The following is a 69,765-nucleotide window of genomic DNA, read 5'->3' as shown; positions in this document are numbered from 1 at the left end:
GACAGTTGTTTGTGGAACCATGAGAAAACTCCTGAATCCCGTGTAAATCTCTCCCAAGAAGGGAATAGCTACTGTTTGTTTATGTTGCCAAAGCCTTTTCGGTTTGCTGGAAGGACTCTCAGCCCCACCTTCTCTGTAGGCTCTGAGGATCCTGTCTGTAGTAGTTTCAGCTTTCCTCCCTCTACCTTGGTCTGTGCTGTCCTCTGTGCTCAGCCTTGCCAACGTGTGAGGCTGCTTTGAGCACTTCTGCGAGGTGTCAGGACAAGTTTGCCGGGGACCCAACAAGCAAAGCCTCCAAAAGGCTGATGGAGAAAAGGCCATAAATCTGAATTTTCAAATTATTCCTCCACAACCAATCTGCTCTTCCTTCTGCTCTCTGGGATGCCGTTTTCATGGATATATGCCTCTCTAGGGAAAAAAACAGCGTAGGGCTGTACTTGCCCCCTTTCAGCCCTGCTTTAGGTGAAGCTTCTGCTGGTCAAGGTCATTGCTTATTGTTTGGGTTGGAAGAGACCTCAAAGCCCATCCAGTTCCACCCCCTGCCATGGGTAGGGACACCCCTCACTGGATCAGGGGCTCCAAGCCCCATCCATCCTGTCCTGGATCATCTCCAGGGATGGGGCAGCCACCACTGCTCTGGGCAACCTGGGCCAAGCCCTCCCCACCCTCACAGCAAAACATTTCTTCCTAAAATCTCATCTCAATCTCTCTTCTCTCAGCTGAAAACAATTCCCTCCTCATCCTGTCCCTGCCCTCCCTGATAAAAAGCCCCTCCCCAGCTTTCTTAGAGCCCCTTTCAGTAGTGGAAGCTCCTTAAAGATCTTTCCCAGAGCCTTCTTTTCTCTGTGCTGGACAACCCCAACTCTTTCAGCTTGTCGTCGTACGTGAAGTTCTCCAGTCCTTGCCTCTTCTCCATGGCCTCCTCTGGACTCATTCCAACAGCTCTATGTCCTTCTTGTGCTTAGGACTCTAGAACTGAACACAGGGTTCCAGGTGAGGTCGCGCAAGAGCAGAGTTGAGGGGCAGAATCCCCTCCCTCAACCTGCTGGCATTAGTCTTCTCCCCTGCTATCCCTTTGAAGAGCAGAAGACAGCTGTAGATTGTAAGTCAAGGGCGGATTGTGCCCACACACACTCAGGGCTTTAAGCCAGACTGCCATGAGTAACTGTTCTCCAGATGTGACCAACTGACCAGTGATTTTCTTATCTTGGCTCGAGATCTTCCCATTTGGTCAGAAGTTAGCCTCGTCTCTGTTTGTAGATATAAACTCTCGCAAGGATCTTGTAGCAAATCCTGTGGACACCTACAGATTTTCAGAAGCCCCTTAACTCTGTGGGATCCCATATTGTCCAGAAGAACCCCATTGAGCTTCATTGTCTTGTTTTTCCCCTTGGTTGCCATTCTTAGTTCTTTTTTTCCAGCCACCACTCGCTGAAGCCCCATAAATAATTGTGTCAGAGCTGCAGACATCTTCCAACTCTTAATTTTTTTCCAAAAGCCCCAGATAATATCTCTGCTGGCTCAAGCCAAGCACTGTGGAGGGTTGGTGAACTTGAAGTTCTCATTACCTACAGTCTATACAGAAATAGAAAGCCAGAACGTATTTTCATTGTGCCCAAAGGGGATTCAGATCAAGGGGTTTGGATGAACTTCCTTGTCTTTCTTAGCTCCAAGTACTCCTTTCTTAAAACAGAGTACATAATTTACTAGTGATTTGAGTGATAACGTGGAGCCAAATTCTTGGTGGTTTCCTTCACTTTAGTTTCCTCTGTGGAGAACTGTGTTCTGGTGACATTTCAGCCCTGTGAAGTAAAATCATGGACAGATCCTGCTGAGAACAACCTCTCACACTGCTGTACCTGGGGTTTACATCTCCTTGGAAGGACAGCGAGTTTGTCGGATTGAACAGAAACACCAGGTATGAGGAAATGTTCCTGATATTTTATGTGATGGTGGATAAGGGGTGAATCACCTGATTAACAATGGGAAGATTTCAACAGCTTAGCTTTTTCTCCAAATCATTAGAAAGGCATTAGTTCTGTTATTTCCCCCCTCCCTCATTCCTTCATCCTCTTATATTTGGCATGGAGAAAAGACAAGGACAGGCAGAGGTTCTCCTGTAGTGAGCAAAGAAGAAACTGGGTGCAGAACAAAGATGAATTTCCATCACATGTCCCAACACCCCGGCATGACACTTGGATGAAGAAAATCCATATCACTTCTAAAAATCGTAGAATCACAGAATAGTTTGTGTTGGAAGAGACCTTAAAGATCATCCAGTTCCAACCCCTCTGCCATGGGCAGGGACATCCCACTGGATCAGGCTGCCCAAGGTCCATCCAACCTGGCCTTGAACACCTCCTGAGTTGGGGCATTTCTTTATTTTTATTTCTATTAGAGAAATAAAACTTTCCCCTGAGTTGCAGTGACCCATTTCCTGCCCTCCGGCCCTTTCAATTGAAATAGGACAGAAATAAAGGGTGTTTCTGCTAGGGCAGCTGTTTGCCACTTGGTTCCTGCAGGCTTGTGCTCCTTCTAAGTGGTAAGTTTAGGGGGTTCTGCTATCTTTTATTATTGTTCTTCTCCGTTTTGCTCTAAAGAAGATGGTAGGCCCTCAAAAGTAACTGTTCGGAGTGGGTTTGTGTGATATGCAAAGCTCTATGTGAAGTTTTCAGATGCATCTGATTTACTGTGAGTTTGTGAGGGTGAATGGTTTCAATCACATGAAGAAAAGAAGTCTGTGATTTAAAGGATTACTCATGCTTAAAATTAAATACTCAGGTATGGATGTAGGGAACTGGATCTTCAATCTTTCGTTGTGTGAATTGGACACTTCTGACTTGGAAGAATCTTTATGCTCATGTAATTTTCTTGCATAGTAAATACCGAAGTAATCACATCGGCAATGTCTTGGGGTTGTGTAGCACCTAGCACGGGCCACCCTTGCCATAATCTGGAGCCTCTGCTATAGTGGTAGAGGAAAAAAATGAGTATTCAAGTTGTGCCTTTTCCATCCTTGCCATCTACCTACACCTCTGGGGTCTCTGAAGTTTGACTTTTTAGGATCTCCTTCAACCAAGGGGTAGAAACTTAGTCTCACCATGTTTTACTCATTAACCCTGAAAGGGCTTTACTTTAAACCCCTCCTCTTCTGTCGCTTCCATTGTTTTTGTGCAATATAAGTCATCGTATTTGGTCTGCTGTGAGGCTGGGAGTCTTGAGTTCAGCTGACATTGTGAACAACTCTCTTCTACCAGCTCAGATGTGCTAGCAAGGTGGAGGGCATTCACATATGGCAGAATATAATATCCCTCTTAACCCCTGATTATTAAAAATGGGCCTCAGTTTGAAGCAAGAGGGTTTTATGTTCTCTTTTAAACTCTTGCCTGGCTTAAACCTGCATATTCTTTATCTATACTCATGTCTAAGCTCTATTTAAAAATCCTCCTACGTGTCTTCAACAATATCTTGGAGTAATGAGTGCTACTGTCTAATTATGAAATATTTTTTCTCTCAGAGCTTTTTTTTTAAACCAAGAAGAGTGGAAAAAAAAGTTACGATCCAACCCGACAGTTACCTCTGCAGCAAGAGCTCCCAGCTCTGCTCTGCATTTGGTTGTGTGGGACGAGGCTCGTCCTCTCTCAGCTGCTTATGACAACTGTTCCATTACAGCAAGCAGAGCTAGAAACGTTCTGCTGGGCACTTGAATCAAATCAGGGAGTTTCATAGAAGTTTAATACAATTGTTCAGGTTGGAGATGACCTCTAAGCTCATCCAGTCCAGCCAGCAGCCCAACATCATTGTGCCTTCTGAACCATGTCGCGAAGGGCCACAGCCACTTGTTCCTCAAACGCCTCCAGAGATGGAGACTCCAGCCCTGCCCTGGGCAGCCTGGTCCAAGGCTTCGCCACTCTGTCAGTAAAGAATTTTTTCCTTGTGTCCAATCTAAACCTCCCCTGGTGCAACTCGATGCCACTCCCTCTCATCCTATCACTGGTTATTTGGGAGAAGCAACCAGCACCCGCCTCACCACAACCTCCTTTCAGGAGCTGCAGAGAGTGATGAGGTCACTCCTCGGCCTCCTCTTCTCCAAACAGCCCCAGGTCCTTCAGCTACTCCCAAAATCCCTGGGCTCCAGCCCCTTCCCCAGCTCTGGACGTGCTCCAGCCTCTCAATGTCCTTCTTGTACTGAGGAGCCCCAAACTGAACCCGGGGTTCAAGGTGCAACCTCACCAGCACCAAGCCCAGGGGGACAATCCCTTCCCTGCTCCTGCTGGCCACCCCAGGGCTGATCCAAGGCAGGATGCTGCTGACCTTCTTGGCCCCCTGGGTATCACCTACCCTGAGGCCTCACTTTTAACTGCAAAATGATGCAGTTTCACTGTTTCTGGAGAACAGCTCGGAGGTGACTGCATCTTGTGTGCCGGGCGTGTGATTGTAGCGGATTAGCATCCTATAGTTTCCTCTGCCTTTCCTGTCGGGCAGTGACATGGGATTTATCAGCAGAAACGGCATTACCAGCATGTCCTCCAAATTAGAGAGAAAATGTTCTATCCTGCTTCATTTAAGACAGGAAAAGGGGAGCCTGTTTTCCTTGCAGCTTTCTCCATCAGTCAGCCTCTCTGTCACTGAATAAATTAATCTAGCTCTGGTTTTGTCTTGCCCAACTTCATTGCAGACATCAGCCTTTCAGAGCGAGCAGAGATCCAGCTTCTCCAACTCTGTTGGAAGTTTTTCTCCATTTCTTCTCTTCTTGGAGCACAGGCTGCCCTCCCTTAGCAAGGGGAGATGTCGTAGCAGTCCAGGGTATGGAGGAGGGAATGGGAGAGGAGATGGAGCAATCTTGGGAGGGGGCATCAGATTGGGCTTCTTCCATTCTCAAGAGAATTTCAGGAGCTGCAACAGCTCCTGGATCCCAGGTTGCGGTTTGCACCCTGAGGACAACCAACAGGAAAGCTGGGGAGGCTTTCTTCATCATGGAGTGCAGGGACAGGATAAGAGGGAGCAGTTTTCAGCAGAAAGAGGGGAGATTGAGATGAGATCTTAGGGAGAAACGTTTTCCTGTGAGGGTGGGGAGGCCCTGGCCCAGGTTGCTCAGAGCAGTGGTGGTTGTCCCATCCCTGGAGGTGTTCAAGGCCGGGTTGGATGAGGCTTGGGGCCCCTGATCCAGTGGGAGGTGCCAAATATAGCAGCATCATTCTTCTCTCTCGCAAAGCAGCTCCATTCAAATTCCAACCACCCCATGGCAGGGACGTTGGATCTGGATGGGCTTTAAGGTCCCTTCCAACCCAAACCATTCTATGACAGCAAACACTCTCTCTGCCTTTCTCTGTTGTTCAAGTGATGCAGGACAAAGCAGCAGCAGCTCGGGCTTGGTGTTATTTCTTTCCAGCTGATACAAGCCCTCTGTTAGGACGGACTTGGTTTTTTTCCAACAGCCTTCTTGGTTTCTCTCTAATCTCCCCGCATCAGATCTAGTGATGGGCCTGGGTCCCAAAATTCCATCTTTCTCTCTGATCTTCTTTTCCGTGAGGATAAAAGGCCTGGAAAACATCACGCAGTTGTGCTTTGCAAGGTTTGTAGCTTGAACCGAAGCTCACAGTCCGACAAGCAGCCATCGCCCATGCTGCGGGGACCGTTGTGTGGTGAGGGTTTTATGTAACGTGGGAGAATAGGGGAACCCAGTGTCTGAGGAAGGAAAATTGCTTATTCCGTAATGACTGTTCCGCTGCCTGGTACAGAGCAGAATAATTAGGGTTTCTTTTCTCTTTAATTAGAAAATGGCAAACATAGATTAATCAATTACAAATGGCTCTTTATACTGCAGCGCACTGCAATTAACATTACTTAAATGTGTTAACAAAGTAGGAAGCCTCTATTTGTAAAGCAACTTCTTGCTGCTTTTTCTTTCACCGGTTTCCCGGATCCCAACAGGACTGAACCCTTCCCGTTTTCCCTTTCTGTTCTCACCCTGCTCCTTCTGCAGGGCTTTAACAGTTCGAGATGTGCTTTTTAAACCATTATGTACTTCACAGTCTCAGTGAAACTGCTCTTTCCAAAAACGAAAAAAAAAAAATCCCTTTTGGCCGCGCTTGGAGGATTTAACCCAGAGGAAGAAGTGGAATCGGCATATTCACTAGGGTCGCGCACCACAATAGCGGAGTAAAATCCAGGGAATACAATAACTCGATTCATTCCTTGCTTCTTACGCCGCTGCCAAAAGCGTGATTAAGTCACAAAGAGTTCGATTAGGGACACTTGGTAACAAAACCCCAGCTCCATTGACATGGTCTATTTTCAGAGTACATCTAGTGCTTGTGCTCCTTCCTCATTCGGCATTTAATAGACTCCACCACCGAACAAAAGTGGCCGAGGACCGAATCGGGGTGGGTTGAGGGGAGGAAGCTGCTTGCATTCAAGCGCGCAAAGAATAAAGCAGCAGCAAAGGAGGGGAGGCAGGGTGGTCTGGCTGCCAGGGGCTGGCACCCAGGGTGCCTGGGTGCTGCTCCGCACCCTGATGCTGCCTGCGAGGTTCTCCAGTGCTCACCTGTGCCTAAGGCTGGGAGAAGCGCTTGAGTCTCCATGCATTGCTGCCATCTATTGGGAGGAATCGGCTCACTCTCACCCCCCATCCCCTGCGGAACCGCATTTTGGGAAGAATCATAGAATAGTTAGTTTGTGTTGGAAGGGACCATAAAGATCATCTAGTTCCAAACCTTCTGCCACAGGCAGGGACACTTCCCACTGGATCAGGCTGCCCAAGGCCCATCCAACCTGGCCTTGAACACCTCCAGGGATGGGGCAGTCACCACTGCTCTGGACAACCTGTTCCAAGGCATCACCATCCTCATAGTGAAGAAATTCTTCCTAATGTCCAGTCTAAATCTGCCCCTCTCCAGTTTATAGCCGTTCCCCCTCATCCTATCACCACAAGCCTTTATGAATAGTCCCTCCCCAGCTTTCTTGTAGCTTCTTTCAGCTACTGGAAGGTTGCTATTGCATCTCCTTGGAGCCTTCTCTTCTCCAGGCTGCACGGCCCCAACTCTCTTAGCCTGTTCTAGGGACACAGGACTCCCAGCTGCTATAAGCGTGTAGGTGTCGCTGTGCCATATGCTGCGACCATTGTAATGAGGGATCTTCAACCTGTAGGATTTGGGGGCCATACCCTTTCCAATCACATTGTGTCTCTGTGAATTGTGTGGTAGCCCCAAGTTGCCCTTCTGGACTCTCAAATGTTGGTGGCACTGTTCAGACTGAGTTTGCTGGATAATGCTTAGTTTTGTGGTGGAACAGTGGTTTTATGCTGAAATGAATGGCCCTGTGACTGTAACAAGTATTGGATGCAGAGAAACTGCGTGGAAACAGTCTAAAATTTGGATGTTCAAAAAAATGTGGTCCCTTGCCCTGGTTCTACATTGCTGGTTTGGGTATATTTTGAAAAAAAACAAGGTTGCCGGAAAGAATCATGGGATGATTTGGTTTGGAAGGGATATTAAAACCTATCCAGTCCCACCCCCTGCCATGGGCAGGGACACCTCCCACTGGATCAGGGGCTCCAAGCCCCATCCAACCTGGCCTGGAACCCCTCCAGGGATGGGGCAGCCACCACTGCTCTGGACAACCTATTCCAGGGCCTTATCACCCTCACAGCAAAACATTTCCTCCTAAGATCTCATCTCAATCTCCCTTCTCACAGCCAAAACCCATTCCCCATCATCCTGTCCCTGCACTCCCTGATCAAGAGCTTCTCAGCAGCTTTCCTGTAGGCAACATCTGAAGAAACATTTAGCCTCTGGAGAGGGACAATCATGTGTGCGTGTGGTGCCTGCGCTGCTCTGCTGGCAGCACTTCGTGCCCTGGCTGGTTGGTTTACAACTGTAGAAAGTGGCTATCAAGTTTCTCTAGGTGGTTGCCTTGCTCCTTTCTTCTCTCCTGTAATTTAACGACACTTAGCGCCTTGGATCTGCCCCAAGATGAAATGGGTAGAGCGGGGAATGGTATCGCTCACGTTCATCACAACACGAAGCTAATGGAAAAACAGGTTTTGCTGTTAGGTCATGGCTTTGTCCAGGTGAAGACTAAGGCACAGTTCAGTGTTTTCCACTCTGCCCGGTGTGATGTAGCACGTTGCTTTGTCTCATAATGATCCCCCCATCTCAAGTAGATGGAAGAGGGTTTATAGTGACATAAACACGAGCCTCCTCACCTTGCCAAGAGCATCCCTCTTCCTTGAGAGGTGGTCCAAGCCAGACTGGTGACAGGTTGTCCCCTTTTGTACTGCCCTTGGTGGTGGCTGGTTACAAGATGCTGTCTTTGAGGGGGTGATGGGCACTGCATCAAATGAAACAGATGCTCCTTCCCAGCAGAATCTCTCAGGGACTCTCCAAATATAGCAGCAGCGTTCTGCTCTCTTGCAAAGCAGCTCCATTCAAATTCACAGCTGGTGTGTTTCTACCTCCCGTATCACCACACAGCTCCTCCGAGCTGCTTTCACTTCTGCCTGAAGGATACGTTCTCAGCTTGCAGCTCTGCCAGCATCCAAGGAATTGGGCTCCAGCGCTTGGCTCCAGCCCCGCTTTGTTGGAAGGGGAGGGAGCGCTATGTTGTACAGTTTATCTTCAATATTTGGTTCTGTAAAGAAATAGAAATATCTCAGAGTTCATTGTATGCGACTTGAGTTTTGTCTTCTATGGCCACATTTGACAGACTGAGAGAGTTGTTCAACCTGAAGGAGAGAAGGCTCCAGAGAGACCTTAGAGCAGCTTCCAGTACCGAAAGGGGCTGCAGGAAAGCTGGGAAGGAGCTCTTGATCAGGGATTGCAGGGATAGGATGAGGGGGAACAGCTTTTAAGCTAAAAGAGGGAAGATTGAGGTATCAGGAAGAAATGTTTTGCTGGGAGGGTGGGGATGTCCTGGCCCAGGTTGCTCAGAGAAGCAATGGCTGTCCCATCCCTGGAAGTGTTCAAGGTCACGTTGGATGGAGCTCTGAGCAACCTGATCTGGTTGAAGATGTCCTTGCTCCCTCAGGGGGTTTGACTGGATGACCTGTAACGGTCCCTTTCAATGCAAACCATTCTATGATTCTATTTTCCTAAGACCTGAGATAAAAGTAAAAAAAGCTTTTGTGTTTTACTTTGAAACTTTATGGAACGGAGGTGGTGAAACATACTCCACCTTTACTGTGCTGCACGGGCACTGCTCAGTGGCCTGACAGCCAAAATCTGCCCTACCCAAGAGGAAGAGCATCTGCAGCCCTGTGTGGAGAGGTCTCTGCTACTGTGGCGTCTTCTAGTGAAGGACATGGACTTTCTGGACCCCCTATGTTGGTAGAAAGCAGGAGCTTCTGTGCTGTGCTGCAAGCTCACTCCTTGAGAAGTGGTTTGTTCCCACCTGCTAATAAAGATAAGTACGCACTATAGCGACCTCCCAGTACATGAAAGGGGCTACAAGAAAGTTGAGGAGGGACTGTTCATAAAGGTTTGTGGTGATAGGACGAGGGGAACGGGTACAAACTGTAGAGGGGCAGGTTTAGACTAGACAGAAGGAGGAATTTCTTCACGATGAGAGTGTGGAGACACCGGAACAGGTTGCTCAGGAAAGGTGTGGCTGCCCCATCCCTGGAGGTGTTCAGGGTCAGGTTGGATGGCCTTTGGGCAGCCTGAGCCAGTGGGAGGTGTCCCTGCCCATGGCAGTGGGGTTGGAACTGGATGATCTTTAAGGTCCCTTCCAACCCAAACCATTCTATGATTCTATGACTACCTGCTGAACTGGGTCATCAAGGAAGGAGCTCCGTTGGCTTTCTACACGGTTTTCTTTTTTTTAACAAGCCAATACGTGCTAAGTTTGTGATGAAGATGATTAAGGAGCTTGCTATCAAGAGTGTGGTTTCGATTTGGGGTGTTGCTGGCCATCCTCCCAGGGAAAGACCCTTTGAACTGAAGCAGCGCTCTGTGGCTCACCACAGCTCTGCTGACACAAGAGTCGCTGAGCCTTTGAGAGAAGAGGCAGAGAGCAGAGCTGCCTCCCCCCTCCTTTCATGCCGTTATGTTGTGTGGAAGCAGGGACCACAGAACCGCTCTGGGTGGGAGGCAAAAGAGCTGTCTTTCCTCCCAGATATTGTCTGGCTTGGAAAAACAGTGCATGTGGGAGGAGTTGATTCCTAAATGCTGGAGGATGAAAAGGCAAAGAGCTTTGTTACAGTCTCCCTCGTGATGATTTTGGAATTGATAAGGGTGAGGGAGGTGATGCTTCACAGGGCGATGAGGAGCACTGTCATGATGGTGAGAGGAGAAAGAGACCAGGAGTTGGGATGCCACAGGGCTTTTCATGCTTTGGAAGAAAACAGGATGCAGCAATTAAGTAGGGGTGACTAGGAATGGAGTTTGGGGGTTCCGTTCATGCCTCTAGGAAAGGATTTTGATCTGCTGGTGAGCAGTCTGGTTGTTTGGGTCCTCCCCTTATTCTGATCACATCTGTGCATCAGTTTCTACTCTGTAAAACGAACACCAAAGGCTTCCCGTTTGTGGGATGTCAGTAATGAAGTAAAATCGAGCGGTGGAGGGAGAAAATATACCGTCCTTTTTATTTCTTGTTTCTTTTTCACTGTGTGGTTAAGATTAACTTGTCACTTGAGCTTGTGTTTATCCTCTTAAAAAGGGAAACTGCACCAACACATGAATGTAAATAGGGTAAAATCAAATTTTATTGCATGTGACTGCCATATCACACAGTTTGTGTAGCTGCTGTCTGTCGGACTGTGCGTTTGTATCATAACTTGATTAGAAATGTGTTATGTTTGGGGAGGTTGACTTTGTGGTATTGGAGGTCTGGAGTGTTCAGCACAAGAAGGACGTGGAGATGTTGGAGTGAATTCAGAGATCACGGAGATGATCTGAGGGCTGCACGACCTCTCGTACTGAGGCTGAGAGAGTTGGGGTTGTTCAGTCCGGAAAAGAGAAGGCTGGGGGGAGACCTTAGAGCAGCTTCCAGTACTCAAAGGGGCTCCAGGAAAGCTGGGAAGGAGCTCTTGGTCAAGAAGTGAAGGGGATAGGACAGAGGGAAATGATTTTGAGCTGCAATGGGGGAGACTGAGATGAGATCTTAGGCAGAAATGTTTGCTGTGAGGGTGTGGAGGCCCTGGAACAGGTTGCCCAGAGGGGTTCAAGGCCAGGTTGAGGTTGGATGGGGCTTGGAGCCCCTGATCCAGTGGGAGGTGTCCCTGCCCATGGCAGAGGGTGGGATTGGATAGACTTTAAGGTCCCTTCCAACCCAAACCATTCTATAAATGGTTTCAAGTTCCTGGAAATGTTCAATGCAGGAACTCCTATTTAGAGCTCTTCTATTGAAAAAAAAATCAAGAAAACAAACCAAAACAAAAGCTGTAGAAGTTAAAATCTCTTGAAAATGCATTTGAACCCTCTGGTGTATGAGAAAGGCTGCATCCAACCAGTGTCACCTGGGCAGTGCCAACTGTTTTTTCTGAGTAGATGCACTCGAGCATTCTGTTGCAGACACGTTGAACTAAAAATCTGGAGGTTTCTTAAGCAGGAAACATTTCCTAAATAAATACCTCACAACTAACAAACATAAATAGACTTGCACATAGCTTGAGTTCCAGCTTTGTCTTCTTTGTTTACCAGGAATTTGTCAGACAACTGTCTGGGGCTCTAATATCACCCACAGAGACCTCAGGCAGCTACAGAATATACTGCAAGAAAAACTTTATGCCAGGCATCTCTTGCTCAGAAGTTCACAGCCTGTTCTGCTGCTTCTTGTTTCTAACCATAACTGAGCTGAATAACTTGCAAATTTAATCTGTTAACTGCTTTCTGACAATTAATAGGTGCCCAGGTCCCGTTGTTCAAGGTATCAGCAGGGGTCAAGGTGTGTTTTACTGCTGCTGGGTCACAGCCACCCATTCCACCCACCCAAAGACGAGCGATGGCTTTGCAACGAAGAGAATTTTGCCATGCAGGTAAAACCCCGGTGGATAAATTTGAGGAGGGAGCAGGGCTGCCTGGATGCTGAGGCTGGTACAGTCTTTGCAGGCAGAACCGGGTAACAAGTGCAGCTCTATTCAGCCTTTTTAATGAGGAAGTTGAGGCTAAAAGCCTGCCGGGGGGATGGGAAGGCAGGCACAAGGCTGGCAAATCCTTTGAACAGTTTGGACCAGCGACTGAAACGTATTTAACCGTTAGGTATGAAACTCCAGCCTTCCTTCCCCCCGCCCCCCTTTTTCAATTAACAGTTGGTCCCCAGGCTACCAGCCTGCTGATTCACTCACAGCGGCCATACAGCTGATGCTTCATAAAGTCTCTGTGTTAATCTAATCCCTAAATAGCTCTGGTCTCCATCACAGTTGCAGAGGCGATTTCGGTTCCAAATTGTAATTTTATTCTTGTAGCCGCTGAAAAGTCAGTAGGTTCCTAAAGGCGTTGCCTGCCCGTTGGGCAGCTCCGATGGAAAAGGGCTATTGTAAACCCAATTTAACATGCCCTTCGGTATGGACGGGGCATGACCCAAAGCCTGCTGAAGCCAGAGAGGCTTTCCAAGAGCTTGGAGTGGGTTTTGGAGCAGGGCTGTTGCAGGCTATTCTCAGCTTCTCTATATATATTTAGATGGGATTCTGTGTCTCTGTTAGGGCCTTTCATTGCTTCTCATAACCAGAGTAGCTGAGCAACCCTGCATTCTTTGCATCCTTGCCCAAATTTGCACTTTTATTCCCGGAAGCCACACTGAAGCTCAGAGCTGGTGTGAAGGGAATGAGTTTGCAGATTTTGCTGTGTGAGCTGGCTGCCTGGTGGCATTGTACACTAAAATAGCCAAAACTCCAGCCTATTTTTAGAATGAGAGCATTCTCAAAAGCTTCCTGCCTTGATTTCCCTACCTCCCCCCACTATTGTTCACTACTTTGGGCCACGCTGTTGCTTCAGGCATAGCCCCAAAAGCATGCTTACCCCAGAGAAAGAAATTCACCTGCTTTGACATGGGCTTTTGTTTCGCGTTGTTGCACCGATACCTCTTTTAGCCAACGTTGTTAATAAGCTAGCCTTCATCTTACAGCTTTAGGAGGTCTTTGCTACCCTGAATCCATGGCGAACGTTTCCAAGGTAGACCATACTTCTTGCCTTGTGATCTTTGGAAAAGGTCTAAGCAATTTCCACTTGTTATTCCAGGCCCTTTTCTTTCTCATGAACCATATCTGGTAAGCAGGAGGCTTTCAGCCTAGCTCTGAAACCCCTCGTAATATTACCTGCAGTTACCCCTCATATACCATAAGAAGTTCTCCATAAGAAGAGAAAATCTCAGCTGAGAAATCAGGACCTTCCTGGTATAAGATTGTTGAAAGCTTTTCAGAGCTTTGGTAAGTTCTTTGGATTAGATATTCAGTTGCTTTTATGGCAGTGACAGTGGAGTGAATGTCCTGATCTAGTGTTGACTGGCCACCAGCCGGATTGTCCTGTAGACCCATCAGGAGTTCCCTGGCTGAGCACGTGGCAAGGGCTGAGATTTCAAAGCCACTGGATCAAAAGTGTGGTTACTGTGATAAAAGACAGGGGGGAAGAGTGGGATTTTCTGAGTGGCAGGAAGATGCACCAGGCGAGGGTTAGGTTGGACACTAGGAAAAGGTTCTTCCCCCAGAGCGTGGTGGAGCACTGGAAGAGCTCTCAGGGAAACAATCACTGTGCCAAGCCGACAATATTCAAGAAGCATTTGGGCAACATCCTCTCACACCTTGTGAGTGTTGAGGTCATCCTGTGCAGGGACAGGAGTTGGACTCGATGATCCTTGTGAGTCCCTTACAACTCAGGGCATTTGATGGTTCTATGAAATCAGCCGAAATGTAGAAGGCTGAGGATAAGAGTGATGGTAAAATCGATCCGGCCTTCCAGCCCATCTTTCTGAATGACACAGGTTGGTTTCCATTTTTTTTGCAGGCATTGTCTTAAATATCAAAAGATATTGAGCTTCCAATTACTTGTGTAGCTTGTCCGGTCACATCTTTAAAATTTAGATCTTAAATGAGAGATCAGTGAGGGGATGGATGCTGCCATGATACATCCGGAGGTCCTGAGCAACGCTGGCTGGAGACATCCACCGGGGTCCCTGCAGTGGGAAGGCAGCTGGCAGGAAACGGGCCCCTTCCTCAGGGTACGAATAAGTATTTCCTTGAGTGCAGGGATTAACAAAGCCTGGTTTCCCACAGTTTCATGTCTTGTGGGCAATTGTTAATTGCGATCCAAGCTTTTCCCACAACCGGACTATCTTACATTTCCCCCCCCTGCTCCCCTGGTGGGGTCTCTGGTATCAAGTGATGATGTTCAGATGCTGTAGGGTTTGAGCGGAGTGGTTTCAGGTTGTCTTCTACCAACTTTCTAACCACTTGTTGAGGAGGAACCCCAAGGTGTTCAGGCAGCTGAAGGTGCCCAGAGAATTAAAGTGGTCAGAAACGTGCCCACACCCATGCGTACACAGTGTCTTCGTAGAAATGTTCTATGATTCTATGAAATGTCACATTGTTAAATCAAGCTAAAACTCCCAAGGATGGATTTGCAAACCATAGCATGCTTCATAAACTTCATTGGGTTTTAGTTCACTTAGTGATTTGGAGGGGGGTGGGTTTTATTTTTTGCTTTCTGGTAGTTTTTTGTTTTATGTAAAGCCCAATCTTAAATTTTTGGATGAAAAGCATGCAAGATCAAACCTGCTAATCTGGAAAGGAGGATTGCGGGCATTACCCTGACTTGCCGACAAGCAGAGCAGGACCAAAGTCCTGAGTTTTCTTTTATGATCTGAGATGCTAGTTTCTTGATATTGGCCATGCGCTTGTGGATCAGGTCTTAAAGTCTCTGGATCAGGTTCCCAACGCTTCCATGGGGATAAAAGACCTCCTTTGTGCTAGTTAAAATGCAAACTGTGAGCTAAAACAGTGGAGTTTCCCAGAAAAAATACCCTTGGTGATTAGGTGTTTGTGACGGACAAAGCTGCTGTGCTGGGAGATGTAAACTAGAAATCTCCAGCCAAATCTTTCACTGTACTGGCTTGAACTGGGGCAAATTCCCAGTTCACATAAGGCCTTTAAGATGCTTATTTGTACGGCTGTACACCAGATAAGTGACAATTAGAAAAGACAATCAATTTGTGGCTGCTCTGGTTTGAGTTTCCATCTGATGCAACAGCAATCTGGAAGACAAATCTTAATTTAGGACTACAAAGGGATTGTTCCTTCAGAAGATAACACGTTGCCCGCCAGGCTGTTATCTTCCGTGAAAATTGATTGTCCCGTTTAGTGATGTCTCTATTTTCCCATAGCTGGTTCAGAGGGAGCTGCTGAAAAGTGAACGAAATGGAGGGTTTGGATGCTGTGATTGTTGCTGCTATCCCACCTCTTCTCCCTGCACCGTTGCAAGGTCTCTACAACCCACCGATTAACTCCGACATCATACGGATGTTTGAAACTCTGCTCTCTAAAATCTGCTTTCCCCTCGCTTTTAGTGAATGGCATGAAGAAGGCAAAACCTTGTTTTAAAAACGTAGACATTGGAGTAACGTAATCTGGCTGAAAATGTCCCTGCTCACCGCGGGGTGGGTGGACTAGATGACCTGTAAATGTCCCTACCAACCCAAACCAGTCTATGGTTCTCTCTCTTTGGTATTACTGCATATTCCCCAGTTAGGAAACAGTTCTCACCTGGAGCACTGCATCCAGTTCTGGAGTCCTCAGCACATGAAGAACGTGGAGCTGTTGGAGCGAGTCCAGAGGAGATTCAGATGATCTGAGGAATGGAGGAGCTTCCATAGGAGGACAGGCTGAGAGAGTTGGGGTTGTTCAGCCTGGAGAAGAGAAGGCTTCAGGGAGATGTAAGAGCAGCTTCCAGTCCTGAAGGGGCTCCAAGTAAGCTGGAGAGGAGCTCTTGATCAGGGTGGGCAGAGATAGGATGAGGGTGAATGGTTTTCAGCTGCAAGAGAGGAGATTGAGATGAGATCTGAGGAAGAAATATTTTCCTGTGAGGGTGGGGAGGCCCTGGCCCAGGTTGCCCAGAGCAGTGGTGGCTGCCCCATCCCTGGAGGGGTTCCAGGCCAGGTTGGATGGAGCCTGGAGCCCCTGATCCAGTGGGAGGTGTCCCTACCCATGGCAGAGGTTGGAACTGGATGGGCTTTGAGGTGTCTTCTGAGTCAAACCATTCTGATTCCATGAAATGAGTAGAGGTGATGTTTCCCACAGCAAATACACAAAGACTCCTGAGGCAGGGGCAGCCTGAGATTAGTTCCTTCACTGTCAGCCCTGATGTCCCGTCTCTGTTTCCCTTTCATTTATTTCATTTCCTTAATCCCAGTTTCTTTCACTTGCATCCCTAGACATCACTTGCCTTTGATAACACTTTCTCCTGCCTCTTTTCCTAATAAATGGGCCTGAACGGGTCTTCGGACTAAGCTAAACGAGCTGATTCTTTGCTGTTCTGCCGTTCTCTGTGTTAGCGAGAACGCTTGGAGCAGCTGTCAGATATTTATACAAGCCCTTTTCCTCTTCTATTTTAAGTTCAGATTTGATCAAAAAAAAAAGGAGGTTGAGGGGAGGAAGGGTGGGGAGAAATCATCTTGGAAACTGGAATTAATTATTCAGAGCTCTCTGCTTCTTTTTCCTGCCCGTTTTCAACAGTAGGTGTGAGGTGTAGCGAGGAGACACGCCGTTCGAGCTGAACCTGCTGAAGGAGGCAGCAGGCGGAGGATCGGAGACGCTGACTCTTCTTCTCTACAAAACCCAGCCTTGCTCACTGCCCAAACCATGTTGGCGAGTTAATCATCGCCTCCCTTGGAGGCCAACCCGCAGTGAACTTCAGCCAGACAATACATGCAACTCTTCCCAGCCTAACTTAGTTAGCAATGCTCAGGGTTTAACATCCAAAGCAGCAGATGGGGAGGATAGCATGCGCCGGGGAGAGCAGCAGGCAGAGCAGGGTTGGGAACAAGCTGTTCGAAGCCTGTTTCTACTTGGATTTAACCTCCCAGCTGAACTGGAGGTGATGCTACCCTCGGCCCCTGCGATGGACACCCCTGTGATCTTGCATGGCAAGTAGAACTTGGTGGAGGTGGGACACAGCAGAGGGAGTAGCATCGTTACTTCCTGTGCAGGCTCGAAGAGGGAATAAATGTGTGGTACTGCCTTTCCCTCCTATTAACAGAGTAAATACTAAATTGTGAAGTTTCCAAGGGCACTGAAGCATAATCATTGTGTTAAGATCATGGTGAGTGAGGATATGGAGTGTATCTTTTCTTCAGAGACCATTTTATGAGCAACCTAATCTGCTGGGAGCTGTTCCTGCCCATGGCAGTGATGTTGGAACTGGATGGGTTTTAAGGTCCCTTCCAACCCAAACCATTCTATGATTCATTGCTGAGCCAGTGGTTTTTACCAGGATCCCTAAAAGGAGAAGAACGGCTGTGGGTCCTCACCAAAAATATGGACAATTTCCCTGGTTTTATCCTTCTAAAAATACTCGGTGTTCATTTAGAATCATGGAATGGTTTGGGTTGGAGGAGACCACAAAGCCCATCTGGTTCCAACCCCCCTCCATGGGCAGGGGCACCTCTCACTGGATCAGGGGCTCCAAGCCCCATTCAACCTGGCCTTGAACACCTCCAGGGATGGGACAGCCACTTCTTCTCTGGGTAACCTGGGCCAGGGCCTCCCCACCCTCAACATGAAGAATTTCTTCCTAAAGTTTAATCTAAATCTTCCCTCTTCCAACTTAAAGCCATTTCCCCTTGTCCTGTCACTCCATGCCCTTGTAAAAAGTCCCTCCACAGCTTTCTTGTTCGTCCTTTCGGGTACTGGAAGGCCACTAAATGTTTCTGCTGTGACAAACAGGTCTTGCGTGTGGGTATTTCAGAGCAGGGATGGCACAAGAAGCATCCAGTGTCCTGTACTTTGACTAGACCAATATCTACTGGGACAATGATTTCAAGGGACCTTCAGTCTCTGCAGTTCTGGAGTTGCGTTTTCTGCAAGTCAACCTTTGGCACAAAGATCAGAGGCCATAAACCCCAGGAGAGCTTTCCCATTTGCCTTTATATGTTTTGAATTATACTTTACTTGCTTTGCTCCCCTTATCTAACACGGCACTGTGTTATTGCCCTTGGCCATTAACGGTTTTTCCATGAGAATAATCTTTGCAGCTTCTGAAAAATCACAAGGAAAGAATGATTCTCATGTTAAATGCTCTTGTCAGTGCGGTAACCAGAATATTTAATGAACCAACTTTAGGCTTTGTGACTTGTTACGGTAATAAAAAGAAAAATAGAAAATTACACTCTTGCAAAACAAATTCCAGTAACTATTGGCTAGAAAAGTTTCGAGAGAAGAGCGAGGAGGCTGCCATATCATTCCCTTTATTTTCTTTCAAGAGCTGCTGTGCGAGTCGAAATACATATTGCCGCTTGATTCCTGCTTGCCTTATTTCCCACCTAGTGCTGAGGTCACCCTGCAAGAGCCTGAGCCGGGAATGCTCTTGCCTGCCTGTAAACAAGGGAAAGATCTTCCCAAGGCTCCTTCCACAGCACACACACACCCTGCCCCCCCCCATCAAAAAAAAAAGCAAATTCATGATTCGTGAAGAAGGCTCTGGCCATAGATCTTGCAAAGAAATGCTTGGCAGCTTTAGAGAATAGCTGGGCTTATTTTAACCTTTAAGAATGACACCAATTTCACAGCTGTTAATGCTATGTGGCTCCTACGCTTTCCAATGCAAATTGCACATGAAGGCCTAATGCATTTTGATGAAAAGGTTGGGGGGGGGGAAGGCAGAATCTCCATATTAATGTGCCAATATCTTTGTTCTGAAGTGTTTAATTTTCTGCTTTAATGAGAGATCCTCTTTCTGGTTAAGGCAAGCCTTTGCAAGAAACTATTTAGATATTTGCTGGTGTCATCAGGCTCTGGAGAAGGGGGAGGGAAGTATTCCAAGTGTGGGAGGGGGCAGCCTCGGTGGCAAAGACGGCTGCGGTCGGAGTAGATGGGGAATCCCTGAGTAAAGTTCTACCCCTCAAAATCACGTTGGGGATTAAGTCTTGCTGCTGTGAAAATTGGGGATCTTGGATCCCACCACCTGGGTGGAAAATAGATGCGGTGGGTGTGCGACCACTCGAAAATCTTGGGGGTCTTCCTTCCTCTCTTCGTCAGAGCATCTTTGCACTCCCATTGTTTTTACTTCAGGGGAATTGCTCTGTGTGCAAAACCTGGCGTTGGGTCTCCACGTGCATCCTCCAAAACGCCTTCCACATTGGCGTGACATGGGATAACCTTCCAAAGCCCACTGCTATGTGGAAACACAACTTACTCACCTCCGTGGGCTGTATCCTGCACCTGTAACTCCACTGGGCTCCTGCTTTAGTGTTGAGACTGCAACTGGCACCTCTACCTGCTGGAATAGAAGGATTAAAAAAACCTCTAACTCTGTTTTTCAGGTATAAATCCACTCCGAGGCAGCGATATCCGTGTTTGGTTAGAGTGGAGTAAAGCTGTCAGCCTGCCACAGCGATGCCTTTAAAGGACTGTTTCGCCATCCACAAAGGAGCGTTCGCACTGCCTGAATCAGGCCAAGGTACCAGGAATTGAGTGCTGAAAGTTCTTTATGTATCTGAGATGTGCTGCACATTTGGTTTTAATCAAAACCCCGTTGAAACAGGCAGTCAGGATTTAGAGCATAGGATTACACGTAATACCGGGTTATTATTAGTAACCACTTTTCATCATGCCTTGCATTTACAAGATACAGAACAATCCCAGCAGAAATGTACTAAAATGCATAATTACTTTTATTAAAAAATCAAATTGTACGAAGTGAATAAATCATGTAGTACAGTAATACGAGAAGACCTTTAACTTGCCTTCGTTTCTGTTTCCGATTAACTCAAACACAGCCTTATATCAAGCATTAAACATACAGCGGTCACGATGCAATTAGACCCATTCTGGCATTTTGCATATAAACCAGAGATATTAAATCCCTTTGTTTAATGAGAAGATTTTGATCGGTGTTTTGTTCTCCTCGTTGCCAGGTATATGGAGCGAAGGCCAAACCCCGTAGACAGATCCAAGTGGCTTTGTTGGGGCAGACACCCAGGTAACTCTTGAGTCGTATCCTGCCTTTTGGAACAAGTTCTGACATCACTTGCAGTGGTGCAGCCGGGGTTATTCATTTGGGCTAAGCAAATTAAAAGGTTCTGCTTAGCCTCTCCCTTGCTTTGCTTTTATACTGTCAGGGTAATTGAAGCTACTCCTGGTTTATAACTCTCTGATGGGGAATTGCATCCAGACAGCGTGTAGTGACGCATCGGGATAATGGCGTAGATGAAGGGCTAAGATTGAATCCGGCGGTTATACTAATGTACACCTGCTGAGGATCTGGTCCGGCGAGATGTGCGCAGGCAGCTGGCGGGCTCTCAAGGCCTCGAGACAGCGCAGGTTTGAGCCTTTCAACGTTGCGCATGAGGTTCAACACACCTTAAAGTTGCGGTGAGGGGGGAACGTGCTCTGCCCTTCACTCTGTCTAAGCCAAACCTGTCCCCGCGATGCTGATTCATGGTGGCCCTTTCCAATCACCCTTTACAATAGAATCGTAGAATCGTTAAGGTTGGGGAAGAACTATAATGTCATCAAGTCCAACCATTAACACAATATCACCGTGCCGACTAAACCATGTCCTGAAGTGCCACATCTACATATTCTTTGAACCCCTCCAGAGATGGAGGCTCCACCACTGCGTTGGGCAGCTTGGTTCACTCTCTCAGGAAAGACATTTTTCTTAATATCCAATCTAAACCTCCCCTGGCGCAACTTGAGGCCATTTCCTCTTGTCCTACTGCTTGGTACTTGGGAGAAGAGCCCAACATCCACCTCACCATCACCTCCTTTCCAGGAGCTGAGGAGAGCGATGAGGTCTCCCCTCAGCCTCTTCTTCTCCAAGCTAAACAACCCCAGGTCCCTCAGCTGCTCCTCATAAGACTCGTATCACGTTAACAGAGTTAACTGCGGCGTCTTAACCAGGCGAGCCGCGAGGAAAGGGTGGGGTGGCTGCGGACGTGTGTGCCAAAGTGTCGCCGCGGCGAGAGGCGGCGTAAGAGGAGGTTGGGTTGCTTGGAAGGAGCAGACGTGCAGGGCCGAACCAGCGGAGCGTTGCTAACTCCCGAGGTGATGCAGTTGCTCACGTCCCTCTGGAACGGAGCAAATGGAGGGGTCCTGTGCTGGGGAAGAGGGGGCCGAAAGGTGGGCAGGGATCAAATTACACAATGGTTGGGGGGGGCCACAGCCCTCACAGAGCTTCCAGCCAGGGAGCAGCTGAACACAAAGCCCAGGGATATCGGCTTTGGGTTCTCCTCTTTCTTCTTTCCTTTTCACCTATATTTCTTCTCGAGGTTAGACAAAATTCCTGCCACCTTGGGAACAGACTGGCAGTGCTACAATAGATTCAATTTAACAGGAGGTCTCGAATGGAAATGGAAAGAAGGGGATGCTTCACTCAGGGCTAACAGTGCCTTTCTCTTTTCCTTGGCGTGACTCAGGCAGGAAACAAATCCTTCTACTTCAGGATAGAATTTAACCTGTAGGGAAGCTATGAAGAAAATTCTTCCAGCAGGTTATGCGACTCTTTAGTATCGAATAGTGGAACTTCTCTGAGGGGGTTATTGTTTAGGATTTTTTTCTCTTCCGGTGAGATTTCTAGAGCCCACACCAACTCTTAACTGAGAAAAGGAGGAAGAGAGACCTTTAGTGAATCTTATCCTGTAGTGGGCATCCTTGTGTCCTCCTAGTAGAGGTCTTGAAGACATGACCATGGAATAGGCAAACCACCGAGCTTTGAACACTCTAACCATTCCTGCACCGCTTCATTCTTTTTCCCTTTAAAAGTTGAGTCCAGGAGAGAAGTCAAACTCCTCTGCCTTCATCTAGCAAGTGCAGAATGGAAGTTACAGGAGGATTTTGCAGATTTTGTTGCCTTCAGTGTGTGAAACAACAAATGCATCTCTCTTCTGGAGACTCTAATGTCTCTTGTACTAGTCTCCTGCCTAATTTGACAGCAACTGGGGATGGGTCCTTCCCTCCTGGATTCATTTTCCCACTTCCTTAAAGCAGTAATAAAGGTATTGTCTTCACGAGGTCTTTCGGGAGACTTTATAAGGTTTTTCTGGTATTATAATGTTTGCACGTGTCCTATCATAGAATGGTTTGAGTTGGAAGACACCTCAAAGCCCATCCAGTTCCACCCCTGCCATGGGCAGGGACACGTCCCACTGGATCTGGTTGCTCAAAGCCCCATCCGACCTGGCCTTGAACACCTCCAGGGATGGGACATCCATGATTTCTCTGGGCAACCTGCTAGAAGAGACCTTAAAGCCCATCCAGTTCTACCCCCTGCCATGGGCAGGGACACCACCTCTCACTGGATCTGGTTGCTCAAACCCCCATCCAACCTGGCTTTGTGTCCTAATCCAGTGGACTGTGCTGTATTGTGCCCATTCCCAAACTGAACCTCATCTTCATCTCCTGTTATTGCTATTGAAGTTGTGTCTGCCCCATCCCTGGAGGGGTTCAAGGCCAGGTTGGATGGGGCTTGGAGCCCCTGATCCAGTGGGAGGTGTCCCTGCCCATCGCAGGGGGTGGGACTGGATGGGCTTTAAAGTCCCTTCCAACCCAAATCGTTCTATGATTCTACAATGCTGTGATTAAAATTGTTTGCTTTAAATATATGCATCATACTAAATATGTCTCTAAAGAAGCTAATGAGTCCTGGAATAATGAGATGAGAAAGAGAGAACGTGCTGAAAGGATTTTAGTATCTATAGGAACTCCTTGCTACTAATTTTTCCTTCCACTTGGACTCCAACCAGGATGTATACGTGCTCAGAGCGCCAGGACAACCTGTTTTGTTTTGCAAACGACTTCAGTTCAGATAGAAACATTAAAAAAGACAAGTAGGAATGTTCATCTTGCGGGGGGGAAGGGGTGGAGAAATCGGGCTTGGAGTTTGAAATTCAATTTTGTGGAAAATGCAATGCTTCCCCTCCAAACAGGACTTAGATAGAGCGGTGATTCATCCCCCATTGAAGTCGATGCCAGAGTTGCTTTTGATTTAATCAGAATCAACCCCTATGGGATTATTCTCACTTGCAAACTGGACTGGTCCGATTAAGTCGAGAAACCACAGCGCTTTTGCCGGGCTGCTGCTGCTTTTTTTTTTTGATTTTCCCTTTAATGAAATTGGCTCAGCGTCACAGAACTGAGACGAAACCCGAAACCCTTCTTTTTCAATGCTTTTTTGACTGTTCTTGGAACATCTGGCACAGCTGTTATTTTGACCCCAAGGCAGGAGCACAACCTTGCTCCTGTTCCTATTCCAATGGAAGCTGACACCAAGTTAGACCAACCTGGTCTTGGCAGCCCAAACTGAGCTGTCAGTGAAGCAAAAGGTGCTCAGGGATGGGGGAGAGGAGCCGTTGTCACGGTCCGAGCTGTCAAACCTCTGCAAAAAAAGAGACAGGAACGAGCAAAAGCAGCCGGCACTGCTTCTGCAGCTCCACTAAGGAAGAAGCTACTTCTGTTTTTCTTGAAATTGCTTCCTTATTGACTTTTAAATTTAGCCGCCCGTAACCCTGAATGAATGCCCACAGGACGAGGAGTTTTTGCACCTCCACTTAAATGAGATTAGTGGAACTGTACAACCACGGAACCTCGGTATGGATCGATTCGAGCTGTATTTTCTTGCCTGGCATCAAAGATGAGAGTATATTTCCTTCAGTGGAAAAGACCGTGGGGATAGCTGAGAGAGGATCAAACACGCTCCACATCCAAAATAAGCTATCTCCTCTCGGATCAGTAATATCCGATATCTAAATCTTTTGACTTATTCTAAGCTGCAGGAACTTGTAACTTTTTATCTATAAATCTTCCTTCTCCGTGCACCTTCCCGATTTCCTTTCAGCTCGCAGGCTTAATGCTACAGCTGATACTTTCATCCCTTAAATACTCAGAGCCTTAAATTGTCTCTGGTATACAGGATAATCAGTTCTCTAGTGTGTTAATCCTCATTATGTGCCTATTAAAATGAAGATTAAATCAAGCATTAGGGTGCCTCCTCCAGTTATGAAATCTGAAAAACAAGATTGAATTTAGGAGTGGGGGAAGAAAGCCACCAAACACCTAAAAAAATCATTTCTTAGCTTTGCTGGGAAGCAATAAAAGCGAGATTCCACCGAAGTCGGAGGTATGAACGGGTGATTTTATTAATGGAATTGTGCAAGTGAGGGGAAGATAAGGACTGCGGTGTACGAGGAGTGAGGTTTTAGCACCAAGAGGGGATTTGCATGTGCCTACGTGAGGTGTAGGGTGTTTGTACCCGGGTTCAGCGGTGTGCACACGTGCTTTGGCAGCCAAGAGGCGATGCCTCCCATCCGCACGCACGCAGGTACGTCCTCCCTGCCTTCCTGGGGGGCAGAATTCACCTTCTACATGCCAGCCCCCATTGAATAAGCCATAGAGAAATGCCCCATCCCTTCTTCCAACCTGCTACAACCCTGATGGAAGAGCTAAACCAGTGGGAAAACACCTTTCCCTAAAGGGCAGGTGATTTTTGAGGGGTGGGGGAAGGTATAGGGCTGCTCTGTCATTTCCTTGAGCTCATAGGAAGGGCACCCCCCCCTCCCTTCTCTTTCCCAAAGATGAACTTTTGGGTTGCTTGTTGTTTGGCAGGTACTTTTAATTGGCTGGAAAATATTCTTCCTGTGAAGTTGCAGTTTTCTGGGGCTTGAATGAGTCCACTCTGCCATTGGCTCTGCCCAGCGTTTCCCGATTGGCTCGGCAGCCCGCAGGGGGACCGATAAGGGCGGCTATAAAAGCCCTCAGCTCTGCTCCTGGTCCCCCAGTGAGAAGGAGCCAGAGGGGCCAGGCAGAACCCAGGCTGCAGCACCTCCCTAAGCCTCAGCAGACTCCTTTCTCTCTCCCTGGGAGCGCGTATCCAGATCCACATCTTTGCTCAAGCCGAAGTGGAAGAAGAGAGAGAGAGAGAGAGAGAGACACATAGACCAAAAAAAAAAAAAAGAACCAACACCACCCAAAAAAAAAAGCCCACACTTAGCGGAAACTTGTCAGAGAATGCTCCTAAAGTCTGGTTTTCTCCTGCTGCTGGTGATCAGGGCGTCTGCATCCTATGAAGCTGAACAGAATGACTCTGTGAGCCCCAGGAAACCCAGGGTCGCAGCCCAGAACTCAGGTAACACCCAGCAAGGAGGGCTTGGAGCTTAAGCCCTGATGTATTAAACTGTTTCAGATCTCTTACTGCTGATTAATTCTTTTTATTCTCTTTTTTTATTTTTTTTTTTTACCTCTCTCTCTTCTATTTTGGTTTGGTTTTTTTTTTTTTTCCTTATAAACTTAACGGCTGGTAGGAACAAATATGAATTTAAGAGGCTGATATTGGTGCAGAGCTGGAGAAGAAACCTTCTCCTTCCAGGAGCTGGGGCAGGGAACCGGTGTGTGATCTGCTTGCAGGATGCAATCCATTCTCTCTCCTCCTCCCCCCTGAGTTCCCTGTACTTTTTCCCCCTTCCCTGCTTGCATGTATCCTTCTCCCTTCTCCAGCTGCACTCAGACTTTGGTGGGAAATTCCTTGCTTTTTCGGAAGTTGATAAAAATCCGTGGAAATTTGATGGAACTATTGTTCTGCCACACATCTGCCTATTCAAAGAGGGGGAGAGAGATGCGACTTTGAAGAATGCAGTAACCTAGAAACTGTCCACTGCTAGCGTTTTATTTTCAAACCCTGATTGCTGTCGAGTCAGATGGTACCGTAAAAAATGCGATTGTGACATTTAGCAAACTTGCTTTTACAATGGATGCCTCCACTTTGTGCACTAGAGATGCTGAGATAACTTGGACACATTGTCTTGAACAATGGGAATTAAAAAGCTGTCTTCTAGTCTACTGGAAAGATATTAGAGCTCTAATTTGGAGCTCATTAGCAAATGTCTTATTTTAGATCCGCAAGGCTCTGCAGCATTATCCTAGGGTGTTTGCACAATTTCCTTTTGTATTTGGTTGCTATAGAAACATAGGGGCTCACTATTGCACCGTGCCTAAAACAATAAAAGCTTAATGCATCCTAAGTCTGCTGAAAGCAAAGTTATCATTTGAACCTGTGGAAACATGATGGGAATGACTTGGGCGATGGGGAGAGGGTGATCTTACCGAATATTTCTCCCTTTGGGGAAAGCAGGAGGGGTTAATTTTGTTCATATCTTCTTTCCTCCTCTTTTCTATAAGGAGCTTGGTTGTACAGATACATCTTAAGGCTACAGTTTCTCTCCTAATAAGGTGTGCTCTCTTCCCCTAAATGCAAATCCTCACTTTTCCCACACCTAAGATCTCGCTGGGAGACACTGGGTTTGCATTTCTTCCTAAAGAATGTCTTGTAACCTGATCTGCAAAAGTAATGAATATGCCTTGCGCAGCCACATAAGGGGACAGATGTTCAGCTTACCAAAAAAGGTTAATCCTGACTAATTTCAGGGCAATCATGTGGCAATACTGCTGATTCATTGTTAAAATGCCTAGTATCTGCACTAAAAAAAGATGGGATGAGACAGATACCAGCCTGCTCAGACTAACTACTGCCTCAATAATCGGAATTATAGGTGGTCAGCTCCATTCCCTTAACTTTCTCTGCCCAAATGCGCCTTCTCTTTGCAAATCTTCAGCAATCTGATCTTTCTTGGGTACCAGCTTATTGTTTAGGACCAAGATGCTCATCCAAGTCCTTTGTAGTTCTGACCATCAAGGCGCAAACTAAAATCTTATTTCTGGATACTTTATGCTTTTCAGAAAAGCCCAGAGAGCTCCGACGTTGGCAAAGCCAGCGCTTCCTCACAATGAGGACCAATTTCACGCCAGCTGATTGTAAATCACCATCACTTTGGTCTTAGTCTCAAATGAGGTTTGGGAGCCAGGTGCTGCCAAGCTGCTCTCTGGTGGAGAAGATCTCGCCACCCAGTGCTCTTAGAATCATAGAATAGTTTGGATTGGAAGAGACCTTAAAGATCATCCACTTCCAACCCCCTCGCAGTGGGCAGGGACATCCCACTAAATCAGGTTCTTCGTAGACACCTCCTCATTACTTCTGCCTTCGTTAGAGCAGCTCTGAATAAAGCTGTCAGTGCATGCAGTCAGAATCAGGTTGGGATGGAACTGTAAGTCCCCGTCTATCAGATATTGCCTCTCTTTTAATCTGTATGCCACCGACTGAACGTTTGGGGCGTTGCAGTTTCTCTTCCTTGGTTTGCTGGTGATCTCAAGGCCAGGTTGGATGGGAGCAACCTGATCCAGTGGAAGGAAGTCCATGGCGGAGGGGGTGGAACTGGATGATCTTTAAGGTCTCTTCCGACCCAATCCATCCTATGATTCTATGACTTCAGTTAATAACTCCCTTTGGCCTCTCTTCCTTAACTCTCCTCAAAAGCAGTAAGGCTACTGCTTGACTGCAGTTGAGCATGACTTTGTGCTGGAGAAGGGCTTTAAGGCATCGGCGAGCCATGCGTGTATAATGCTGTGCCTGTTCCTCTCTCCGCAGCAGAGGTGGTTCGCTGCCTGAACAGTGCCCTCCAGGTGGGCTGTGGGGCCTTCGCCTGCCTGGAGAACTCCACGTGTGACACAGATGGCATGTACGACATCTGCAAATCCTTCCTGTACAGTGCTGCTAAATTTGACACTCAGGTACGGTACAAGTATAAAGGGCACAAGAATAATACCTCACCGTTAGAACTCTCTTTTCATGCCCCCGTTCAATAAAGTGCTCTTACAAGTCCTGCGACACTAAAGCATGTGATTAAATGCTTTTTTGAGTGGATGCCTTAATTTCTCCATCCTCATTGAGATGGGGTCTGTGCAGGCTTAACCTTTCTTTTCTTGCAGCCCTTCCTCTGAAACATGCTTTTGGTTTTTGGCTACAAACGCATCCTTCAGGGCTATTTTCTCCGGTACATTTTCCACATAGCGTATGTTGTGTGTGAGGACTTGGCAAGGAGCAGTTTATGGGGCGGAGAGGAAAGTTTCCTCTTCAGGAGGAAATAGAAACGTTCTTCTAACAAAGTCAGTCTGCCTGTGTGACCTGGCACAGGGCTGGGATTTGAGTTGGAAGTCTTCAGGCTTGGGAACGCATGGCCAGATGAGCCTCTCTGGAGCTGCAGTCTCTTACAGCAGAATAAATAAGAGAATATCAGAGGGCTCTGGTGCTGCAGAGGGCCCTTTTCCTTCATTCTTTCTTCCCAAAACATGCACACACCCCTCATTCCCAAGGATGAACTTAAAAGCTCTTCAAGCATCCTGAGGGTTGGGCAACCAGATGCATTAAATCGCTGGTACGCAGCAAGCTGTCCCCTCCTGGATGCAGAATTGGCCCATCTTTGGTGCTGGCAGGGCTCAGTCTGTGCAGGCAAAGACTTCCATTGCCTAAATCTCTTGGGAACAGGAACTCCCTGCTCTCCAAGGACTGTGTGATTCTCAATTTAAACCGCTGTGAAAGTAACTCTGCAATAATTGCGAGCATTTAGGGTTCAAGTCCCTGCCGTGCTTGGTAAGGGATCTCCAGCAGGTTTATAATTGCAGCGAGGGTAATTAATAGCCACCAGCCACAGCGGAGTATCTGTTAATACGTCCCTTCCTAGGAAATGCGTTGCAATATAAGGTTTTGCTTCTGTTTGCAGGGAAAAGCTTTTGTGAAAGAAAGCTTGAAATGCATTGCAAATGGGGTCACGTCCAAGGTGTTCCTCGCCATCCGGAGGTGCTCCACTTTCCAAAGAATGATCTCCGAAGTGCAAGAGGAGTGCTACAGCAAGCTGGACATGTGCGGCATCGCCAAGCGAAATCCTGAAGCCATCACGGAGGTCGTCCAGCTTCCGAATCAGTTCTCAAACCGGTACGTGGAGCTTTCCTCAGCTCAAGTGCATTAAATGCAAAAATGTGAGGCATAGAGAAAGAAATTAGAGGAACCAAGTTGACCAGCTTCTTACAAGCCGTAATATAGCTTAATGTTCTCTGCCTTTTCAAATCCTTGTTAAGTTTTACCAGCATTCTTCTGATTCTCCTTTTGGTAAATATAAACATCTCCGGGGGAGAATCATAACATTAATTAGATGTGCTTCAAAGCCTGGAGCGTGTTTAAATGTTAGTTCTTTCAGTCTGAATGCCGTATAACGGCAAGCAGAGCTTTTAAATACCAAACCAGTTTGATTAGTAGAGCATCTGTGGCGTGGTGAGCGCTTCAGAGCCTCCCAACCTCGTGCAGGTTCATTCATTTCTTCAGGCTGCACCCATCCTCTTTTTGGGGTTTATGGCACGCAGCAATTGAGATCTCTCCCTTTGACTTCTCACGAAGAACCAAGAAGGCTTAAAGGGAACCAGCAAACAGGCTCCTCTGTGACCACCTTCTGCCGTGATCCTGTAGTTCATATTTCTAGGGACAGGCTGCTGTTCTTAGCGGTCTCTTTTACAGTCGTGTTCACCCTTGTTCCTTCTCGATAGCAAAAGCTGAATGCAGAAACAGGCACGTCACACTGCTCTCCGGTGCCTTTATCTGAGCACAGAACTGCCCTGTCCTCATCCTCCAAGGACAAGGGACAGAGAGAGGCTTCAGGGAGCTACTGCAGTCTGCGCAGTCATGCTGCAAGGGCAGGGATTTCTTCCTCTAAATCCTGGAACAATCAGTGCCGAGTCTTGTGATTGGGATCAAAGGGATCCTTTTGAATAGTTTGAGTAAATATGCTCTAGAATTTGAGTGCAAACAGACCAAGCTGCAATTTAACATGTTGGCTGGCTGCGGCGAATGCTACAGCTCCTCTGGGGTGGCTGTTTGGCTTGATCTGATTTAGTGGGATGACCCTTCCCATGGCAAGGGGGTTGGAACAAGATGATCTTTAAGGTCCCTTCCAACCCTAACTATTCTATAATTCTATGATCTTAAACCTCCAGACTTATCCTAGGACGAGTGTGCAAGTGATATAGAGGTGTGGCATCTCCAATCAGCATAACTTGATTAGAGAAAATTGTTCTAGATGTTATATCCAGAAATTCCTACTTATGAGAAGGTGAAAATTATCCTTGTGGATAATTCCTTTCCCCTCTTTTTGCAAATTTGGAAGAGGTTTGCTTGAACGTTCTCCTGGGGTCTGGGATGAGGAGCAGGCAGCACTGCGGCACGAGTGTTGTCGAGTCTGGGGGAGCGGTTCAGGTCAATGCGATGGATCATAGAGTTAAACAGCCCTTAGTTGGGTTGTAGGACTGAAGGTGGGATTTGTGGACACTTGAGAGAGGGAGGATGCGGTGACAGCAGCTGCGGTGTTCTACGTGCTGGAGATGTTCCTCTCCAGAGGACCGAGCCTGAACCGGAGCCGCAGTCTCCCAAGCGAAGGGAACTCCTCCCACCCTCAGCCGCCAACCCTTGTTGAAGCCAAAGGATATTATGACATGTTGAGTAACAAAAGCAGCAGGATTTCCCAGCTAATAGTTTACATTGAGGTCTCCTAAAGCATCCTGCTTTCCCAGCCCCTGTCCCAACATAGCCACAGAATAAGAATGTGCCAGTTGGCCTGGGACACCGAGGGGAAGTAGTTAAAGGTCATAGCATCTTCCTGTGATTTAATCTGATGGCAGGAGAAGGAGGAAAGGAAAACCTCGTTGCCTTTGCTTGCACTTTAGCTACCGAAAGGCACCAGCGAGTTGTTTGATTGCAGCTCCAGCTATGGCAACCACCAAGCTGTCTTTGTGTGAAGGAGGCGTAGGCAGCACAGCAGAGGAAGGTAGGTAGGATCCCTTCCTCCTGTCCTCTTCAGGCTGGAACTGATTGAAGCTGGATGCACGGCTCGCACAGATGTATTCGTCATCAACCGCCGTGCACGCTTCAGACCTTCATATTAGCACTGTGGACTTGTGCTCCGCCGTGCCAAAGCCTGGTCCTTTTGTACATCAAGTGCAGCAGAAATTTTAACCTCACCTGACCTCCCCTGGCTGCTCTAAAGGCCAGAGCTGAGAGTTAGGAAAGGAGTTTGAATGTAGACTCTCATTTCCCTCTTCCTTCCCCTCCTCCACCTGCAGGTTATTCTCTTCTCTGCTCCCGTGGAAAAATATCACGGTGACCTTAACGGCTTAAAATAAGTTCCCTGGTGTCCTTTCAGGCAGAAGTAGCCCAGCAAGTACAGGACCACTCCTCTCGTCCCAACTTTCTCTGCCTAAGATGTTCTCTTGGACAGTGAGGTCCCTCTTTGCCAGCTTTTCTCTCCCTGCCCAAGCCGGGGGTGCACACAGGGCTGCTCTGACCCTGCCTGAGTCCCGTGGAGGATGGTTTCTTTGAGCACAGTTCTCCACTCGGCTCAAGCAGTGCCGGGGAAACAGATCAGCACAAATTCCTGGCTCCCTCCTTGAGCAAAGAACGTGTACTCAAGGCTGCTGAAAGGAGAAAACGCAGCCGCAGGCTGGAAAGAAGACAGAAGCGCCTCACTTGTCATTTAATCGTAGAATCATAGAATAATTTGGGTTGGAAGGGGCCTTAAAGATCATCTCATTCCAACCCCCCTGCCATGGGCAGGGACATCCCACTGGATCAGGGGCTCCGAGCCCCATCCAACCTGGCCTTGAACACCTCCAGGGATGGAGCAGCCGCAACTTCCCTGGGCAACCTGTTCCAGGGCCTCAACACTCTCATGGTGAAGAAGTTCTTCCTAATGTCCAGTCTAAACCTGCCCCTCTCCAGTTTGTACCCATTGCAGCTTTCTTGAAGCCCCTTCAGGTACTGGAAGGTCACGCTAAGGTCTCTTCTGAGCCTTCTCTTCTCCAGGCTGAATAAGCCTACCTCTCTCAGCCTGTCCTCATACGGGAGGTGCTCCAGCCCTCGGATCATCCTTGTAGCCTCCTCTGGACCCGTTCCAACAGCTCCATGTCCTTCTTACGTTGAGGATTCCAGACTATGCATGGTCAGCTTGTTGGAAGTGACAACTGATGTCCTAAAGATCTGTCCCCAGGGAGTGCAGGCATCTGCCGGACTCTGAGCTCGCTTCTCCTACTTCTGGTGCTGTGGTAAAGGCTGTGCATGGAGGGGAAAGGAGAGTGATGAACGGGAACGGTGCCACAGGGATGGATGCGTTCCTGGGAAGCACTGTAGTGGCTCAGTGGTTTGTTATCCTGCCTGGCGATGAGCGTTATAAGTCTCTTAGAAAGATGCAGCATTTCCAATACTCAAAGGGGCTGCAGAAAAGCTGGGGAGGGGCTCTTGATCAGGGAGGGCAGGGATAGGATGAGGGAGAATGGTTTTCAGCTGAAAGAGGGGAGATTGAGATGAGATCTTAGGGGGAAATGTTTTGCTGTGTGGGCGGTGAGGCCCTGGCCCAGGTTTCCCAGAGCAGTGGTGGCTGCCCCATCCCTGGAGGGGTTCCAGGCCAGGTTGGATGGGGCTTGGAGCCCCTGATCCAGTGGGAGGTGTCCCTGTCCATGGCAGGGGGTGGAACTGGATGGACTTTGAGGTCCCTTCCAACACAAACCTTTCCACGATTCTATGCAATTATTTTTCATTGTAAAGCTCTGGGAACTTTACTTGTTTAGCAGAGAGTACAACACACAATTTTGCCAATCCCTGCATCAACTTAGCTCCTTGCTCCCGCTTTCTTTCCGATCCACCGGTGTAACACCATGATCTTACAGCCTTACCTTTCAGAGCTGGAGCAGCTGCTCACTTAGGACAATTAAATGGATTGTGTTTGATGAGTTGTGTTCCTTTCCAACGTCATGGGCACAGCATCGCCAGAGCCTCAGCATTTGTTAAGTGCAGTGAAAGTATCTACATTGTGCACTGTGATAAATCACTTTCAGTCATACCCTGAATAACTTAGAAATTCCGATCCTCATAGTTTTTATCCCTTGAACCGGTCTCCTGACTTGAGTTCAGCCCTTTATTTGTTTCTTTTGTCTTGCTGGGAGATGCTTTGGGATAACGGGTGGTAACTCTCGTGCAGGTATTACAACAAGCTGGTGAGAAGCTTGTTGGAGTGCGATGAAGAGACTGTCAGCACCATCAAGGACAGCTTGATGGAGAAGATTGGGCCCAACATGGCAAGCCTTTTCCACCTGCTGCAGACAGATCACTGCGCCCAAGGCCACCCGCGTGCCGACTTCACCAGGAGGCGGATCTCCGAGCCACAGAAGCTAAAACTCTACTTCAGGAACCTCCGAGGTGAGGGTTCCATCCCAGCCCACGCGAAGCGTAGCTCGGCTGAAAGCTCATAATGTCATGGGGGGAGCGACCATGGGTGTGTAAGGGATGCTAAGCACTACCAAAGCTGAAGTCTCTCTTCTAGAAGAGTAATGCACCCAAACCAAGTGTACTGTAGCTAGTTTTAATAACACCTAGGAACCGGTTTTAGATTTAGTCATTAATATTTTCTATTCCTCTCGAACAAAACACTTTTGCATGGGTCTGTGTTCAGTGTCTCAGCTTTCCCGCCGTCAAAACGTCTCCACCTCTTTTCTTCCCCACAAAAAGATACCCCAAATGATCTTAGTCTTAAATAGAACCTTACAGTAGTCAGGCCTTCAGACACCAAACGCGAAACGTACTGTAGCGCTAACACCGTTGAGGTCTGAAGATTTGGCACCGAGGAGAATAGCTCATTCTCTCTTGTATTAAGCTGGTAGGCGACGATAGATGCACTAATAACTATTGCACATCCTAACGATGTCAATGGAATTCGTGTTATGAATCTGTGCTGGCCATGGACGAATATGAATGTCATATTCCTGGTCTCTTAGTGTCATACAGTCCTAATCCTTCCAATACAGCTCCGTTAACCCGTCAATTTACCAAACCCGCTAGCTGGAGGGGAGTCTAGTTACCGTAAGCTGGCACCACGGTGCAAAGTGAGTTAAAACAACCACCCCGACACACACCAAATCAGGAAAGGAACATTTTGTACTACGGAAATGATGAAAAGAGGTGCCAGTCTATGGTTGAAGCTAGTCAGAAGGTTGCGTAATCCTGCGTTGTATTTAAAAGCTAACATCTATGTACTGTATTTAATTGTCTAAAGCTTTAAATGAAATCTAACAAAAACAAACCCTGTCTTAAGACTAGAGTATTAAAGGTCTTGCTCTAACTGTGGTATAAATAGTTTTAAAGATCTGTCATGTACTGTACATAAATTCCACCGAAGTCTGCTTAAAAGGAGCAGAATATAATAACTTTATTGCATAAACTTAGTTTTGTAAGTTAGCTATTTCATTTTTTTTTCCTGGAAACAATATCTCTGTCGTATTCAAGAGTTCACATTCTACTCTGTGGCCTTTTTACAATGGAAGAGAGATGATGGTTAGGATAGAAATTATTAAGACAGGGCCAGAAACAAGCCTCTCTTCTACGAGGTATTCAAAACCAAGTTGGATGAGGCTTTGAGCAACCTGATCCAGTGGGAGGTGTCCCTGCCCATGGCAGAGTGTTGGAACCGGATGGGCTTTAAGGTCCCTTCCAACTCAAACCATTCCATGATTCTCATAGTTAGAAAGAATAAAGGAAAGAGTTCAGGCTGGCCAGTCCGATCTCCACAGCACTGCCGTGAGAGACGTGGGCCTACCCGAGGCACGACTGCTGCTTCTGGAGAGCTCTCAGATGGCTGACAAAGAGCTGCTTTGGGATCTCAGCTGCCACAGGGTAAAAATGCCTTCAGAAAGCTGATTTCTGGAGCAAGGCAGGAAAAATCTCCTTAAATTCTCTCACGAGTAAAGCGATGTGCGTGCCTTGAAGAGGCCACATGTAACGATGCTCTCAGCTCTGCCTTTCCTCCCATCCACCTCTGGGGCAGGCTCTGGGGACAGGAGTGGAGCAGCAGGTCGTGCTGCGGTAGCTGCGCTCTGCACAGTAGCCCAGCTCGGCTTCGTTGAGCCAAATAAAGCCACATCGAGGCACGCGATCAACGAGGCCAGTTCCACGCTCCAAATCTATCCTCCTAGAGTCCGTTTGCAGAGTGGATGCCTCTTGCTCAACTAAAGAGCTGAGAAAGGAGGGATCTATTTTTCTTTTTCAAAATCTAAAGCAATATAACTCTTTTTTTTCTTTTTTTTTTTTAAACCACAAAGCCTTTAAACAATAACTTGCTGCTAATATATTGAAACCAGATGCAGTGGCAGCATTTCTAATATTGCTGTCTTCATTAAATGTAGCCCAAAAGTGCTGTCATAAAATTGTAAGCAGCAAAAAATGTTGCTGACGGTAGAGGGTTGTTATTTTCTTTCTTATTTTTAATACTCTGAACCGTGCCGTCCAGGGCAAGCGAGATGCAATATTGCTCGTTCTTAAATTGCAGTCAGGTCTATAGAGTCCAACACAAAGAAGTTCTGCAAGGTGAAAACCAAAGGCTCCGTGAATATCCTGACCCTAAAAGTTTGTCTGATGCCTGGGGACTGATCCCAGAGCTGTGCTTACGTGATCACGCGCCCTTTGGCTCGCGCTGCGCCCTTAGGAGACAGAGATGACTAAGTAGGGTTTGTGCACCAAGTGGATGTTGTTATTTTGGGGAAGAGCTTCAGAAAGGTCTTCACCTGGCTTGAGGCAGCGTCCAACAATGGTTTGGATGACCCAGCTCAAGGTTGTGTGCAACAGCCCTTGGGTTGGGTTGCCAAGGTCTCCCATGGGGACCCACAGAGCTCACTGAGCAGCCACCACTTCCCGTTGCGACAACGAGTGGCTCCTCTGTTGCTCTGTGCATCCGTTGCTCTGAAACCCCAAAGAAGGTTTATAAAGTTGATTTAGATCAACTTTGGGTTAGAATACCCTGAACCCTGTCTTTCTGGGGCTGTGATAATGAACTTTCTCTTTCCAGTAGGAATTTAAACTTGTCATCCCCTTAATACGAGTGGGAAGATGACAGAGAAAATAATTCCCCCCGATTCAATTTGCTCTGGTATCGTGGGTAACCATCACCCATGTGAACCAAAAAGGCTGCCTCTCCACCCCGGCGCTGCTGCTGGGCACTCACTGGATGCCCCGTGTCGGAGAGAGAGCCTCAACTACATCATGAGACTTTTGAGCTGCTTTAATATGTCACTTTTTTTTATCCAATGCTGAAGCTGCAAGATCACAATCCATGAAATCAAAAGGCCTGGGGTTCACCTTGCCTAACTTTTGCCGTCTAACCTAAGCTGGTCGTCTAAAACCCAAGGAGGTGGACATGGAGATGGGCAAGATGCTTCCCATCCACTGGGAAGGATGGTTGGTTTTAGATGGTTTGGCTTAGGGGAGAGAGATCCCCCCGGGGATGGGGAATGAGTCTCAATATTAAGTCCAGTTATTTCACGGTTTATTTAATCTCTAATGCTTTATTTTTTTAATCTTCATTGCAAAATGATTTCTCTTGGGGGCGGGGAGGGGCTTCTCTAGAAATGTTTGCATGATTCTCATTGTGATTTGTTTGCACTTTAGATGTTTTGTGCCATTATAAATTTGCATTATGTATTTATAATTTAAAGATACTTAGGAGGGGGAGAGTTTGGGTTTTTTTGTTTTTTTTTTTTTTGCTGAGTACTGGAATAAACAGTGAGCATATCTGGTATATGTCATTATTTATTGTTTAAATTACATTTTTAAAGCTCAGTGTGTTCATATAAAGGTTATTTGAAACATATCATAGTAATGAGAAAGATGCAAGTTATTTTCTTTGCTTATTTTTATAATTAAAGATGCATAACATAATGAGGCCTATGTTGGATTTTCTTCTGCAACGAAATAAAATGTCAAATTTAAGGGTTTTTAGTGTTTAGACTCTTTCTTTGAACCTCACGGTGACTGCTGAGTATTGTCCCACCAACAAGCACGTTGTTGCACTTACCTTTGACTGAGCATCGTCGTTTTGGGCTGTTGGGATGGTGACTATCGCGAGTCCAGGCCCTGTAGTGTGAGTGAGGTGAGGGGTTCATCTCCCAAAGTCTTCATCTCTTGACTCTGCGAGACCGGAGAAAAACAAATAGAAGGGGCTGAGTGCAGAGGAAATGACCCCTGAAGGAACCTCTCAGCATCCAGACCACCATGACAGGTATCACCAGAACAGTCATCCTCGGGATGCATTTGGTCTGGCCAAAACCTCCAGCCCTGGACTCCACAATGTCCAGGAGCAGCTGGAAATCCCTGTGCTCATAAACCTCTCGTCATTGTTGCCCAGTGAAGGTGTGGCTGCCCCATCCCTGGAGGGGTTCCAGACCAGGTTGGATGGGGCTTGGAGCCCCTGATCCAATGGGAGGTGTCCCTGCCCACGGCAGGAGGGTTGGAACTGGATGATCTTTCAGGTCCCTTCCAACCCATTCTATGATCTTTAAGGTCCCTTCCAACCCAAACTATTCCATGGTTCTCATTTGACCTTGTCAATTGTATCTTTCTTAGCCTTGATAACAAAATCCCAGCAGAACAACTTCTTAACGACTGCATCCATAACGGCAGTGCAGGAAAAAGAAAATACCTTGATTTGGGCTTTGAAGTGGATGTAAGTGTGCATTTACACCTCATTCAGGAAATCTTTAATTTCCAGTGGAAGATCAAAAAGAGTTTAATACTCATTGGAGGAAGAGTGGCAGAGTAATTCCGAGATATTGCTCCAAAAGCTACTGCGGAGTTTAAAAGAATTACTTCCCCCATTACATTAGAGTAAGACTTGTCCAAAGAATAAAACTTAGCGAGGTAGTTGGATTTAAAAAAAAATATTTTCCTTCATGTTTTGTTCAGAAAAATAAAAAATACTTTGAAAAGGGACTGTTAAAATTTGGCTTTTTGTTTAAGTCCCTTTTTAGTCAAAAGTTAAATTCGTAGTAACGACATCAGAATTTTTCGATCTTCACAAAGCTGTTCTAGGTCACAGCCCTGAGAGGTGATGAGGAAGAGCAATGTTTATTTAGCGTTGCTGCACACTGGGGCCAAGGTGCTGAGGAAACCAGACCTTCCCCGAGCTTCTGGTCATAGAATGGTTTGGGTTGGAAGGGACCTCAAAGCCCATCCAGTGTCACCCCCTGCCATGGGTAGGGACACCTCCCGCTGGATCATACAATGATCATACACAACAAATTCTTTTTGAGACCCTGGTAATTTGGGGGTGAGTGATTTTCTTTCTCCCCCAGGTGCTAAACTCAACTCCAAAAAGAGAGGAGTCAGTGACACGAGCCTGGTTCAAAGCAAGTTCATCTGGGCTCCACCAGAAAGCTTTGTAACACAAGTTTTCCTTTCTTCTCCCAAATTTAAGGCCAATTATGTCTCCTCTAGATAAAAAATGTCAACAATACATTTAGAGAGAGTATCGAACAGGCAGGTGACTCAAGCGAAGGTCTTGAAAAAGAACACAGTTGTTAATCAGACTGTTAGGAGGACGATCATCATTGTCATCATCATCTTCTTCAAGGAGGAGGAGAAGAAGGAGGAGGAAGAAAAAGGGTTTTCAGCTGAAAGAAGGGAGATTGAGATGAGATCTTAGGAAGAGATGTTTTCCTGTGAGGGAGGGGAGGCCCTGGAACAGGTTGCCCAGAGCAGTGGTGGCTGCCCCATCCCTGGAGGGGTTCCAGGCCAGGTTGGAGGGGGCTTGAAGCCCCTGATCCAGTGGGAGGTGTCCCTGCCCATGGCAGGGGGTGGGAGTGGATGGACTTTGAGGTCCCTTCCAACCCAAACCATTCCATAATTAGATGATGATGGTGATGATCCAACCCAAACTACTCTATTAATCTATGCTGATGATTATTATCATTACATATTTTATGGGAAATTTTTACCTGGTAGTCCCAACTAGAACCATATTTTTGAAGTGCAATGAGCTGTTAAGGGTTAGAAGAACAGTGACATGTTCAAACCAGCGCTGATAAGCAGAGGTTTGATTTTACTAAATCAGCTGCAGAGATCTAACCAAAGCAGCCACCACGGTAGAAAAGCTGTGCAGAAAACAGCTCCCAGAAAAGGAAATCTCAGCTCAGTGACAGCGCAGATCACGGAGTGCATTAAAGTCCTGGTTATCATCTTCAAATGGAACATACAGAGCAGGAGTTCATTTGATTTGGCCGAAGCCCAAAGAACATGATTGACTGATGTTCTTGTCTTGTCCTTTTTTAAAGTTTCATTACAAAACAAGGGGGAAATCATTTCAGACTTTCCTGGTCCTCACCCTTCCTGCCTTGCTTTGCTGCTCTGAGCAAGCGGGAGAGAAAGAAAGAGTGGGAGCAGGAGAGGAGGAGTATGATCTTTGGCACTTCAAATGGCTCTGGGCAAAACGACTGGGAGTGAAATTTGGGAACAGACTTCACTTCCTGCCTCCTGTCAACTTAGAAAAATAAAAAAACCCAAAAAAAATACCTCCAAGGCCTTCCACAGTATAATAAAGGACGTTGTCTTTGCCATCGTGATTCAGCCAGTATGACCGGGAATCTGAAAGAGGTATAAAAACAAACGGTGAAGTCGAAGGCTAAAAATATAATCAAAGTGCAAACAAATCTCCTCGGCAGTGGTCGTTCCCATCGAGTGAGGTTCGACGGGTGAGATGCAAAAGCAAAAGGCAGAAGAAATGCGGATGGTTGTGGACGTTGCTGTATCATAAACCAGGGTGCTCGCAGTCGCCCGACACTGAGCAATGGAGGGGTTTATATATTTCATAGAAACATAGAATTGTCTGGTTGGAAAAGACCTTTGAGATCATTGAGGCTAATCATACCTGTCCACTACTGAACCGTAATCATGAGCACCTCATCTACCCTCTTTAAACCCCTCTAAGGATGGAGACTCCACCACTGCCCTGAGCAGCCTCTTCCAGTGCCTGAGAACCCTTTCAGAGGAGAAATGTTTCCTAATATCCAACCTAAACCTCCCCAAACACAACTTGAGGCCATTTCTTCTCATCTTACTGCTGGTTACTTGGGAGAAGAGGCCAGCACCCACCTCACCACAACGTCATTTCAGGCAGTTGTGGACAGTGATGAGGTTTCCCCTCAGCATCCTTTTCTCTAGGCTAAACAACCCCAGGTCCCCAAGTTGCTCCTTCAGAACAAAAGCACTGGATAAAACTACACAGATGGATTTTTGGGGAGGGAAACACAGCTTGAAGCCCCTCTCTTTCCAAGGCCTGATCTTAGAGAGGGACATTCAGCTGGAGCACCTCCCGTCTGAGGACAGGCTGAGAGTTGGGGTTGTTCAGCCTGGAGAAGGCTCAGAGGAGACCTTATAGTGACATTCCAGCACCTGAAGGGGCTACAAGAAAGCTGGAGAGGGGCTGTTCATAAAGGCTTGTGGGGATAGGATGAGGGGGAATGGGAATAAACTGGAGAGGGGCAGATTTAGACCAGACATAAGGAGGAATTTCTTCATGATGAGAGTGGTGAGACGCTGGAACAGGTTGCTCAGAGCAATGGTGGCTGCCCCATCCCTGGAGGTGTTCAAGGCCAGGTTGGATGGGGCTTGGAGCCCCTGATCCAGTGGGAGTTATCCCTGTCCATCACAGGAGGATTGGAACTAGATCATCTTTAAGGTTCCTTCCAACCCAAACTACTCTACGATTCCATGAAAGTGTGTAGACACTATTGTTCAACAGCATAAGCCACAAAAATAGCTTTCTTGCAATAAATCATTTTCCAAGGAGACAGCTCTTTGGTTGCAGTACACAAACCTGAATTTCCAAAAGCTGGATTCCTCCTCAAGAAAGCCAAGTCAGGCGTTGGAGATAACATCAGGCAATTTTTCTTTTAACCCCCCTTATCTCGGCACTGGAGAGGGATCCGTGTTGCGGCTGGAGAACCTTAGGCAGAAAATACCTGCGAGAGACACAGTAGTTTTATTCCAGGTGACAGCTGGAAAAACTAGTAAAACCTGTATGAGCTCATGGCGGGGGGCAAGGTAATTATTTTCACATGGATGGGATCTTTTTTTTTTTTTGGCTTCTTTTTTTTCCTCTTTCCTTTTTAGCTTTAAGAACTGAAACGCCAGGATAGCCCAGATTGTGGCTATAAAGGATGATCGAGTGGCTACTTGCCCCTTCCCGCATCCCTCTCCTGGCAGGATGGGTGCTGCGGGTCTAGACAGAAAAATCCAAACTGGTTTAACGATTATATAAAGAGAAAATCATTTTATGGAGACTCCATTCTCTGTATTTTCAAGCCGGGAGAAAAACGCTGGTTGATTCCTTTGCCTTTTCTTCAGGGTTATTTTTCATTTGCAGGCTTGGAGCGTTTTGGGGGCTGTGAAAACAAATCCCTGCTCTTCCCTCGATGCGCTGTTTGGCTTGGAGTAATCAGCCGGGCTCAATAAAATCATCAGCCATCTCCAGCCAGTCAGACCAAAACCCTAGCACGATTTTGCTCTCCACTGGGGAATTCAAAGAGTCCAAAGAGGCAGAAAGAGCCCAGCTATTTATTTTGATTACTAGGCTGATAATTAATCCTAGAAGCTTTTTCAGGGCTTAAAAAATTCTTTTTTCCGAGCCGTTGTTTGCTTAACTGTTTCACATGTGCTTCTTAGAATCACTTTTATTCGCTGGCCATGATTTTCATGGGAATGAGGTGTCCGGCTGTGGGCTTGAAGTTCACATTTGTGGTTAATTAGCTGAAAAAAAGGACCCTTTGATCTTTTCCTTCACTCCTACGGGCACAGTGAAGAGCACGGCACCCACGGGGTCGACTCTAGAGAAGCCGCGAGCATGAAAATGTAAAAGATTAAATGAATCTGAACAATACGAGAGGAATACAGATGTTTTCTTGGGTTATCATTCCCCCACTGCATCTGTTGCCATGCTCCAACGTTGCTCAACTCCCTTTTCCAACAACCTTTGCTCACCATATCCTGGCTGAGCAGGACGCGCTCCTGCCAAGAGGAATCTTTCCTGCCCAAGGTAAATCTTTCCTTCCTTTGGGCAAAGACCCCATCCTCAGGAGGAAGGAAGGAGGAGGCTCGCGGGGAAGTGCATGACTGGTTAGGTGGAGCTGCTGTCGGTGAGTCAAGAGAGTCCCAACGACGCACGAGCATTTTCCTCCTCGTCACTCACGCGGGTGCCGGCAAGGACGGACAGCCGAGCCCTGCTGACACCGTTAAAGCTTTGATTGATGGAGCTGGAGAGGGCAGATGTTTTATCGCTGCATCAGAGGAAAGGGCTCCGGGCAGATCCACCCACAGGGGCCTCCCGGGAGATGCACCAGCCCCGGAGCTCGATTCCCAGGTCAGGGAGCAAACTTCCCTTAAGGATGGGGAGTGGTACGTTCTGGCCGAAAAAAAAAAATGAGATTACCAGAAGGACAATATTGGTTTTTCCTCTGGTGTGGAAAGGCGTTCTGCTCTGCTCCCAGCATTGTGCAGCTTTATTCTTCCTAGGGGTGTACGTGGAGTTCACGGAGCCTGACGCTCACCCCTTCGTTAGTCACTTGCTCGAAGCCTCAGGGCCCCTCGGTGCTCTGGGGGATGATCAGCATCCAGAGGAATTTTCCACGAATCCCAGATATCGTCCCTTCATCCCCTTTAGGGGCTGTTTAGGATGCTTTGATAAAGCCCTGCTTTTCAGCTTACGGCTATTAAGCGAGGCTGCAAAAGCAGATCGACACCAGCTGGGACAACCCCAGCCCAAACACCAGCCCTTCTCCAACGCAACGTGTCACAGCCACCACCCACGGCCCAGTTCCGTGCAACTGAGCTGCCAGGAGCATATGGCTGTGACATTTCCCAAATCTCACATCCAAGCGAAGCTAAAAATGTCACGTTCATGTCATGGAAATCCTGTACGCGTTGGTGCCCAGCTCAGCTTTGCAGTCTCCTACTCCATTTTTTTGCGGCGAAGGGTTTCCTCTGCCATCAGAATAGCAAATAAACCCCCTCTCTGGTATTCAAACTGCTAGAAAAAAGCTGATTATTTGCCATATAGGGAGCAAAATCATGCGTATAACCTGAATTTCCAGCAATTTGCTAAGCAGACACGGACCGAAATGCCACGGGGAGCAGCACACATCCCTCTGGGTGGCCGGGCTCTGGCAAGATGCGTGTTAGGTTGTTTTTCAGCATCCCCTGATATCCAGCGGATGGGCACGAGACGAATGAATCGATAATACAGTGGGTTTTCTAAATTACATGTGTTCTCAGAGAGATCTGATGTGCTCCGGCTGCTCGTCACGCAGGTGGCAGTTCCTTACCGAGGCTGTAAATGTTGTTTTAATGGAGCAATAAGTTTCTTACACGCTGAGTGACTGATTAGAATCATAGAATCATAGAATCAAGGAATGGTTTGGGTTGGAGGGGATCTCAAAGCCCTTCCAGTCCCACCCCCTGCCATGGGCAGGGACACCTCCCACTGGATCAGAGGCTCCAAGCCCCATCCAACCTGGCCTTGAACACCTCCAGGGATGGGGCAGCCACGACTTAATTAACCACATTCGTTGCCCCCAAATGCCTTAAGAGAAATGAGCCAACTTTCTCAGCTCACTGCCACCTTCAACATCGCAACACCCAGCTGAGATCTGAGCTCCAAAATAAGTCCTGGTTGCCCTGGGACAAGTCTAACCCAGCAAAATTCAGAATGGAATTGGTTTAAGCAAGGATGGGAAAGAAAACCTGGAGATGCCCTCTTCTTGGAAGGCATTTTGGGCTTCCAGCTCAGTTGGAATTTGATTTTAAGACAATTATTGATGAACTCTCAGGAAGTTTGGGATTTGGTCATCGTGGCAAAAAGCTCCTCTGCTGGGAACGGGACGAAAGCGACGTCAGCCGTTGCACAGCATCACTCCGAAGGATTTCTCATTCTGCACCGAGGCTGTCAGGAAGCGATTAAGAAAGCAAAGGAAACAAAAGCAAGTCAAAGAGTTTTGATCCCGCTCACCCTCTTCCCCCCACAGTGCTGACGCCAGAGAGCAGGATTAATCAGGGGCTCCTTTGAAGCCAAGCTTGCGTCAAAGGATGGTACCTGAAAAGAAGGAATCGTCTCTATTCCAGCATGGATTCGAGGCAGAAAGGAGGCTGATTCAGGACAGAGCCTCTAACATAGTGTTTCCCAGTACTGCTACTGGGATTGCACTGGGTGGCAGGAAAACCAAAGCTGGTCTACGCTCTTTCCACCGAGCTGGGCTTAGACCACGTTCTGGCTGAATCAGCAAAGCACATCATGATCCTAAGGAAGAATTTCTTCAAGACGAGAGGAGGGAGGCCCTGGCCTAGGATGCCCAGAGCAGTGGTGTCTGCTCCATCCCTGGAGGGGTTCAAGGCCAGGTTGGATGGGGCTTGGAGCCCCTGATCCAGTGGGAGGTGTCCCTGCCCATGGCAGGGGCGTTGGAACTACATGACCTTTTGGGTCCTTTCCAACCCAAACTATTCTATGACTCTATGATTCTATGGTCTGCATCCCCATCCCATCCGGGGAGCACAGCCGTGTCCAACTGCTTCTGATAAACTGCTCTCCAGTGCCACAAAAAGATGCGTTACAGCGCACACGGGCAACCGAAAGGTCGATTTCTCCAAACCTACCCAAAAAGCCAGGGGTATTATTTACTTTCCTCTCTTCTCTCCTCCTCCCAGGAGGCTCCGATGTGTTTTCAGCTGGTGTGGCCACCCCCAGAGCCGGCGTGCAGCCTGACGTCACCCCCGCGCTGCACCTCCAGATCCCATTTATGCTGGCAGCACTCTAAAGATAGATCCAAGCAAAGATTATCAGCCGGAGCGGTATTAATAGGAGGCAGCTGCTCTTTTAAGAAGCTTTTAAATAATGTAAAGAAACTTTGTCGTATTTTTAAAAGCCTTTTAAGTGAGCCAAGCCTCCTTCTCCTCTCGCAGCCCCGGGCACCCACGCCTGGGGGATGTGTTGGTCCTGAAGGGTTCCTTTTTGTCACCAAAGCAGCTCTTCCACCCCACACAGGGTAGAGGACGTGATTCCATCCCAAAGGGAGGGTGGCAGCGGGTTTGTGGAGCCACGAAGGGGAGCGCTGACCTCTCCATTGCTTCATGAGGCCAACTTAGAGCAGAGACTTCTCCAATAAAGCCATCGGTTTCATGGGAAGCAAAGTGAGACGGCTAAACCAGCTCCGAGCAGAGCAACTACATCCTTGTGGGTTAGCAGGGTTGTGCGAAGCTCTTTCCCACACTGACATCCTCCCTGCTCTGCAGTGGGACCATGCGCACTGCTGGGATGGGTTGGTGGGATGGGCAGGTGTCCTACTGCCATGACTTTTAGTGGCACGAAGGGAAATAAGGCAAGATTTGGGTTTTTCCTCCAGTCAGCGCCAGCTCCCAGGCTGGGCTTCAGCCAAGGAAATGGCTCCGGAGGGCAACACCAGCCAGAGAAAACTGTGAAAGGCAAAAATAAATATTGTGAAACTCCGTCTGTAAGAAGCCAGCTGCAGCTGCTGGTCACCACATCTGGATGCCGTGGCGGAGGTCGGGGCCAGTGGGCAGGGGCAGCATCTCCCCTACCTGTTCTGGCTGCTGGGGGCAGGAGAAGGATGCTGCCCAGGCTCCTAGGAGCCGTGCCATCCCTACAGCATCCTCGTTCCTCTGCTTGGTAACTTCATCTCCCTCTTAACTGAATAATGGAGTGAAACCTTAGCTGTGCTTCTCTCAGCCTGAAAATAAAACCCTTCAAGGCAGCGCAGGCTGCTGCGAAAGGCGTTCAGGGCTGTCTGCACTGAAAGGGGAGTGGGTATCCTACACCTGGGTCGGGGCGATCCCAGCCATGAAAACACAGCCTGGGTGGAGAATGGGTGGAGAGCAGCCCCGAGGAGAAGGACTTGGGATGCTGGGGGATGAGGAGCTCAACAAGAGCTGACAAACGTGAGCTTGCAGCCTAGAAACCAACCAGCCCTCAGGATGGTGGTGGATGAGAAGATCAACAATGTTCTTTCATAGCCCACCAAGGCAACCGTGTCCCGGGACCAGCAGGGGAGGGAGGGGATTCTGCCCCTCTGCTCTGGTGAGACCTTACCTGGAGCCCTGCATCCAGTTCTGGGGTCCTCAGCACAGGAAAGATGTGGATTTGTTGGAGTGAGTCTGGATGGGTCCACGGAGATGATCCAAGGGCTGGAGAACTTCCTGTGTGAGGACAGGCTGAGAGAGTTGGGGTTGTTCAGCCTGGAGAAGAGAAAGCTCCAGGGAGACCTTAGAGCAGCTTCCAGTGAGGAAAGAGGCTCCGGGAAAGCTGGGGAGGGGCTCTGGATCAAGGAGTGCAGGGATAGGATGAGGTTTTAAGCTGCAAGAAGGGAGATTGAGATGAGATCTTAGGGAGAAATGTTTTGCTGTGAGGGTGGGGAGGCCCTGGCCCAGGTTGCCCAGAGCAGTGGTGGCTGCCCCATCCCTGGAGGGGTTCCAGGCCAGGTTGGATGGGGCTTGGAGCCCCTGATCCAGTGGGAGGTGTCCCTGCCCATGGCATGGGGTGAGACTGGATGGGCTTGGAGGTTCCTTCCAACCCAAACCATTGCCCGGGCTCTCAGGAGACCTTGAGTCTTCAAGTCCCGTGAAGGAGTTTCTAACCCTCAAGCGCTTCCAATTCACCCACTTGTGCTTTGAAGGAGGCTTTTCCTTTTGGCAACCTTTTAGCTGAAAGCGGAAAATTACACAGCTCACCCTGGGAGCCGATGGCCGTTGTCATTAATCTCGATATTTTTCATTATTACTTTTAAATAAATAAATTCCAAGGAGGACACCACAAACGGGCTGCTCAGCTTGACCTCCAGTCGCTTCGGCACGTATTTCGCTCCGACTCAGGAAGTTGCTCACAGCCAGTTTATGTATTTTAAGGGTGGGTAGATTGACAAATAGGAAATCTATGACATGTAATAGCTGATAACGCAGGATGCGTTTCCCCCTGCCCTGTGAATTATTTGAGGCTGTGTTTTGTTTAAGTGTTAGCATGCCTGGGATTTCAGCGTGTGGCATCCACGGATGACATCAGAGAGAAAGAAATTAAGCAATTCTCCTTATTTTAGGAGCTTATTTACTCCAGATATTTTAAGTTACGCTTTTGGCCTCGTCTCCAAGCGCTCTTTCTTCAGTCTAAATAAATGTCTCCCATTAAAAAGCAAAGCAAAACAAAACAAAACATAAACCCGACAGATGTGGAGAGCCTCGCAGTTTGTTCCAAAGCAAAGCAAAGCACGTTTGCCAGGCCCCAGCCGCCCACTGAACCCAGCTTGTCGAAGGCAGCAATAAAGAACGCTTGCACAGGGCTTGGGCTTTGCAAACCGCGGGGCAGTTTGTGATCGGGATGGATGGAGAGCACGGGGGGAAGGTGGAACCTCTTTGTTTGAAGTGGGGATGTTGAGGTTTGGGGTTCAGGGAGGTGGAATTGGGAGGTTGGGGGATAACGGAACTCAGTTTTTCACCTGATCCCACTACAGGTGTTTTCCCAACACCTCTCCCATGCATCTCCAAGGGCAATGGAAGGTTTTACAACCCATTTGCCCACTGGAAGGCAGGGCAGGATGCACTTTGCAATGCCACTCTGTACCCTGAGCATCAAATTCCCCCTTCCCTGAGGAACATTTGCATCCCAAACACACCATACATTTCCCCCCCCATGGTTCACCTCTCTTTTCCTTGCCATAACCAGTTTTATTTCGGCTTCCACCATGTGCAAAAGCCCCCTCAGCCTCTTTCTCCTGGGGGATAAAACAACCCCTTGGCTTCTTCCCGAATAACTCACCCAGGAGCTCCACGACCTCTCTGGGCAGTGAAGCAGCAGGATGCAGCTGCAGGAAGCCTGAGGATGAGTTTGGGATGCTCCAGCCTTAGTGGGGCTGCTGGGGAGGGGGAGAGGATGTCCTGGGTCCTGCTGGGACTCACTGGGTGCTGCAGAAGATGTGGTGGAAGGGACCAGCGTTGATCACCTGCAGTGCCTCCTGCGCTCTCCTTACTGCCCAGCAAGCTGCAAGGTGATAGACTTCATTTTTTTCTCCTTCCAATTACTTTTCCCAGCTCTGCTCCCTGTCCAAGGCTCTCAGCCACAGCTCTTGTGCCATCTGCTGACCGAAGGCTGTTGGCTCCACTGTCCCACCTCACTGCAGCGCCCGCTTGGCTCGCCTTCACCCACCCTCTCTCCTTTGCCAGCACCCAGGTGCCTCCTGCCCTCTCCTCAGTCCCACTGCCACCTCTTGTCTTGAAAATATCCCTGGAAATTCGGCTAAATCTCAGAAACCCCGAAGGTGAGACAATTCTTCTCCTTGCTCATCCTATCTACAGCCACCCAAGCGGGACCAACAGCAGAGTAGGACGGGGGAAAGTTGCACCACTGCTGCTTTCAGACCTGTTTTCACAGGGAAAGAGGAAAGAAACAGGTGGGTATGGAAAACATCAAGGTATGGAATCATTTAGGTTGCAAAAGGGCTTCAAGATAATTGAGTTTTACTGGAAACCGAACGTTACAAGGTCCAAATGCTGGGAAGAGGCAGCCCAGTAGCTGTAAATTCTCGGTGAGGAGACTCTGTTCTTGCTTAGCACCTTAAACCCAGACGCTGCCACCAGCAGCCGCTCCAGCACAGCTTCTGCATCAGAGCCAGAAAAATCACACATAGAGAAACCCACCTGCCTGCTGCAGACCAAGGGATCTTCATCGAGGAAAGGGTGGGGAGGCCCTGGAACAGGTCACCCAGAGCAGCGGTGGCTGCCCCATCCCTGGAGGGGTTCCAGGCCAGGTTGGATGGGGCTTGGAGCCCCTGATCCAGTGGGAGGTGTCCCTGCCCATGGCAGGGGGTGGGACTGAGTGGGCTTTGAGGTCCCTTCCAACCCAAACCATACCATGATTCTATGCAATACATCGGTGAAGGAGAAGGTAGCCAGCATGGTTTGATGAAGGATGCTCCCTCCAGCTCTCTCATCAGCCAAACACTACCTAGAATGTAATTTTGGGAGTTCAAATTCCCTCCATCCGCCAGCACTGGGGGACGCTGAATTATTCATAACGTTTCACTGAAATAATCCCTTTTAAATATAACTCCCCTGCTTAAAAGACTTTCAACACAGACCGGTATTATTATCTCCTCAGCATGACAGTGCGAAACCCCAAACCTCAGCAATTCCTGTCCTGTATCCACTGCTGTTCCGATCCCCTTTATCAGCTCGGGTGAAGAAGCACAGGGAAGATCTTTCCTCCCTTTTCAGTGCCCAGCTTTGGAGTTTAGAGAAGCAAAGCTGCACATCTCTGGTGTCCAAGCAGAGGGCACTGCTGTCTAATGGTTTGGGCCAGGACTCTGCTGCAGGGCTTGAGTTTAACTCAATCCCAAACTCCTTCTGGCACAGAAAAACCCTCGTGCTAGCAGGTATTTCTGTAGCAGCAGCTGAGGAACCCTCTCTCTATTTCATCCCCTTGATTCCAACAGGTCCCCAAAGATCCAGAAATAAGAGAGAGGAAAACGAGGATTAAAAAAACAGCTCAATGGATCTGGGAATCGTAGAATTACGGAACGGTTTGGGTTGAAAGGGACCTCAAAAAGGATGCAGAAAACCCTTTTACGTTTAGTTTCAACTGCATCAAAGCATCCATAGACTCCTTAGAAATGTCTATACATGCGCTCCTTGCCTGCAACTCCCCACCTCACTCATTATTCCCTTTATTCCCATTATATTCCCATTATTTCTGAGTACTTTAAAACCAAAACCTTGCTGATGTTCCTTCCCTTCTGGCAGGGAAGGAGTGCTTTGGAGGTCCAGCTGTCCCACCACACTCCCAGCAGGCAGAGTCGGATTTCCAGGGCTTCGGATGCTCCTCCGACATCCCGATGCGTCCCACTGATAACTGCCAGAAATCAGATACTTTGGGAGCCACAGTTATGCTGCTGCCATAGAAATCCTCCCATTTAAATGCCCGACGGTGGCTGGAAGTAGCTTTCTCCCTATTTCATCTAACCTAGTTAAAAAGTGGAGTAATGTCCCCGGAGAGGTGTAATAAAATTAACTTGCCAGTCAAAAACAAGATGATGATTTATGATTGTTTGCCATAGATCCTCTTAGTCTCCTTCTCAGAAATCTCCCGGTGGTTTCTCGCTGCGAAAACACTGCGGGTGAGAGCTACCACCCCACAGGAAGGGACGAAGCCCTTAGGGATGGTGATGTTGGTGGCACTGGGAAAGCTCCCATGCGTGGGGCAGGGAGTGGGACCGGCGCTGAGCACTCTCAGCAGTGGGTTTTGGTAGAGAGAAATGGTTTACAAGCCCCATCCAAGCCTGCGGATGCATCAGACGCTCTTTGCTTCTCTCTAAGCAAGGGAGGGCTGGATGCAACCCATGGGGCACACGGAGAGGGATGTGGGGAGCAATGGCCATCGCAGGGCACCGGCTGCCCTGTTTGCCTCCAACTCAAACCACTCGGTGCCTCGCCTCTACGCAGGTCCTGAGAGCCAAACTCCAGCCCCTCTATTAATCTCAGCCGCACAAAGTCATTAGGGGCAGATAAAGCTCCTTACCCCAATTCCTTCCCGCTCGACTCAATCCCAGCCAAGCATTTTACCTTGGCGCCAGCTGCCTCTCACCATCAACAAGCCAAGGTGTAATGTTACTGTCTGTTTGCTCCTGCCTTTTGGTGTTTCCAGTCCCAAACAACTCATTTAGACGTGGCAATGAATCCGGCTGGGCTTTGGGAACGGGACGGAGCCCTGGGCTGTTTGCAGGAGCTCGCTTTGTCCATGGGGACCACGTCGAAGGGATGCAGGGAGCCGCTGTGGTGGCCGGCACAGGGAGAAGGCTCCATCCCGAGGATAGGACCTCAAACCTGATAGGACCAGGAATCTTGGGGTCCGGGAAGCAAGTGTAATAGCAAATAAAATACCTCCAGGTACCCTTTCAGTGTAAGAAAAATCACCCTGAAAAATTCACATTCCTATTGAGGGTAAAGAGAGCAGGATGAGGCCAGCAGCAAGGGATGGCACGACTGGAAACCATCCCAAGGGAGAGTGAGTGCTCTTTAGGGGGGCAACTCAAAAGAAACAGCTTGAGCAGAGCCTGAGCTTTACCACTGCCAAAGGGGTTTAGCAGATGCTGAAGGAGGGCTGCACCGTGGGTCTGTAAAGGCATCACATCATGCTGTGAAAACCTCCCGGGGAAGGTGAGCTCAATGTTTCTCCGGATGTCTTTGCTCGCAATTCCTACTTTACGCTGGAAAATAAAGCAGAGATGTCCCACAGACATGAACGCACGAAGAACTAAGAACACAGACTACAGGGACCAGGAATGAACCCGTGCATTATGAGACGAGGACGGACCTGTGAGCACTTTTCTCCTCAAGCCACTGTATTTATTTTCCCTCCTGTCCCAACCCCTCACTTCCTTGCCTGCGTTGGGGTAGTTTATTTATTCAGCCTCCCCTAACAGTCCAGTTTGGCTATTTCGGTGGTGCGAGAGATACCGACCCAACCCAGACAAAAACTAGCTCTGCTCTGTCAGGGCTATCAGCAAACACCAGCCCGGAGGCCAGCCAGGAATTTTAATTGAAATAGCCGGTCACTGGGCTCAGATAAGGCCCGGCATCACCCCACGGCCAGTGCGGCGCCCCACAGAACCCAGTCCATCTCCCCAAACTGATATGGGGCAACCGCACCCCCACTCCATGCCCTGGGTTGGGGTCTGCCAGCTCAGTGTTCACCCATCAAGGCAGCGCTGGGACAGACTGGGAGGGAACTGGAGCCCAGACCCGCTGTTGGGGGGCAGATCTGGGGGGGGAGCGGAGCTCTCACAGCATCCTCTCCATCCCAGCTCGAAGGAGCTAGGTGGTCTGAGCCCCTTATCAGCCCTTATCTTCCAAAGCCTCTCGCTAATGTGACCTTAATGGAGCTCAAATCAACTAGATTTGTTTTATTGCAGCTTAGCCCAAATCCCCCTCCCCTTCTCACTTCCTCTTGTTTTGGAAACAGAGAGGAGAAGGGGTCTGGCTCCTTCCTTAGGACCTCAAAGCGGGGCAGCACATGGGGAGCCAGAGCATCCCAGGAGGCAGGGAGAGCCCCCCCAGGGACCAATCCACCTTCTCCTGCCCCTCCAAGCCCCAGGGATCTCCCCCCCATCCCTGGCACCAGAGGTAGTCCCGGGGTTTGCCGGAGGGATCAGATCTTGGGAGAGGATCCCAAAGCGCAGATTACTGCTGCGGGCAAGGCAGCTCCAGGTGTCCCCCTGCATCCCACAGCCCCCCACAGAAGATGCTGCCCACCCCCTTCTCGGTGAAGGACATCCTCAGCCTGGAGCAGCAGGACACTGCCGGGGGTGTCCCTGGTCCCCACAGCCCTGGAGAAGAGGATGAGCCAGGTAAGTGACCCATGGAGCAGGGCAGGGGACTCATGGAGATCGGGGGGGGGGGGGACGACCCGTGGAGCTGGGGGGGGACCCATGGAGCTGGAGGGGGGACCCTTGGAGCTGGGATGGGGACTCTTGGAGCTGGCATGGGGACCCTTGAAGCTAGGTGGGACACCCATGGATCTGAGGAGGGACCCTTGGAGTTGGGGGGAGACACCTATGGAGCTGAGGAGGGGACCCTTGGAGCTGGGGGGTGGCACACAGAGCCAGGGGAGACCCCCACAAAGCCGCTTTCGTTCCCCTGGGCTGGAAAAACACAGGGCAGCAGAGGCTCCTGTTGCATCCTCACCTCCCGTTGCATCTTCACCTCCCGTTGCATCCTCACCTCCCGCAACGATTCCTCCGGAGCTGATGTTCCTCGCCACAAGTTTCCTCCTTTTCTCACTTTTTTTTTCCCCCTAGGGTTTGGGTTTTTTGGGGGATTGTTTGGGGCATTTTTTGAGCAGCCCAGCAAGTCCGGAGCATCCTGCATCCCGCATCCCTCCCCGTGCGTCCCCACCGCTCCGACTGCCCTCGGGGAAACGAACCGGTCCGAGGGAGGGGATGGATGGAGCTGGGGTTTTTAATGCTGAAAAAAACCAAATTTCCACTGTTTTCAATGCCACAACCCCTTGTTTCCATGCTCCGTAAATTGTTCCGGGGAACAGCCGTTACCGAAGCACGATGGGGACCAGGGATGTGAAGCACAAGCGGCTGCCGGGGGGGGGTGGATCCATCCCCTCTTCTCCCCGTGGCTAAAATCCGGCAAAGTTTCCTTTCCTCCTGTTTTTATAACGCCCAAGAGCTGCAGAGTGGAGAAACGGGGAAACCAGTAAGAGCAGAGCCTGAGCACTGGGTGGCACTGGGGTACAGAGCCAGAAAGGGCGAGAGGAGCCCAAAGAGGCTGAGATGAGTCCAAGGAGGGTGAGAGGAGCTCAGGGAGAGCTCGCTGCCAGCTTCACCCCTGCAGATAGAGCCCTCCAGCACCCCACTTCCCCGCATCCCCCCACCTCAAACTCCTTGAGCCCCTCCTGCCACTTCCAGGGTTGGGAGTGCATCCCAGGAGCGACCCCAGGCAGGACCCCTGGCCGGCTTGCCCACAACACAGAACCTCAGCTGATTAAAACCAGAACCCACCGCTTCGCATCTTTCCTCCCATCGAACGATTTTCCCTCCTTCGTTCTCACTCCCTTCGTTTTTGCTTAAATTCAGAGAGCTGTGGGATTCCCTTTCCCGTGGAGTGGAGGTATATCCTGCCAAGAGGTCTGACTGCAACCGCTTCCACCCCTCCGGAGCAGGAGGGTGGGGAAGGGGATTTGTGGGCTGGGGTATTCCCCTGGGTGCTCCCTCCTGCCCTGCAGCACCGGCATCATGAAAGGAGGCACTATCCAAAATTCCCACAACAGCCAGGCTTCTAATTCTACCCATAAAAAGGGAATCTTCTTGAATTCTCATTAATCCCAGGAAAATTGATATTAAATTTATTAACCATCAACCCTCCCTTCATCTTTTTCCCAAGGAGCCACATTCCCAATTCAATTCCTTCTTCGGAAACACACACTTACTGGGAACCGGGCTTCGGTTTAACTTCGATTTGGGTTTTTCTCACCTCAGGAAAATGTTTTCTTGCCCACTCTTTCGAAGCAGATGAGAGGAAAACCAACCCCTGCCACCACCCCAAGCAGCGCCAGCGGAGAAAACCCCGAGTTCTCTTCTCCCAAGCTCAAGTGTTTGAACTGGAACGGCGATTTAAGCAGCAGAAATACCTTTCCGCTCCGGAAAGGGAACACCTCGCCAGCGTGCTCAAGCTCACCTCCACGCAGGTGAAAATCTGGTTCCAGAACCGGAGGTACAAATGCAAGAGGCAAAGACAGGATAAATCCTTGGAGATGGCTGTTCACCCATTGCCACCGCGGAGGGTGGCAGTGCCTGTGCTGGTCAGGGATGGCAAACCTTGCCTTGGGCGCTCCCAGCCTTATCCAACCCCGTATGGCATCACCGCCAGCCCTTACGCCTATAGCTCCTACTACAGTGCCTATAGCAGCAGCCCGTACGGCGGCAGCTACAGGGGGGGCTACGCTGGGGTGTCCTCCAACGCCACCTCCAGCTGCCCCACCATGAACGTGAGCTTGGGCATGGCCAACGCCGTTCACCAACCACCCTCGTGCTCGCAAGCCACCGCGCAAGCAGGAATCAGGGCTTGGTAGATGGCCATGGAGCTCAGGACCTCTCGAAAAGAGCTGAAGAACGCCATCTCCACCCCAAAGCTCAGGCTTCATTGGGACAGGAGATGAATCTAGAGGGTTTCTGCCACCCCGGACAGTGGGATGACTCCAGAGCATCCATCCCTCATGCAGTCACGTCTCTGCAAGGGTGTGACAGGAGAGATGGGGACGCTGCTGCTCCAGCACAGTGATTTCAGGGACCCAACGGCTGAGGGCATCTATTTATTTAACCACAAGCATTTTGCAGTCTGCCCTTCCCGCTCCCAGAGTGTTTGCTCCTCCGGGACGTCAGTGCGAGGCCACCAAGAGTGATGAATGTGGCTTTTCTTCCTAAGGACAACTGGCAAACTCTGTGCACACCACTTGGCCATTCACGTTTTTATGAATGCTATTTAATGCTTTCAGTTCCTCTTATTTTTAAGATACATTTCTCATTTATATTCTTTATATCTTCCCAGCACAGGCGTTTATGTCTGCCTTTATTGTTAATATTTGAAAATAAAAACCAAATTGGCCAAATTGTGTGTTTTATAGATGATAGAATTGCCAAGGTTGGAAAAGCCCTCGAAGCTCTAACCGTCATCCCAACCCATCGCAAAGTGCCACGTCTACACATTCTTTGAGCCCCTCCAGGGATGGAGACTCCACCACTGCCCTGGGCAGCCTGGTCCAAGGCTTCACCACTCTCTCAGTAAAGAATTTTTCCCCAATATCTAATCTAAACCTCCCCTGGTTCAAATTGAGGCTATTTCCTCTTGTTCCTTGGGAGAAGAGCCCAGCACCCACCTCACCACAACCTCCTCTCCGGGAGCACAATGAGGTCTTCCCTCAGCCTCCTCTTCTCCAGGGTCAACAGCCCCACGTGCCTCAGTCGCTCCCAGAACCTTCCAGACCCTTCTCCAGCTCTGTTCCCTTCTCTGGGCACACTTCAGCCCCTCAACATCCTTCTTAAAGAGTGGCCCAAAACCAAATCCAGGGTTCGAGGTGCAGCCTCACCAGCGCCAAGTCCAGGGGCACAATCCTTTCCCTATTCCTTCTGGCCATGCCATGGCTGATCCAAGCCACGATGCTCAGTTGTCCCTCATTCTCCATTCCTCGCTTGGTGTTTTGACTTCTCCCACCTACAATTCGCATTCAAGCCACGAAATCTGATCCAAAGGAAATAAATAAATAAATCCTAATACTAATAATTAACCCAGAAAGTTAATTGTCTTGTAGTCCAAGCTGTGGATCTCCCAAGGTTTAGCCTCTTCCCTTACTCTTGGCAAGTGTTTCCAGCTCTCTGTCTCTATTTCCTTACTGGGAAAACTGGTTTGCAGCTACATTGAGGGGCAGCTCCGTGGTTATGGGATCACTTGATGGGTTGGTGTCATCCGAATTACATCAATACCACTTATGCGGAGCAAAAGGTGCAGGATCCCGAAATCAGGATCCATCGGCATCAAGTGCTTTGCTGGATCAAAGGGCTCTGTATGTATTTATACATATATATATATATATTTATGAAACGCAGGAGGGATGAATGCCATTGCAGTGTCCCAGGGCAGATCAGAGAGAAGCAGAGCCACATCCCAAGCAACCAGCATAAATCCATGGCCTCACACTTACAGAGTGAACACAGAGCCCTCATTAGACCAATCCACTCATCAGACCAACTGTCACCCCCACTGCAGCCTTTGCTTGTATCGGGGACGGGGGAAAAATACACCCAGAGGTCAATACTGGATGCAAAATGTTGGTTTAACAGAGATCTTTCCACCACAATGCCAAGTGAGAAATCCAGAGAGCAACCTGCATGCAACTCCCACCACACAGGACTGGGAAAATCCCCGTCCTCGCTCCAGGCTGCTGTCTCCTCCTCATCACTCCATTCCCAACAGCTTCTTATCCTACCAGCGTTGGGCTAAAAGAGACGTGCAGGAGGCAATTAAGCTTTTATCTCTAATCCCACTCGGCCCCATCACTCCGACGTTCACTCACTTCCCAAATGGGACATCCCTGACAGCTAAATCGAACCAGAAAAACCCTCTCGGTGAGATAGCCGGCTTGTCATCCCACCAATTCCGAGGCTTTGCAACTCTGCCAAGACCCTGGAAATGACGGGTTAGGTTGACAACCAAGCTGGGTGCTGCCCCTTCTCCTCCCCTTCATCCATCCACACTCACTCAGGGATATCTCCCAATCTCAGCTGAGTCTAGGGGACTCAAAAAGGTCCTTGGACCGGGAAATGCTGCCGGCATCAGGAAAACAGCATTCCCAGCACACGGACTCGCCTGCAAGTCTTTACAATATCAAGGGTTTTTTCCTTTGAGGTCCAAGTATTGAATCACAGAATGATTTGGTTTGGAATGGACCATGAAGGTCATCCAGTCCAACCCCCTTCCAGTGAGCAGGGACACCTTCAGTGAGGCAAATCGCATGGAATTCCCCCCAAATCAACACAGAAATCAAAGAAGGCAGCTGCTACCCTTCCCAGCTGAGAAAAAAAAGCACCAGAGAATGGGAATAATGAGCTCTGAAGGCATCATTTATGCCCTTCCATGTGTTTTGGAGGGGTTTCCCAGAAGCCTGGTTCCCATAGGGTCAGGATGCCCTTAAAATGTTGGTGTTTGCTACATCCTCGCTGTCACTCACCTCTCCAGATGTGAAGGGGAGGGTTAGAGGACCGATGGCCACGGCACGGCTGCAGTAATACTCTTGGGCTCCAATTCATAGACTCATGGAATGGTTTGGGTTGGAAGGGACCTCGAGACCCAACCAGTTTCATTCCCTGCTATGCGCAGGGACACCTCCCACCGGATCAGGGGCTCCAAGCACCATCCAACCTGGCCTGGAACACCTCCAGGGATGGGATGATTTCCTTATAAATCCTCCCAAATCGATTTCTTGGACTAAAGGAGTTAAATGAGGTTGAATTATTGAAGCTACAAAAGTTTTCCAAGCGTGCAGTGAAGATGAGGGATATTTTCCAGACCAGGAGCATCAGCAGGTTAAAGAAGGAGAGAAAAGGACAGGTTGAAAGCAGGATTTGGGACACGTCTGCACAACCTGCTCTGGGCTCAGGCTGCTGTAACCAAACACCCTCCTATAAAATCAACAAAGACCTCAGGGGATCTCAAGGAAATGTATTGTTTCCCTTTTTAAGGTGCAAAAAAAAACCCCACACCTGGGCTTTTCGGTTGAAGAAGAGGGGCTGGGCTTGAGTAAAGGGAGGGATCAGTGTTACATTATTCCGAGAGCAAAAGGAGTTTGCAGACAGCAGGGCTGCAGGGGTCATTGTTTGGATCCATACATCGCTCAGAGGGTGCCTGCAGACCCCAAGGATGCTCCTCATCTGCATCCACAGAGCTGAATCCCTCTCCCACAGGGGCTTCTCCACCAGATTGCTTTGCCTTCTGATGGGACAAAGTGATTTTTTAACCTGGGAGGGGGGTCACAGTTATTAGAGTGGTGAGTTGTTGTCAAACAGAAACTCTAGAAGAACAACTGCAAACGAAGTGGATACTCTTGAAAATATTCTTAACGAAAAGCTCCATTCGTGGTTTTTCTTGGAACCAGGAAGGTTTGGCTCTTTTTTGGGTGCCTTTGAACACGGGGCTTTGCACGGAGGGGTATAAAGGCACTAAGGCTTCTTAAATAAATGCTGTCCTGTTTCACAGCTGGTGGAGGAATTAGCCTGAAAGTTAGGCTTAAATTTTCACGTGAACCTCCTGCCCCTTTCTGTGCAAGCGTTTGCCTCCGGAGCCGCTCTCCCTGTCTGTTATACCTTAGCTTTCATTTTAAACCTCTCGTTAGAGCAGCTTTGCAAACCTGGTGAAAATGCTTTTGACATTTCACCCTGTTTTTCAATAAACAAAAAGGGCGTCAAAGTGGAAGGGTTTGGAAAAAAAGCCTCAAATTCTTAAAAATACACAAAAAAAAGAAAAAAAAAAGACCCCAACCATTAATTTTCTTTTTTTTTTCCCCCCAAGATCAGCATTTTCCCAAAGACCTCCAGGGTTTACCCTGGGACATAAATGATTTCCATAAGTAAGAGCAAGCAGAGCATCGTCTCGCTGGGAGAGGGATAGTGGATGCAGAAGCTGTCCCATCACAGAGCATCTCTCCAAGGCAGCGATGCTGCTCCCCTCCTCCTCTCACCAAAACCCCCACCCTGGGAGTATCTCAATTCCCAAAAAAAAATGAAGGTATAAGAGCTCAGGGGTGATTTGCCTGCAAAGGAGCAACAGGCAGGCAAAGGAGGAGGAGGAGGCTGGCGTTTGGCTGTGATCCCATGGATCAGCGAGGAAGGGCGTCGCGGGGAAGAGGGAGCAACAATCAGCGAGAAAACCCGCAGCGAGCCAAGAGACAACCGAAGGGCGTAGACTCCTGCCAGGGATCTCCAATCAGGCCTGGGAGGCTTGGCTGCCTGCCGGATAAATGTAGAGCCGGGAGGGTGAGGAGACAGCGTTCTTCTGGGCAGCGAGAGGAAGAGGAGGATGAGTGCCGGGGTGTTCCCCGCGAGGAGGCAGAGGGCCCCCAGCAGCACCCAAGCAGGGATGAACTGGACTCCGACAGCACCCCAGCAGACCATGCCCATCCCCTCCAAGCCCCTAACATCCTTCCTTATCCAAGACATCCTCTGGGATGGGGCGGAGAGGAGACCACAGCCTGAAGAGAGCAAGAGCGGAGCGTTTGGAAGCCCAGAGGATAAGGAGAAGGAGGGAGTCACGGCAGAGGGCAGCTCAGCCCCAGGGCACCTTCCAAGGAGCCTTCATCCCCCTGGAGCATCCCGAGGGACACCCCACAAGGCACATGCAGGTAAGGGGGTGGAAGGTCTCAGCTGAGCCTTTTGGATCAGCAGTATCAGCCAAGAAGGATCCAGGCTGGCTGCTTCGAGCACCTCAGAGCCAAATAACCCATTCTTTGAATCCCAGGGAATAGCTGTGCTTTAGCGGTGGAGAAGTAAAAGAAATAGCAGCTGCGTGCAAACCAGGCGCTTCAAAGATCTCAAAGGATGGAATCTGCCTAAAATGCCATTTAAAAAAGACCCAGGCGATGGATTTCATAGAATGGTTTGGGTTGAAAGCGACCCTAAAGCCCATCCAGTTCCACCCCCCGTGCATCTCTGTGATACCTCGGCAAATAAAGCTCCCTTTTAACGCAGGTCCCCAGCAAAGGCACCTATGGTTATACCACATTTCTTGGCGTCGCTTAGAGTTGCGAAAGAGAAAAGAAAAGAATTCTTTTCCAACACTTTCTAGCTGCCGCCTGCTTTAAGCAGCAGATTTCCCATTTCTGAGTTACCCTCTGTAGCCGGAGGACAAAAACTTGTTTTCTTTGGGGATCAGGGTTTTCCCAGGGGCACGATGCTTTCACCTATGGGCTGAGCTCCTCGGTGCTCAGATCTGGGGGGGGTCTTTACAAAGTTCTCAGGTTGAATTTATGCTGTTTGCAGCAGGACTCAGCTTCCACGGGTGCTCAGCCCCGAATTTCTTAGGGTTTTTCTGCCTTTACTAATTAACAACCCTGCTCCTCTTCCCACTACACTCCCAGCACCTCTTAAGAGTCTGCAACCACGAAATCCGTTGCAGGGAACATCATTTCACTGCAGGAGCGAAGCTCACTCAGAAACAAATTCTTTTAAGCTCTTGTCTGCAGTAGCACAAGCCCGATCGGCACTGCCGGAGGAGACTCAGCCATTCCTTGCCCAAACAACCCTGAGCTGAGCTGCAACAGCCAAAAAAGCAATTTAGAACTCTCTAGTGACCAGCTCGTTCTTGCTAAGAGAGCCCTTGCCAGGGGAATTTTGGCTTTACAATTCAATTCTATTAAAAGACGCTTCTACTTAAAAGCAAATTCAGCAACAGGCACCGGGCTTATTGTATGAAAAATCATTAAAAGTCATACTGAATCTCCCAGAAAGTGAAATCCCAGGCTTTCGGTGAGATGACCATGATTTACATAAGCTGGGAATGAAGCCCGTTGCATTCTGTTCACATCTTAAGAAAAGATACTAAGAAACGACTAAAGGGGGGGGAAAAATTAGCCTATTTTTATCCCAAGCTGAGGAACACGCAGAAAAGAACTAATTGCATAAATAAATGAACTTAAGAAGTCTTAACAGGTACAGGTGATGCTTCCCAAGGAGCACAGAACCTTTCTGGTGACCAAACGATGCCGCAAGAAATAAATAGGAGGCAAAAACTGCGGTGCTGCTTTGGAGTTCGGATTCAAGTGCAGCTCTGCAGCCCTTAGGTGTAATAAAGGTTTAAAAATCTGCCCTAAAATTTCTTGGCGCAGCCTTAGAGTCATGAAAGAGAGGAGAAAGGAGTTTATTTTCCATATCCTGAGGACAGAAACTTGTTTTCTTCAGGGATCAGGATTTTCCCCTAGGCACAAGGGAGAGGAGTGAAGTGCATGATAGTATGAATTCTGCAATAAATATCTCAGGAGCTGTCGATGCCATAGTGTTTGCACCAAAAGTACCGTGAGGTTTGAGGCAGAGCTCCACCAGCATCTCAAAATATCCCTTTCTGCATTATTTCAGACCCTTGAATGTATGTTTGTACTCAACGCGTGCGTCTATGAATTAAAAAAGAGTGATTTAGGGAGGAAAAACTCCCTTAAATGACTTTAAGATGGTCTTCACTCCCCTCAATGAAAATATTTCCAAGATAACATCATAGAATCATGGAATGATTTGGGTGGGAAGGGATCTCAAAGCCCATCCAGTCCCACCCCTGCCATGGGCACGGACACCTCCCACTGGATCAGGGGCTCCAAACCCCATCCAACCTGGCCTGGAACCCCTCCAGGGATGGGGCAGCCACCACTGCTCTGGGCGACCTGGGCAAAATCCTCATCATGAAGAATTTCTTCCTAAGATGTGATCTCAATCTCCCCTTTTTCAGCTGAAAACCATTCCCTTCATCATATTCCTGCCCTGAAGTGTGCAGCAATAGGATGAATGGTAATGGTTTTATAACAAAAATATGAATATTTTGTTTTCTGGAAGGGAAAAAGCAATCGATTCGGGCTTTTTCCAGGCAGATAAATCTCATCTCTTTCCTCCCACAGATGCCACAGCGGAGACCTACCTGTCAGAATGTGCCCAGCACCCCCCCAAGCAGGCGAAGCGCTCGCGGGCGGCGTTCTCCCACACCCAAGTCATCGAATTAGAGCGGAAATTCAGCCACCAAAAATACCTCTCGGCACCCGAGCGTGCCCACTTGGCCAAAAACCTGCACCTCACCGAAACCCAGGTGAAAATCTGGTTCCAGAACAGGAGGTATAAAACCAAGAGGAAACAGGTCGCCTCGGAAATCAGCAGATTGGACACGCGGCTGGTGGGGCAGAAAGCGGCTGAGATGCCCGGAGCATCGCTCCTGGCGCTGCGGGGTGGTTGGCAGTACCTGCCGTGCCTCTACTACCTGAATGGCTGGAATCCCTCCTGGTGGTAACTGCTTTTTTTTTTTTTTTTAAGCAGAAAGCATCTTTTTCTCTTAAAAATGTGGGGGTTTTAATACTGCATCGCTCTTTCTAGTGCTTATTAGGAGAGGAAGACTGCATTCACCGTAACGATCAGCATCTTCCAGTTGCCTCACAAGCCTCTCTTGTTGCTAACAGTAAAAAAACAAAGAAAAAGCCAAAAAAAAAAAGATTTTAAGAGTGTGTAAATCAGAGAGCTTGATAGCAGCCTGATCTAGTGGGATCTTCCTGCCCATAGCAGGGAGGTTGGAACTGGATGATCTTTAAGGTCCCTTCCAACCCAAACTATGCTAAGATTCTGTGGTAGCACTGATCTGATGCCAATCTGCAGCCGGAAAACATTGCAGGTTCTTTCAGGAACAGAAAGGGATGCTTTGCCCAGAGCGGTGGTGGCTGCCTCACCCCTGGAACCATTCAAGGTCAGGTTGGATGGGGTTCTGAGCAACTTGATGTGGTTGAAGATGGCCCCGATCACTGCAGGGGGGGTTGGACCGGATGACCTTTATGGTCCCTTCCAATCCAAACCATTCTATCCAGCCACAGAGACAGCGATCGCTCCCCTCTGTCCCTCCTACATCGTCTTTGCCCCTTGCTGAGGGGGCAAAAAGCAAACTGAGCATCCTGCGTTGGCACCAACACAGCCCCAGCTCAGCCACTGGGGCCACCAACCGTTGCATGAGCTAAAAATTAAGCTTAAAAGAACAAAAAAAGGCCAAAAAATATTGCATTTCTGTCATTGATAGCATCGCTGGTTGTGGTCCCAGAGGGATCTTAGAGCCCCACACACAAAATTTCTGCATTCTGTAAGGCAGGACAACAACCTCCACCTGGGGCAACGCGCTTTTAGGGAGGATTAAACCCCTTTCTGCCATGAGCATCAACAAATTAAGTGCCTGATGGCCACAGAGCTGCAACCAGGGAGCAGGTTTCATAGAATCGTAGCATGGGTTGGGTTGGAAGGGACCTCAAAGCCCATCCAGTCCCCCCTCCTGCCATGGGCAGGGACACCTCCCACTGGATCAGGTTTCTCATAGCCTGGTTTGTCATTACCTGAGCTCAGGTGGCCGCCCCAGCTTAACCCCCCCCACAACCTCATCCCTTGCCGCGATATCAACTGCCACTGCCGGTGCCTTAAGAGCCTTGAGAAACCAAACCAGAAAGCCTCGGGAACACGGACAATAGCGCAATGACAGATGAGTTTTGCATATCCGGGTGTTGACGCCGTTTGAACGTTCCCGTCTAAGCTATTGAAAATAGCAACAGCTCCTCGTTCAAGGCTGCCATCAGCTTTCAACGCAGCAAATTCCCTCTTTGAGAGTGAAATCAGCCCATTTCCTAACGCAGGGTAGCAAGAGGGTGATAACTTTGTAATGACTTTTAATGAGATGACAACTACTTGCACTAGCAGATTAGCAAATATTTAGTTCTTCTATAACAAATCATACTTAAAACTTTCATTTTCGCCAAGTCCATGGGAGAGAGTGTAGAAATAAATGTGATTTCTGAGAGGAAACACCTCAACCGCTGTTTCTCAGCTTGCGTGAGCCCTGCGGGAGCAAATTTAACCTTCTGAAACAAAAATACACAGAGTTTTTTTCCCTCTCCAGAAATGTGCCTGTGTTTCTGAAAGAGAATTACAAACCCCAGTGGTCCGGTTCCCTCCTGCAGGAGGGAAATGCAGGTGATTAGATGACAATAAGAAGCTGCTTAGAGCTGTCTCGGTTAATAAGATTGTTTGGGAAAGGATCTTTTGGCTTTCTAATAGATCCACATCCTGCAAGGTCCCACGTGGAGCTGCTCTGGGTACGTGGAGAAGGCAAAGCTAAGGGGAAGGGAGGATGGGGAGAGGAGAACGCGCAAACTGAACCCCTTTGTGGCGCAGATATTCAGCTGCTCTCGTTATCAAAGCTGTTCGCTCAATTTGGAGGACGCTCGGTCTTTCTAATTGTCTGGAAGTGACCTCTAATATCTGGAGATAACATTTTTCTTCCAGCTCCTGCTCTCCACTGCTGCGCGTCCCCCAGCCTGTTCTCCCGCAGCCGACACTCCGGGAAGAAGGTCACCTTCTTCCACTGTTGCAAAGTGTTTCAACCCCAGCCCTGCTGCTCATCCACTTTGCACTTTGCTTATCTGCTGCTTTGGAACCGAACAAAAAGTCCCTTATGGTCTCAAAGCCAAGCCCACGCTCGCATCCACAGGGAGCGGAGGTTGTGCTGAACTCCCATGGGGTTATCCGGACCCTTGGGATCATAGGATGGTTTGGGTTGGAAGGATGCTGCTTAAATTAAGGCAGAGATGCTATATTTGCACTAAATACACTGGATTAGCAGCTTCTGAGTAGGATCCTGGAGCATCCAGGATATCCAGCTCCTGAATAGCATCCTATAGCTGCTCCTGAATAGAATCCTTGGAGCATCCAGGATATCCAGCTCCTGAATAGCATCCTATAGCTGCTCCTGAATAGAATCCTTGGAGCATCCAGGATATCCAGCTCCTGAATAGCATCCTTGGAGCATCCAGGATATCCAGCTCCTCAAAAGCATTCCATAGCTGCTCCTCAATAGAATCCTTGGAGCATCCAGGATATCCAGCTCCTCCAAAGCATCTTATAGCTGCTCCTCAATAGAATCCTTGGAGCATCCAGGATATCCAGCTCCTGAATAGCATCCTATAGCTGCTCCTGAATAGAATCCTTGGAGCATCCAGGATATCCAGCTCCTTAAAAGCATCTTATAGCTGCTCCTGAATAGAATCCTTGGAGCATTCAGGATATCCAGCTCCTCAAAAGCATTCCATAGCTGCTCCTCAATAGCATCCTTGGAGCATCCAGAATATCCAGCTCCTCAAAAGCATTCCATAGCTGCTCCTCAATAGCATCCTTGGAGCATCCAGGATATCCAGCTCCTCAAAAGCATTCCATAGCTGCTCCTCAATAGCATCCTTGGAGCATCCAGGATATCCAGCTCCTCAAAAGCATTCCATAGCTGCTCCTCAATAGAATTCTTGGAGCATTCAGGATATCCAGCTCCTGAACCGCATCCCATAGCTGCTCCTGAATAGAATCCTTGGAGCATCCAGGATATCCAGCTCCTCAACAGCATCCTATAGCTTCTCCTCAATAGCATCCTTGGAGCATCCAGGATATCCAGCTCCTGAACAGGGGTTAGAGCGTGTGCTTTGCACCGACGGCAGAAGAGCAGCAGGGACGGGCATCTTCTGCTGGGAAGGACTGAATTGGGCTGGGACAATAAGATGTAAACTGAAAACGAGCTATAAACTCAACTTCTTGGATGCTTCTTTGGGAAAACGTTTCTGTCAGCTGCTTTTATTTCCCCCGCGGATGGTTTACAAGCAGTAAAATACCTTTGTTGGTTCAACACCCGACAGCTTACACTTAACTCTGCTGGTATAAAGCAAATAGTTGCTATTTTTTGTACATATTTTTGATACTATCTTACCTGATGTGCAGTGTCCTTTGGAATAAAAACTGCAGAGTCTTTATTAAAAGCAAGCTTCCCCTGTGGGGTTTTTTTTTGCCATGGGTTTGGGCTTTTGTTTTAATCCCTGTTTGTGCCACAAAATCGTGGAGTGGGTGGGAAGGGACCTCAAAGCCCATCCAGTTCCACTCCCTGCCATGAGCAGGGATGCCTCCCACTGGATCAGGGGCTCCAAACCCCATCCACCCTGGCCTCAAGAACACCAGCAAATCAAGGAAGAGAAACTGGAGTGACCAAAACATTGTATTGGTTGCTCCTCATCCGAAATGCCCGCGACTGTTCGCCCAGCACCAGGTTCTCACACGAACAACTGCGACAGATGCTGCCCTCGAGAGAGTTTTGCACAATGAATTGTCACAAGCACCAATTTAACGGGTTTTGCGGGTGGTAAATCATCATTCATCGCTATTTCTAAGTGCTCAGCACCAAACGCTGCTCCATCACTCAGCCACTCACATATAGAAAGCCACTGAGCACCCATTCACTCTCCCACATGCATGAAACAGGTGACTATTGCCCCAAAATAAAAGTTTATATCATGAAATACTTTCTCTATCGACCCCAAATTACCCGTAATCCCACAATTTAAACACAATTCCAGGGGCTTCCAGAGCTTTCCTCTACGTGAACTGATCCCAGTTTTAATTTCAGCCCCTGCCTTCCAGTTCTGCAACCACATCAGAGCAATCAGGGGCAGCTCTGGGCTCCAGAGGACCATAATAAGGAGGATTCATCCCGGGAGCCATCGGTGCGAGCGTTTTCCCCTCATACAGAGGCAGAGAGGGACTGACCTTGGGTCACAGCCTGCCCATGCACACCCTCCCTCGCCTCTGCTGTTGGCAGCAGCAACTTTTCCTGCACTGAAAGGGAGCTGAAATACCATTATTCCCCCCCTCAATTGTGTCTTTTAGTAGCTTTAAAATTCAAAAATAAAAAAACGAAAGCCAAAGCAGGCAACAAGAGGGTAAAAATGGGATTTCAGGGGAGCTCCCGTTGCCTTGGGAGGCTGGTGCTGGATGCTCAGCAGCTAAACCCTCAGGTAGATGCAGCTCACCAGGCTCCATCGCCTTCACTTGGAGGTTTCGTGGAGGGGAACAACAGCTCCTGGACATGGGGTGACCCTTTGTGAGAGGCAGGGACAAGCAGTGGTCCCCGCAGCCTGGAGAAGAGGAGGCTGAGGGGAGACCTTATTACTCTCTCCAACTCCCTGAAAGGAGGTTGTGGAGAGGAGGGAGCTGGGCTCTTCTCCCAAGGGACAGGACAAGAGGGAATGGCCTGAAGCTCCGTCAGGGGAGGTTCAGGTTGGATATCAGAAAAAAATTCTTCACAGAAAGAGTCATCGGGCACTGGAACAGCTGCTCAGGGAGGTGGTCGAGTCCCCTTCCCTGGAGGTGTTTAAGGAACGGGTGGATGAAGTGCTGAGGGACATGGTTTAGGGAGTGTTAGGAATGGTTGGACTCGATGATCCAATGGGTCCTTTCCAACCTGGTGATTCTGTGATTCTGTGACTGGAAGTCCATTCTCCTCCTGCCGCACTAATCCTGTTGCTCAAAGGATCTGCCCTATTCCTAACCCAAACCAAAAGCCTCCTGCACGCCAAAGCCCATGGGTTTTGCAGCGTGAGCATCTGCCAAAGCAGGTTCTGGGGCTGAAATCGATGCCGGTTGGAGGCAGGGATGCAGGCAGCAGCTCCTGCTCCTTCCCAGCCTCTGCCATGGAGAAGCATCTCAGCTGGCTCAGCCCTGCCCTCCCTCCTCTACTCCCAACCCTTTTCTCTGCAACGGTTTCGTTATGGACAGAGGAGAGACTTCCAGTTGGTTTTTCCTTTTCCCTTCCAAGCGCAAAGCACGAGGACGAAAAGAAAAGGCTGTACCCTTCGGATAACCAAACCATCCGAGAGTGTTAAAAGCATTAATCACAACAAAGGAAACGACATGCCAGGCTTTCCCAGTGATAAATATCCCCTTGATTAACACAGAAGAGAAAACTCCCACCCTAAATAGGGAAACGTGGAGTTTTAATCAGCCTTAACGAAGCAGAACTCCTGTTTGGATACAACTAGGAACAGAAAGCATCATTTAATGTCTGTCAATTGGTGTCACGCTCCGCCGCTAGCGTATCCATCAAGATTAAATTGTGTCTAACACTGACATAACATTTACACTTGTTTGTGCCAAAGCATTCATTTCAAGCTAAAAAAAAAAAAGAAAGAAAAAGAAGAAAAAAGGGCTGCCTTTGGATAATGTAACTGTTGACTAACATTTGCATGCAATAAACCACATACTTGGCAAGAACTCCCAGGGCTGGAGCCAAGAAAAATCTTCAGCTTGACCTACACAACATTTGCAAACCAGAGCAGTGGGAACGATTTCGCTACACGGAGCTAAACAGGGGGTGGGAAACGCAAGGACATCCCAAGCACCAGGCTTCATCGGACCAGTGTTCCCCTTCTCCCTCAGTTTTGGTACCCATTTATTAGAAAGATGCTTTGGAGGGAAGCGCAGAAAAACTTGGAGCAAAGGAGCACTCAGATTTGCATTTTGGGGAGCGCGGATGCTTCCCAAAGAGAGGCAAGCTAAACCGTAAAGCAAAAGGATTGAGAGGTCTTAAAAACCCTTGAGGATTCTCACTATTTACTGTTCTTATTGTGGATGCTCTTGTCATCTGCAGGAAACCTTCTGGGGAGACCTTAGAGCAGCTTCCAGTGCTGAAAGGGGCTCCAGGAAAGCTGGGGAGGGGCTCTGGATCAGGGAGGGCAGGGAGAGGATGAGGGGGAACGGTTTAAATCTGAAAGATGGGAGATTGAGATGAGATATCAGGAGGAATTATTTTCCCTGGCCCAGGTTGCCCAGAGCAGTGGTGGCTGCTGCATCCCTGGAAGGGTTCCAGGCCAGGTTGGATGGGGCTTGGAGCCCCTGATCCAGTGGGAGGTGTCCCTGCCCATGGCACGGGGTGGGACTGGATGGGCTTTGAGGTCCCTTCCAACCCAAACCACACTGGGGAACGAAAAGGAAAGGGGGCACTTGATGGACAAGTTGAGGGGCAAATTGGACTTGAGGATCTTGGAGGTCTTCTCCAATCTTAACGATTCCATGAGATGCGGCAAAATGCAGCTTTGCAGACTGTCGTTCCCATGGGAAACTCTCTTGCTGCCTCTCACAAAAATCCAAGCACATTCCTCCTCTTTCTTCTGTTCTGGTCTGGGCACCATTTATTAAGAGCAGTCAAAGGCAGAGAGGAATCCACAGCAAAGAGCCCTGGAAGTGCTTCCAAAGCCGTCTGCCTGCGGTAATTTATGGCAGACCTCTCACAGAAGGGAAAGTCGTGAGATAAGACAAGTATTTTTACAGGAAAAGGAGTTAGGAGCGAAGCATATATGGATGGGTTCGTGTTGAGACGCTCCAGTCTTGGAAGAAAAAGGAAACAGGGCAAAGAAAAAGGACTTTGAAGTCAGGTACAGGGTGTCCAAGCCGACAGGCTCTGGGGTACATGGAATCATAGAAAGATAGAATCGTAGAATAGTCTGGGTTGGAAGGGACCTTAACGATCATCCAGTTCCACCCCTGCCATGGGCAGGGATACCTCCCACTGGATCAGGGGCTCCAAGCCCCATCCAACCTGGCCTGGAACCCCTCCAGGGATGGGGCAGCCACCACTGCTCTGGGCAACCTGGGCCAGGGCCTCATCACTCCGTGGTGAAGAAATTATTCCTAATGGCTAGTCTAAATCTGCCCCTCTCCAGTTTATCCCCATTCCCCCTCATCCTATCCCCACAAGCCCTTATGAACAGCCCCTCCTCAGTTTTCTTGCAGCCCCTTCAGGTACTGGAAGGTCACTCCAAGGTCTCCTCGGAGCCTTCTCTTCTCCAGGCTGAACACCCCCAACTCTCTCAGCCTGTCCTCGTAGGGAAAGTTCTCCAACCCTCGGATCATCTTTGTAGCCTCCTCTGGACCCGTTCCGGCAGCTCCATCTCCTTACGCTGAGGATTCCAGCGTAAGAAGGATATGGAGCTGGTTCATTACTTTGTGTTCGAAAGCCCAAAATTATGAAGTGCAGGGACGAGAGGGGCACCACACCTGTCGCCCGCGGTCACCTCGCTGCAGCCTCGCCACAGCCCCCCCAGCAGTGCCCTCCCTGGCAGTGGGTAGGTGGGAGGCATGGAAAGGAGCTGCAGCATCTGGGCTCTGCCTCCAGCTCCCTGCACGGGGGAGTTGGCCTTTCTCTCTGGCAGGGAGAGCAAGGACGTTCGGGAGGCTCCGGCTGCGATGAG

The 69,765-nt window shown here is 48.7% G+C and overlaps 3 protein-coding genes and 1 long non-coding RNA gene across 5 annotated transcripts; 3 read left to right on the top strand and 1 right to left on the bottom strand.

Annotated features, from left to right (window-relative positions):
• Nucleotides 1-24,908: 24,908 nt before the first annotated feature.
• STC1 (stanniocalcin 1) lies at nt 24,909-36,820 on the top strand. 2 transcript variants are annotated; one of them, XM_054049727.1, is made up of 4 exons: nt 24,909-25,265; nt 27,621-27,760; nt 28,750-28,961; nt 33,046-36,820. In XM_054049727.1, exons 1-4 carry the CDS (start codon nt 25,148-25,150, stop codon nt 33,314-33,316), a joined length of 741 nt encoding a protein of 246 aa, XP_053905702.1. In that variant the 5' UTR covers nt 24,909-25,147; the 3' UTR covers nt 33,317-36,820. The 2 variants fall into 2 exon arrangements, with proteins under 2 accessions (XP_053905702.1, XP_009569734.1); XM_009571439.2 differs by having other exon boundaries at nt 27,618-27,760.
• Nucleotides 36,821-36,921: 101 nt separating this feature from the next.
• On the bottom strand, nt 36,922-46,275 carry LOC128849212 (uncharacterized). Its single transcript, XR_008447207.1, has 5 exons — nt 45,979-46,275; nt 44,529-44,685; nt 40,702-40,846; nt 39,399-39,470; nt 36,922-37,019 (listed from the first exon to the last, which is right to left on the bottom strand). It is a non-coding gene; the product is annotated as an uncharacterized LOC128849212 (long non-coding RNA).
• Nucleotides 46,276-52,170: 5,895 nt separating this feature from the next.
• NKX2-6 (NK2 homeobox 6) lies at nt 52,171-54,942 on the top strand. The gene is made up of 2 exons (XM_054088772.1): nt 52,171-52,276; nt 53,738-54,942. The coding sequence occupies exons 1-2, from the start codon at nt 52,171-52,173 to the stop codon at nt 54,508-54,510; spliced, it is 879 nt and encodes a 292-aa protein (XP_053944747.1). The 3' UTR covers nt 54,511-54,942.
• A 3,579-nt stretch (nt 54,943-58,521) lies between these two features.
• NKX3-1 (NK3 homeobox 1) lies at nt 58,522-64,500 on the top strand. Its single transcript, XM_009571505.2, has 2 exons — nt 58,522-59,328; nt 61,588-64,500. Exons 1-2 carry the CDS (start codon nt 59,007-59,009, stop codon nt 61,968-61,970), a joined length of 705 nt encoding a protein of 234 aa, XP_009569800.2. The 5' UTR covers nt 58,522-59,006; the 3' UTR covers nt 61,971-64,500.
• Nucleotides 64,501-69,765: the final 5,265 nt, after the last annotated feature.

This window comes from Cuculus canorus, chromosome 26 (assembly GCF_017976375.1).
Source record: "Cuculus canorus isolate bCucCan1 chromosome 26, bCucCan1.pri, whole genome shotgun sequence".
Taxonomy (NCBI): Eukaryota; Metazoa; Chordata; class Aves; order Cuculiformes; family Cuculidae; genus Cuculus; species Cuculus canorus.
Note: the sequence above shows the minus strand (reverse complement) of the source record. Positions and strands in the feature narration are given on the sequence as shown.

Coding starts and splice junctions, on each gene's coding strand:
- STC1 (XM_009571439.2), top strand. CDS start 25,148: ATGCTCCTAAAGTCTGGTTTTCTCCTGCTGCTGGTGATCAGGGCGTCT. Junction 27,761..28,749: donor CTGCTAAATTTGACACTCAG/GTACGGTACAAG, acceptor TTCTGTTTGCAG/GGAAAAGCTTTTGTGAAAGA. Junction 28,962..33,045: donor CCGAATCAGTTCTCAAACCG/GTACGTGGAGCT, acceptor ACTCTCGTGCAG/GTATTACAACAAGCTGGTGA.
- NKX2-6 (XM_054088772.1), top strand. CDS start 52,171: ATGCTGCCCACCCCCTTCTCGGTGAAGGACATCCTCAGCCTGGAGCAG. Junction 52,277..53,737: donor TGGAGAAGAGGATGAGCCAG/GTAAGTGACCCA, acceptor ACCCATAAAAAG/GGAATCTTCTTGAATTCTCA.
- NKX3-1 (XM_009571505.2), top strand. CDS start 59,007: ATGAGTGCCGGGGTGTTCCCCGCGAGGAGGCAGAGGGCCCCCAGCAGC. Junction 59,329..61,587: donor ACCCCACAAGGCACATGCAG/GTAAGGGGGTGG, acceptor TTCCTCCCACAG/ATGCCACAGCGGAGACCTAC.